Consider the following 72,089-nt stretch of genomic DNA (forward strand, 5'->3'; position numbering starts at 1 on the left):
TGTTAAAAACCCCTAGCAAATATTTATCATTATTTATATTTTCTAAAAAAAACTTTACTGATTTAACATAGGGGACTAAATCCTAGTTTTATTTATTTGAAAGACAGAATTCCAGAAAATAAAGACAATGAGAAAGAGATTGTCTATCTGGTCACTCCCCATCCATCTACAACAGCCAGAGCTGGGACAGGTTGAAGCCAGAAGCCAGGGAAGTCCATGTGGTTCTCCCACATGTGTGGCAGGGGTCCCAGCACTTGGGCCATCTTCTGCTATCCCAGGCACATTCACAGGGTGCTGGATTAGAAGTGGAGCAGTCTGGACTCAAAGAAGCACTCTTATGGGATGCAGGATGATAGACTGCATTTAACCGATGATTCTGCCCCCACTTTGAAAATTTTTGATGTCAGGGCCAGTGTTGTGATGTATGGGTAAGGCCACCACCTGTGATGCTGGCATCCCATAGGGCACTGGCTCATATCACAGCTGCTCTACCTCACATCAAGCTCCCTGCTAATGGCCCGGAAAAGCAGAGGGAAATGGCACAAGTATTTAGGCCCCTGCTACTGATGTAGGAGACCTGAATGGAGCTCCAGGCTCCTGCCTTCAGTCTGGCCCAGTGCTTGATTATTACAGACATCTGGGGTTGAACAAGTAGATGGAAGATGTCTGTCTCTGTCTCTCTCACTCAGCCTTTCAAATACATAAATAAATCTTTCAAAAATTCTAAACTTTGGGATATTGACTTAGAATTATTTCTTATTGGGGCTGGTGCTGTGGCATAGTAGGTTAAGCCTCCACCTGCAGTGTTGCAGCTGTGGCATCTCATAAGGACACTGCTTCAAGTGCTGGTTGCTTCACTCCAATCCAGCTCCCTGCTAATGACCTAGGAAAGCAGTGGAAGGTGGTCCAGAGTCCTTTAGCCCCTGCACCCATGTGGGAGAGTGGGAGGAGGCTCCTGGCTTCTGGCTTGAGATCTGCAAGGTCCAGCCATTGCAGCCCTCTGGGGAGTGAACCAGTGGATGGAAGACCTCTCTCTCTCTCTCTCTCTCTCTACTTCTTCCTCTCCCTCTCTCTGTTATTCTGCTTTGCAAATATTTAAATAAATAAATCTTAAAAAATTATTTCTTATCCTTGGTAACTTACTGTTTGGTGAAAACTTAGCAGGTAATTTTGAACAGTTATATGTTAGCAACTTATGAAAACATTTACCAAAAGGCCCAATGCCTTCTATATATTTTAAGAAGCCAAGAGTACATGTATTTAGAAAAATCTATCTTTTACATTTAGCAATTCAAAAAAAGTCATCCTACTGCAGAGTAGTGTCGCTCCCCCTCTTTGTGGAGGAACGACACAGGACCCTGTGTTGTTCTTTTGTCTGCTTGGCCCTCCCTGGGTTTGCTGCTGGTTCTTCCCGGGTTGGCTACCGACCCTTCCACCTCCGTGGAAGGGCGGTTCCCCCTGGCCACTTTCCCCACTTCCGCGGGGGAGCGGCACACCGCCAGCTGGCTCTCTCAGGGGCTGCTCAGGTGTTCCTTCAGATAGATGTTCCTGGTGCATGTTGTCTCTCTCCTCCTTTATAGTCCTCTTCCACCAATCCCAACTCTGCTACCCACACGCCAAGTACGCTGCTCTCCTGCAATCAGGAGCAGAATCAGCTCCTGCAGGTCATCACTCAAGTTGGCGAGAGTTAGCTGCGTAGAAGTTGTTACTCCCTTCTCAGCGCCATATTGTGGGAGAGCAGATGCACAGAATAAGTCTTAATTCGAGTAACAGTCTAGTCTGAGTTGCTCCCCACAGATCCCCCTTTCTTTTTATTTTTGGCATTGATACGCACCTGTCTTCGGTGCCCCATGGCACACACTCTGCTCTGCTTGCTGGAGTTGCCCACAGGTGCTTACAAGCCCTACCAATCAGGCAAACTGAATCCGGGTCCTCTCTTTGCCATGTTGTGAGGAGGTTTTTAGGCGCTGATGCGTGCCTGTGTTCGGTGCCCTGCAGCGCATGCTCTGCTCTGCTAGAACTGCCTGCAGGTGCTTACAAGCCCTACCAATCAGGCAAACTGAATCCAAGCCCTCTCATTGCCGTCTTGTGGGGAGACTTATTGGTGTTGATAATGTGCCTGTCTTCGGTGACCTGCAGCCGCCCACAGGTGCTTATCGTCTTACTAATCAGGCAGACCGAATCCAAGTTCTCTCATTGCCGTGTTGTGGGGAGGCCTTATTTTTCTCTATGTCTCTACCTCCGGGCATTCCTATCTCTCCTATTTTACTTCTATCTGCCAGCATTCCTATTTCTCTCATTTTACTTCTAAACTTCTGTTTCTCTTATCCCCGTGGCTTCCCGGCGCCCGCCCTGAGGCTGCTTCTTGGCGCCTCACCCACGGTGGCTTCCTGGCTCTGCGCGGCTTCCCAGCTTCGCACACTCCGCAGTCTCCGCGCCCTTTGCGCCCGCACCACGGCCTTCGCACTAGCCCCGTGTTTCCTACTCGCGCCCTGTGCACTCTCCCCTTTTGTGCCCCACGCGCTCTCTCTGCGTGCGGCGGCTTCCCTGAATCACACAGCCTAGCTTACGTTTCCGCTTCTCGGTTTTCAGTCTAAGTTCCCAGGGCTAACCTGACGAAATGCAACCTATAGCTTACGTCTCTGCTCCCGGTTTGGCTTCCTGTCTTTTGCTCCCCGGGCTAATCTGACGGATTCCAACCTGGCTTACATCTCGGCCTCTGGTTTTAGCTTTTTGCCTTTTGCTTCCTGGGCTGACTTGAAGAATTCCAACCTGGCTTACGTCTCCGCCTCAGCCTGCCCCCGCGGCTTCATCCTCCCTAACATTTTTCTCTATCCGGTATGTTTCCTAACTTTTCTTCCAACAATATTCCCCTCTCATTTCTCCTGGCTTCTCCCCACAGTCCATATCCGAGTCTAAGTTTCTTCTAGGTTTCACTTTCGCGTTCAACCATAGATTTCTTCTAACTTTTCTCCCACAGTCCGTATCCGAGTCTATGCCTAGGCTTTCGATAGCTTCTTCCGGCACCTTTTCCGTCCGGCTTTTCCCTAGCCTCTTTGCTAGTCTCTCTCTCCAGTATTTTCCCACTTCTTCCCGCTTCTTCCCTCCTAGGTTTCCTATCCGAGTCATGGCACCATTATGTCGCTCCCCCTCTTTGTGGAGGAACGACACTAAACCCTGCCTAGGCTTCTTTTCCGAGTCACGGCACCATTATGTCGCTCCCCCTCTTCATGGAGGAATGACACAGGACCCTGTGCTCTTCTTTTGTCTACTCGGCCCTCCCTGGGTTTGCTGCTGGTTCTTCCTGGGTTGGCTACAGACCCTTCCACCTCCGTGGAAGGGCGGTTCCCCCTGGCCACTTTCCCCACTTCCGCGGGGGAGCGGCACACTGCCGGCTGGCTCTCTCGGGGGCTGCTCAGATGTTCCTCAGGTGTTCCTTCAGATAGATGTTCCTGGTGCATGTTGTCTCTCTCCTCCTTTATAGTCCTCTTCCACCAATCCCAACTCTGCTACCCACACGCTGAGTACGCTGCTCTCCTCCAATCAGGAGCAGGTCCTGCTGTTTATTGGTTGAACTGGAGGCAGCTGTGTAGAAGCTGTTTCCTCCTCTCCCAGCGCCATATTGTGGGAGAGCAGATGCATAGACTAAGTCTTAATTCCAGTAACAGTCTAGTCCGAGTTGCTCCCCACAGAGTAGCCCTTGGTCTCTCTAGCTGCTACACTGCTTTATCTCTCTGCAGATACTGTAAATCAGAGATGCTCTTATCCCTGGGCAGGAAAACCTGAGGTCTATTACCTCATGTCAAATTGCATAGGGGCCCCGAATCAGTAATCCATACCATGATCACCTTGAGGAGAGGATCTGGGTTGCACATGGCACAAGCATCATGAGCCATCAGGGGTGGGATTCCCTTTGTACCCAGTCATCCTCCTCACCTTGCACAGCTTGTACTGGGCATTCTCTTCAGTGTGTGTTCAGTTTGTATACCACCTCCTGCTCATGTCTGCCACCATGTGGCTTCTGCTGTGATGTAGTGAACAGCAAGATGGCCCCTTGGTGTCAAAGATCAGGCAGAAATGCTCACCTGTCGGCTTGATGCTGATGTTTGCTGCATCTCACACATATCCATGAATCCAGCAAGGCTTGCAGCATCAGCTTGAACCTTGCTGTGGATTCTGACCCAGCACTGCTACATTATCTTCTCTACCTCCTCTCCAGTCAGTGTACACTTGAGTCCATTTCTCAGGAAGGTGAGGAGAGGGAGACATCCCATAGGTTGCAGGGACCTGATGATGCACAAGGTGCCACAGCAAAGACCACCAATTCATTTTTTGGCAATTATACTTACATTGCCTGAGAAACTAAAACATTAGATAAGTATGGCTAATCTCTTAAGTCATGATCTTGCCAAAGAACAACTTTAAATTGGACTTCATAGGAAGCAATGAACATTGCATCACTCTTCTCATCTATTGTTTGTACTTAGGTGAAAATTATGTTTGGATTTTAAATCACACAAATAACCACAACCAACTTTTACACATATAACAGTACACATATATAAGGCATAGCATACATTATGACACAGAAAAATATAGAAATCTCTGCAACTCTTTTTAAATCTTTTAATCAGGCCCTATGGCTCACCATGTGGGTAGCCAATTGTACAGATATGAATGTTGATAAGAGGAAAGAGCTTATTTCTACAAGCTGGCATCTTGGGGAAAGAAATATCTCTCTTTTTTTAAGATTTTATTTATTCATTTGAGAGACAGAGCCACAGAGAGTGGGAGAGCCAGAGAGAAAGGTCCTCCACCAGCAAGACCACCCCCAAAATGGCCACAATGGCCAGGGCTGGTCTGATCCAAAGCCAGGAGCCAGGGCCTCCCCCATATCCCCCACACGGGTACTGGGTCCCAAGCCCCCCTGGGCATCTCCCACCACATTCCCAGGCCACAAAGCAGAGATCCAGAGCCAGAGAGGATCAACAGGGACATGAAATGGTACCCACATGGGATGGTGGTACTACAGGTGGAGGTCCAGCTCTATATGCCACAGTACAGCCCCAGAGAGAGAGAGCTCTTGATATAAAATGTAATATCTCTGTTACAGGTTAAATTTTTAAAAGATTTATTTATTTATTTGAAAGTCAGAATTACACAGAGAGAGAAGGAGAGGTAAGGAGAAAGAGGTCTTCCATCCAAAGGTTCACTCCCCAATTGGCTGCGACAGCCAGAGCTGTGTCAATTTGAGGCCAGGAGCTGGAGATTATTCTGGGTCTCCCACTTGGGTTCAGGAGCCCAAGGACTTGGGCCATCTTCTACTGCTATCCCAGGCCATAACTGCTGAAGGGTTTCTTAAAGAACAAGGGTAGCTTCAGGGAGAGGTAAATAAAACAATGAGTCACCTTAATTGACAATATGTAAATGCTCAAGGTTTTTTCTGATGAGGCCTCTTTTTTTTTTTAAGATTTATTTATTTATTGGAAAGTCAAGAGTTACACAGAGAGAGGAGAGGCAGAGAGAAAGAGAGAGAGAGATCTTCCATCCGATGGTTGACTCCCCAATTGGCCTCAACAGCCAGAGCTGTGCCAACCTGAAGCCAGGAGCCAGGAGCTTCTTCTGGGTCTCCCACATGGGTGCAGGAGCCCAAGGACTTGGGCCATCTTCTACTGCTTCCCCAGGCCATAGCAGAGAGCTGGATTGGAAGTGGAGCAGCCAGGTCTCGAAACAGTGCTCATATGGGATGCTGGTGCTTCAGACCAGAGTGTAAACCTGCTGTGCCACAGCGTGGGCCCCATGATCGAAACTTCTTAACCAGGGGCTCAGCATCAGTTGGGTGAAGGTTTCTTTGTTAGCTGGGGCTGAAGTCCACTATTATACAAATGCTACTATTCACCAGAGTAATTCAGGTAGTTCAGAATATCAGTAATTGTTTTTCCTACATAAAATATGAAAAGGAAAAGGGAAGGAGGATGGCTTTAGTATGGTTACAACTCCTTTTTGAAAGTTCCAATCAACTGAATATAATTACTTCCTGCTGTTAGTAACCTCAGTTAACCCTATTTGTTCCTCAGTGGAAACCTGAAAAATTTACTTGAGCATTGAACTTGGAAAGCAACTCTAGTCCCAGTAATGGTACTGGAAACTAACATACATAAAGATAATTATATCTTCATTACAGATTCAGTAGAGAAACATCTTTTATTGCTTTATTACTCTTGTACTTCACAATTTTATCAGAGACGTCTGTGGAAATTTACAATACATTTTTAAATTTATTTTTATTTATTTATTTGACAGAGTTAGACAGTGAGAGAGACAGAGAGAAAGGTCTTCCTTCCATTGGTTCACCCGCCAAATGGCCGCCATGGCTGGCGATGCACGGATCCGAAGCCAGGAGCCATGCGCTTCTTCCTGGTCTCCCATGTGGGTGCAGGGACCCAAGCACTTGGGCCATCCTCCACTGCCTTCCTGGGCCACAGAAGAGAGCTGGACTGGAAAAGGAGCAACTGGGACTAGAACCTGGCACCCATATGGGATGCTGGCACCACAGGCAGAGGATTAACCAAGGGAGCCATGATGCCGGTCCCTAACAATAGATTTTTTAAGAGCTCAGGGAGTCCGAGGGTCTCTGCTCAACCATTGGGCTGAGGCAGAGCTGAAGATCCTGCTTTTTCTAAATTGACAAGGACTCCTAACCTGTCTCCTTGGACATCAACAGACACAGACACATTTGTTGGAAGGTTCAAGGGATTTAAATGCTTACTTCAGCCCATTTACCAGATCTCTCACAAAACCTCTACTGTTAGAAATCCGCTTAACAGGGGCCAACAATGTGACATATTGGGTAAAGCAGCCACCTGCAATGAGTGCCAGCATCCCATTAGGGCCAGTTCTGGGTGCTCCAATTGTGATCCAGGTCTCTGATGTGGCCCTGGGAGAGCAGTGGAGGATGGCTCAGGCCCTTGGGTCCCTGCACTGGATGGGGGGGAGGGCAGAGAAAGCTCCTGGCTCCTGGATTCAAGTGGGCCCAGCTCTGGCCATTGCAGCCATCTGAGAAGTAAACCAGTAGATGAAGGACCTGATGCAACAAGGAACAAGGACATAAGCCTCAGCCATTCTTCCTCATTGCTCCAAAGAGATAAACATTGGAATGTATTTTTTGCCCATGAAACTCAATTGGAGGGCCTGCACTGCGGCATAGCAGGTAAAGCCGCTGCCTGCAGTGCAGGAATCTCATATGAGTGCCGGTTTGAGTCCTGGCTGCTCCATTTCTAATCCAGCTCTCTGCTATGGCCCAGGAAAGCAGTGGAAGACAGCCCAAGTCCTTGGGCCCTGCACCCATGTGGGAGACCCAGAAGAAGCTCCTGGCTTTGAATGGGTGTACCTCTGGCTATTGTGGCCATCTGGGGAGTGAGCCAGAGGATGGAAGCCTTCTCTCTCTCTCTGCCTCTCCTTCTCTCTCTGTGTAACTCTGACTTTCAAGTAAATAAATAAATCTTAAAAAAAAAAACTCAGTTGGGTCTCACTCTCTATTGTCTCCATACTCCACCCCTTACAGCCACCTGAAAGACCAGTAGCTCTGAACACCTGAAAGACTAGTTCCAGGAATTCCCCTCTGCCTGCTGTTCCCTACCCCACCCCCATCCCCAGCTTCCTGAAATATAAAAAGGCCCGGCTCCTGGGTGTCAGGGCCTTCTGTCAGGGGTTACCATCATGGGCACATGGACAGTTGCAGTTGGTCACCCATCTCTATGGATTTATTTTCTCTGAATAAATTCGGTCTGGCTATAAATTTGTACACTGCCTCCTCTCTATTCTGTGCCTCTTTTCCTAACAGGTCCCCCCATGTCTTTCTGTAACTCTGCTTTTCAAATAAAATAAACATTAAAAAATTCCACTTAACAACCACCTTCTCTTAAATTTAACACATATGAAGGCCATGCAATATTACAATAGAACACCATTTTTTTCTTAGTCATAAGATCGTAACTATAAGCTGCCCAATCAGCCATGATGCAACTCAAGGTGATTTTGGATGGAAATTAAATCAAACCACTCGTATTTCACCAAAGAGGAAGAAATCCTCATACAAACAACCAAATGAGAACTCTTCCAAAAATATCCAAATTTCCTCACAGGGAGGCTGAGGTAAAAATCTTAGAATCTGTCTCCCACAAACCAGTACCACAAAGAATGACTGAGGCCAGATCCAAATGCCATGAACCCAAACAGCAGAGACAGAAATTGCAGGTATGCCCCTGGTTCCACTTACCCAGTCTCAGAGCTGTTGACTCTGGACACAAAGGGAGCCATGGACTCCCCACAAGGTAGCTAATGTCCAGCAGGAAGAGAAAGGAAAGTCCCGGGGAGAAAGTGCTCTCAGAAGCTGCTGGATGTCCCCAGAGTCCCAGCCAAAATGTTAGCTCAAAAGTGGCTCTGGGGTGGAGGTACAAGTGACCATTGCCCTCTTTACTAACGTGAAAGGGTTAAGCCACTTGAAAAATACATTCCAGGGGCCAGTGCTGTGGCTCAGTGGGTTAAAGCCCTGGCCTGAAGTGCTGGCATCCCATATGGGCACCGGTTCTAGTCCCGGCTGCTCCTCTTCCCATCCAGCTCAGTGCAATGGCCTGGGAAAGCAGTAGAAGATGGCCCAAGTCCTTGGGCCCCTAACCTGTGTGGGAGACCCTCAAGAAGCTCCTGGCTCCTGGCTTCAGATGGGTGCAGCTCTGGCTATTATGGCCAATTGAGGAGTGAATCATTGGATGGAAGGCCTCTCTCTCTCTGCCTCTCCTCTCTGTGTAACTCTGACTTTCCAATAAATAAATAAAATCTTTAAACAACAACAACAATACATTGCAGACTTCTGGGCTAGCTCACCAGTGTTGTTTCCAGACACATAATCCGGCTCTTGATGCTCACCGCTTCAATTCACCATAGCTGAGTGCTGGCCAGAGGAAAAGGTGTATTTCCAGAAGGCAGCTGCAGTCTTGGGGAAAGAAAGTCCTCCCAATCCAAAGAAGCCTTTTGCTACCAAACCATGCAGCACAGAGGATGTTTAAAGGGACAGGGGTAATTGGAGCACCAGGCTTGAAATAAAACAATGAGTCTATTCAATCGATAATTATTTCCAGAGCCATGGCTCAATAGGCTAATCCTCTACCTAGTGGTGCCAGCACACCGGGTTCTAGTCCCAGTCTGGGCACCAGATTCTGTCCCGGTTGCTCCTCTTCCAGGCCAGCTCTCTGCTATGGCCTGGGAGTGCAGTGGAGGATGGCCCAAGTGCTTGGGCCCTGCACCCCATGGGAGACCAGGAGAAGCACCTGGCTCCTGCCTTCGGATCAGCTCGATGTGCCGGATGCAGCGCGCTGGCCAGGGTGGCCATTGGAGGGTGAACCAAAGGCAAAGGAAGACCTTTCTCTCTGTCTCTCTCTCTCACTGTCCACTCTGCCTGTCAAAATAAATAAAATAAAAAATTGATAATTATGCAGATTTTCAGGCTTTGTTCTGAGCAAGGTCCCATCAGCCAGTCAGGGGAGTTCAGGGTGTCAGGTGGGAGGTGCTTTCTGCCTCAGTTGGCATGAGGGTTCTCTGTCAGCTGGGTCAAAAGCCTGCCCTTCCAAATCATCTCCTTTTTTCAGTAGGCTTCTGAAACTCTTCTGCAAATATTACTCACAAGATGAGGGGAAGGTAGGATGCCTTCATTAGGACTACCATGCTGTTGGAGGAGGGTGATTGGGGGTTTATAAAGAGGTTGTAATGCAGGGGTGCTGATGTAAAGACTAATGGGGAGTCCTTGTGAGAGTGGACAAGATGCTTGCTCCTCCCCAGAACCTATTAGCAGTTTCTAGCTTTAGCATGAGAATAGCGAGGAAGCAATGATCCCACCCTTTTGAGCTTCTAGTTTTATCATGAGAATAGAAAGAATTTGCCTATCCTACTATTCAGCTGGATGTTTGTTTTAACAAGAGCAAGCTAGACAGGATTTTGTCCCCAACCTCTGACTGATTGTTAGCTGTGATGATTCTGCTCATCCAAATTGCAGTTAAAAAACTCCACTCCATTTTTCAGGTCTCCTTCTCGTGGAGATTCCCTTATTGTAAGGTCGCCACAAAACACACCAAACACTGGAGTAAGGGAAAGGGTTTATTGGCTAAAACGCAGCAGGCCAGAGGGAAGGAGCAAGGAAGGAAAGGAGGGAGAAGGAGAATGTGAGAGACAGAGGCCAGGAGATGGAGAGAAAGAGAAAGAGGAGAGAGCGAGAGAGAGATGAGAGGAGCTGAGATGGAGAGAGGAGAGGAGAGAAGGGAGCAAGACAGAGCAGAGAACCACAAGTTCAGGAACAGCTCCTTTTAAAACTTAGCTGGAGGGCAGGCAGGGAAGCAGGAGCAGTGAATCCCATTAGGATGAGAGTGGAACTTGACACCAGTGGTTAGGCCATGAGGCCACCTGGCTTCTAGTAATGGCCGGGGGAGGAGCTAGGGCCTAGGATGTTTTCAGCCTGTAGATTGCTCCATAGATAACACTGCATCATTTTCCTAACACTTCTGGCTGCTGTGGCAAGAGGTTTCTCATTTAAATAAATCTTGCTTTACTCACTGCAAGACCACAAGGAAATTCTTTGTGCGACACGCACCCCAGGCACTTCCTACATCACCATTTTCCCCCATTACTTTTGTTACCAGCGAAATGCAGGCTTCTGGTCTTGGCACAAGAAAGAATTCAGGGACGCACCCAGGCATGCTCCTGAGGCCGGCCACTGTCTCATCTCGCGTGGACTGCCCCAGTGGTTTCAGGAGTGGGTGTGTCCCAGCAGCAGCCCCCAGGAACGGCCCCGCCCTACAAGCCCTTAGGGCAGGGAATCCTGGATGGCTCAAGTGCGAACTGAGCCAAGCCTGGGAGCCGGGGAGCCAGAGTAGGACGCTGCTGGGGGCTCCAGCTTCCCTCAGAGAAATGTTTGTGTGGCCCAGGGATGCCCGCAGGTGTGCTCCTGAGGCCGGCTGCTGCCTCTGGCTAGCACCTGGGGCCAGTTGGCAGCGGCCGGCTGGGCAGCCTCCTGGAGCCAGGGGTCCGGCAGGCTCCGTGGGCGAATGGCAGATGGAAGCCAAGGGGGGCCCCCGCCCGCTCCTAAGTGTGCCCTGGAGGCCAGGAACACAGGGGCCAGAAGTGGGTCTGGGTTTGCAATGCCCGACCAGAGGGAGGGAGCCAGCCAGCTGAAGAGCAGCCAGGTCCATCCTCCTGGGAAGTGCCAGCGGAGTCTTTGGGGGTGTGCGGTGCCAACCTTGGCTTGGCCGGGGGGGGGGGGGACCCTCCCATCTCTGTGCCTCCAGCCATCCAGGCAGGCTGCAGGGTTGGGTGCGGCCAGTGGGCCTATGGAGCTTGCTGCTCTGCGCGTGGGCGGGGCCTCCACGTGCAAGGTGGCACAGGTTTCCTGGGGCTGTGCCTCCTCCTGGCCCAAGGGAGATGTGGGGAACCTAGGAGGCACTCAGGAACGCAGGAGTGCCCAGATGTCTGTCCTGCAAGGCAACACAAGAGGGCCCACACGTGTGCGCTTAGGCTCTGAAGGCCATCCTGCGACAGCCCATACATACCCCAGCTCCGAGCTCATCTCCCATGGACCGCCCCAGTGGGCGTCAGGAGTGGGTGTGTCCCAGCAGCAGCCCCCGGGAACGGCCCCACCCTACAAGCCCTTAGTGCAGCGTGGGGAGCAACTCGGACTAGACTAAGTTACTGGAATTAAGACTTATTCTATGCATCTGCTCTCCCACAATATGGCACTGGGAGAGGAGGAAACAACTTCTACACAGCTGCCTCCAGTTCAACCAATAAACTGTAGGACCTGCTCCTGATTGGAGGAGAGCAGTGTACTCGGCGTGTGGGTAGCAGAGTTGGGATTGGTGGAAGAGGACTATAAAGGAGGAGAGAGACAACATGCATCAGGAACACCTGAGGAACATCTGAGCAGCCCCCAAGAGAGCCAGCCAGCGGTGTGCCGCTCCCCCGCGGAAGTGGGGAAAGTGGCAGGGGGAACCGCCCTTCCACGGAGGTGGAAGGACGGCAGCCAACCCAGGAAGAACCAGCAGCAAACCCGGGAAGGGCCGAGCAGACAAAAGAACAGCGCAGGGTTTAGTGTCGTTCCTCCACGAAGATGGGGAGCGACAGTGCAGGGAATCCTGGACGGCGCACATGCGAGCCGGCGAGCCTGCGAGCCAGGGAGCTGGGGACGCTGCCAGGGGCTCCAGCTTCCCTCAGAGAATGTCTGTGCGGCCCGGGGATGCCAGCAGGTGCGCTCCTGAGGCCGGCCACTGCCTCTAGCTAGCACCTGGGGCCAGTTGGCAGCGCCGCCTGGGCAGGCTCCGCCTGTGATTTATTTATTTATTTATTTATTTTTTGAAAGTTTTATACAGAGAGGAGAGGCAGAGAGAGAGAGGGAGAGAAGTCTTCCATCTGATGGTTCATTCCCCGGTTGACTACAACAGCCGGAGCTGCACATATAGGAAGCCAGGAGTCAGGAGCTTCTTCTGGGTCTCCCACATGGGTGCAGGGGCCCAAGGAGTGGCCATATTCTTCTGCTTTTACAGGCTGACAGTTCATTTTAAAAATGACCTTAATTCCCCACATCCAAAGCATTTTTTTTTAAATCAGAATGTTTAAGGGCAGCAGCCAGTACATTAGTATTGTAAGTTTCATTCCTACTGAAATTTCTGCCATAGTAGATTCAGCTTTGGAGACACCAATTCTGATTTGCATTTCATAAGCCATTTGTTTTAGTAATATTTTTTCACTTCTTGATTATCTACCTGATGTTCCATAGCTTTTTCTAGCCTATCCACAAAGGACGTACAGCCCTCAGTTGGCCATGGATGGACTGCAGAAAAGGAAACGGAAGGGTCTTTAATATCAGGAATCTTTTTTCAAGCTTTTAATGCAATGCTAGAAATTTACACATGGGTTTCCTTTCAGGGATAAACAACTTGTTGACCAAGATATGAATATGCTTTCTCTCCTAACAACTACTCCAAAATGATGAGGACATTGTTATTTAAGTTATCTATGGCTTGTACAAAAGCCACTTCTTTATATTCTCAAACCCAAACAGTGTATTGGGATGGGGTAACCAAAATTTTAACTAGAGTTTTCCAATCCCATGGCACCATCTCAAAGATCTCATATCCTCCTCCAACTCCCTGCAATATGCCCACTGTATAAGAACTTTGCATCCTATACTCTGTCAAGCTCTTTTTTTTTTAACTCTGTAAACATAGGGAAGATGCTCAAGCCAGGGAGACACATTTTGAGATATAACAACAGGACAGTTAACATTGGTAATTCTCCTTGCTCCTTGGCTTCCTGAAACATACCTTGTACCACTGACACAACTGAAGGGGACTCAGACACCACTGTTACATCAGTAGGCATGGAAAGCACAGAGGTCTCATCTTCAGGCAGTAGGGACAAGCCCATTGACTGACTCTCTTGGCCAGTGAGAGCTGCCAAGAGGTTTGTAACCTTACTACTGGCATCCCAGCAGAGATACCACACATGGAAAACTGGAATAGAGTGTAACTTTTGATTGATTTTCTGTCAGTTACTTTTAAAGTGCTTCCATCAGGGTACCAAGGGCAGCAACTATTGATTTTTTTTTTTTTTTTTGCAGCAAGTGTCCGATTACCTTTTCTGATAAAGACTGCCCCACATTCTTAAGAAGATAAAGCAGTTCATCCTTATGTTTCTGTTGCACTGGGGACAGGGAGTTCCCCATCTTAGTGACTCACCCAAATCTCAAAGAGATGAATGATGCATCTGTAACCATTGCTATGCAAGGTGAGCCATCCCTTGCATTTCATGCTAAGTGTTCCTGTTTGGGCACAAGATGTTGGGGTGTGCAAATGAGAGACAGGACACGGAAACTTTTCCTCCCAAAAGTGCCGCCAGGCCAACCCAGCATCTTTTCCTTATCGATAAGGATTACAATAGCATATGTGCATGTTCAAATAACTCTAAGGTTTCTCTGAAACATGTTTTGCAAGACATATTAGGTAAGCCTATCTGGGAAAGCAGCTGCATGTCCTTGTGAAGCCAACATTCCAACAAAGGCTCAGTGCTCTTGTTAGAAGGCCATAAATTATCCTTAGTCAGATCCTGTGGTCACGTTCTGTGTTCTAGGAAGAAAATACTTCACTAAAAGGGCTTTGTCAGAAACCTTATTCTTCACATCCCTCGCTCTGTCACTCTGTTTTAAAGGCAAGGGATAAGGCTGGCTCTGTGGTGTAGTCAGTTATGCCTCTGCCTGTAGGGCCAGCATCCCTTATGAGCACTGATTCTAGTCCTGGCTGTCCCTCTTCCAATCCAGCTCTTAGCTATGGCCTGGGAAAGCAGTAGAAGATGGCCCAAGTGTTTGGGCCCCTGCACCCACCTGAAAGACCCATAAGAAACCCTGGATCCTGGCTTTGGATTGGTTCAGCTCCAGCTGTTGCAGCCATCTGGGGAGTGAACCTATGGATGAAAGGCCTTTCTCTCTGTCTCTCCCTCTCTATGTAATTCTACCTCTCAAATAATTTTTTAATTATTTAAGTCTTTAAAGGCAAAAGAAGTCAGATGAGTTTAAACTAACAAATAATATGAAACAACATATTTTGTATAAAAGAAAAAAATTTAACTCAAATATATAAAAAGCTGATGAAGTACAAGAAAAAGATATGCAAAAATGTAAGAAAGATGGCTACGTTGGTTTGACATCCCACAATACAGAGAATAAATTTTAAAACAAAAGATGCTTCTAGAGACATATATGGCCACTTCTTGTAATAAAATGTCAAATAATGTGGGTATAATGACATTTAACCTTAGATATATATTTAAGAAAAATATACAGCATTATATGTAAAAAGGATGAAGATAAAGAAAAGGATGATTGGATTGTTCAACAACAGTACATCTTGCCTCAGATTCATGTCTTGACACTCCTGGTTTTTCACAACCAAATCATCCACTGGACAACTGGAATGAAAAAAAAAAAAACACATCAATTGAACATATATGTTTGTTTGTAATGCTCATGCAAAAGCAATGAAGTTTCTTCCTGTCATAGTGGCCTATGATTTTAACATATCAGTTAAATGTATTTATTTATGACTAAAAATTTTTTTCTCTTGATAAATTAACATAATAGCTGACACCAATATATTTCCCCATTTTCAATCATGTAGTCCTACAATCTTTAGTGTTTTCTCTAAATGGGGTGGTGTACTATGGTACACCAGTGTTTGGGATGCCTGAATCAAACCCATAGCAGTGCCAGTTTAACTCTTGGCTACTTTGCTTCCAACACAGCTTCTTGCTAATGTATCCTGGAAATCAGCAGAGGAAAACTCAAGTGCTTGGGGTCCTCACACACTTAAGAATAACACACTTGAGAGACCTTGATGGAGTTTCAGGTTTTTGGCTTCAGCCTGGCCAGCCCTAACAGTTGCAAGCAGTTGGAGAATGAACCAGTAGATGGACAATCTTCTCACTTCCACTGTCACTTTTTCTTTCAAGTAGAAGAAAATAACCAAATAGGCATTTTTAAAAGTGGGGAAACATTTAGTAAAAAAAAAAAAATTACTCACTGACTAAATGGAGTAATAAGCTGAGTGGTTTTGATTAGCCATTTATATTCTCTCTTCTTTTTCTGTGTTTGAAGAACTCTCAGCATGGATGATGGAAAAATTTTATTGTATTATTTACCTGCAGATGCAGGAGAGGAACATGTCTGTTAAGCAGGACCACAGCTTGGGAACAGATTCTCATGCTTAGTCTTCCAGGAGGAATGGTTATCAGCATGTGTGGAGTTTTTAAATAAAAAACTCTCTTCTTCCCCACACTCTACAAAGACTACTTTCCCCATATTTCTAGAAACCCTGACATTTTCAGGATTTCAGAATGACAATAGGTACAGAAAATTCCCAATAAATCAATACAGCTGGGTATAGTGTGCTTAACACCTACACTCTGAGTAGGGCTAAAACAGATAACTTGCTTGCTAGGGACATGAGTCTATCAGTAAAAAGAAGCCACATCTTGACATGATCTACATTTCTGGAATCATTCAGAGATCCTGAATATCAGTACAAAGTGATGAATAAATGAGCCCTGAAGATTGTCTCCTGGGTATGGGATGAAGTTGAGATATACATGTCGGAAAGAGGAGTTCTAATATGCAGTGACCATTTCCCACTCATCTCAATAGTGTTTCATGTGGGAGAATAACCTATCCTCCCCTAGTCTGGAGAAACCAAGGCAGGGCCAGGTGATTCTGGCCAAGCAAATGTAATTACAGATTAATTGTGTCACTGTTTCATTCAGTGCCTATTTTGTTCTCCTGTCACAAACTCTACCCATGTTCTAGTAAAGGACATTCTACCACCCTGAGAAAAACAGATTTGATACACGTTTTGAATGCAGAGGCTGTAAGTCGGTGGTTTCCTAACCATAAGTTAATTTACTACCACCTAATATTCTAAGACAGCCAGAAAAAAACATTACTTAGAACAGTTCACCCTCACAGATAGATGTCACTGCAAGTCTATGGGGTGGCCCTATGGACCTTTCAATAAATGGTGTGGAAAACAGATACAGAACAAAATTAAAGATGAATTTCACACCAAGTGTGTAACAGCTTGAAAATGTGTGTGGGGTTTGACTTATAATGTTGAGTAGGACAAGTCCATTCTTTATTTTAAGATTTGTTTCCTTCTTCTCTGAGAGGATACCAAATGGTGGGATGATGCTGATGCAGGAGGGTCTGGAGGCCCTGAGGACCCTGGAATGGAAGGCCATTGCAGTTTCTGCTGAGGTTTTGGCAGTGGCATCCAGGGCTGTGGTAAAGCCAGGGCCAGGTCCACAGCCAAGGTTATGGAACTCATAGAGCCTGTCACCAGGCTTGGCCACCTGTTTAAGAACATGAAGATCAAATCCTTGTGGGAGATATATCTCTTCTCCTTGCCCATCAAGGAGTCTGAGATCTTTGATGTTTCCCTGGGGACATCCCTCAGTGAGATTTTGAAGATCATGTCCGTGCAGAAGCTGGCATAGATTGGCAGTGAAGCAGGTTCAAGGCATTTGTTGCCATTGAAGAACACAATGGTCATGTCAGCCTGAGTGTGAAGTGCTCCAAGGAAATAGCCACCACCATCTGAGGGGCCATCATCCTTGCTAAGCTGTCCATTTTGCCCATGTGGAGGTGCTATTGGGGAAACAAGATAGGCAAACCTCACACTGTGCCTTGCAAGGTGACCAGATGATGTGTCTCTGTGCTATTGTGCCTCAATTCTTGCTCCTAGAAGCACTGGAATTGTCTTCACTGTGTCCCCAAGAAGTTGCTGATGATAGCTGGCATTGGTGGCTGCCACACTTCAGCCAGTGGGTGCACTGCTATCCTGGGCCACAAAGGGCACCTTCTATGCTATCCCCAAGACCTACAGCAATCTGATCCCCAACCTCTGGAAAAAGAATGTATTCACCAAGTCTCCCTATCAGGAAAGCATGGACCATCTTATGAAGACTCACACCAGAGTATTTGTGCAGAGGACCCAGGCTCCAGATATGGCTACAAAATAGGATTTTACACAAGAAAACAAAGTGAATTAAGTCTGTTAAAAAAGATTTATTTATTTATTTATTTATTATTTATTTATTTGAAAGGCAGAGAGAGAGGGAGAGAGAGAAGGAGAGACATAGAGGAAGTAAGATATTTTCCATCTACTGCTTCACTCCTCAAACGGCCACAATGGCTGGGGCTGGACCAGGCAAGACAGGAGCTTCTTCTGGGTCTCCCACATGAGTGTAGGGTCCCAAGGACTTTGGGCCATCCTCCACTGCTTTCCCAGGCACATTAGTGGGGAGCTAGATTAGAAGTGGAGCAGTCAGGACTTGAATGGGATGTTGGCACTATAGGCTGTGACTTAATTAACTATGCCACAGCACCAGCAGTTGAAAAGTCCATTCTAACTGAAACTCAATATTCAGAAGCTATCTAAGCCCAAGCTGAGAAATCTGAATATATAAATATCCATACTCCTTATGACAAAATTAAAGAAATGCAAAACAATGTTAAAAGAAAAAAGTTACACCACAGAAAAGTTACCTTCCTAATAGCAAAAAATGACCAATCATATGAAAAAAATAATTGGCAAACATTTTGAAATATAAAAAATATTGAAAAAATAATTGGCAGGGCCGGAACTGTAGCATAGTAGGTAAAGCCACCACTTTCAGTGCCAGCTTCCCATATAGGTGCCTCCTTCTGATCCAGCTTCTGCTATGCCCTGGGAAAGCAATAGAAGATGGCCCAAGTTCTTGGGGCCCTGCACCTGCATGGGAGACCCATGGCTCCTGGCTTCAGATCGGTGCAGCTCTTGCCATTGCGGCCAATTGAGGAGTGAACCATCAGATGGAAGACCTCTCTCTCTCTCTTGCTCTCTCTCTCTTTCTCTGCCTCTTCTTCTCTGTGTAACTCAGACTTTATAAATAAATCTTAAGAAAAGAAAATATAGTTGGCAAAATAATTGGAAAATGTGCATAGTCCAGAAAGACATTATTTAAAGTATAAAAAAGGTGAATACAGAGGGACAAATAAATGAGAAACACAAATTAAAATTTCAAGGGAACATATTGTTCCATGTAATATATTTGAGAAATTCAAAAATTTTTTTGACAGAGTTAGAGAGAGAGAGAGAGAGAGAAAGGTCTGCCTTCTGTTGGTTCACCCCCCAGATAGCCACCACAGCTGGCACACTGCACCAATCTGAAGCCAAGAGCCAGGTGCCTCCTCCTGGTCTCCCATGCAGGTGCAGGTCCCAAGGACTTGGGCCATCCTCCACTGCCTTCCTGGGCCACAGCAGAGAGCTGGACTGGAAGAGGAGCAACCAGGACAGAACTGGAACCCCAACCAGGACTAGAACCCAGAGTGCCGGTGCTGCAGGCAGAGGATTAGCCTAGTGAGCCACGGCGCCAACCCAAAATGTTTTTAAATTGAACTAAATCTGACTAGTTCTATTTCCATTTTACATAAATTATTCCTATTCAAGAAGGACCTGACATGCAGAGGAAAAAATCAAACTGGCAACTATTTAAATCAATAGTACAGTGTAGAGAAAATTTTATAACAGAAACAACTCAAAAGTATCATGTTCATGACAAAGTATTCAACAAGATGAACCCATGAAAGAAAAAAAAATTATAAAATTCACAGTTTGTAGCACAACCATTTGGGAATTGGAGTGCATCACAATAAAAGGCAGATGCTGAACTGAGGGAACTGACAGAAGAGAAACTCATTCATTTTGTGCATTTTACCAGAGGACACTTTCCTATTTACACATAGATCAAGGGAGTCAAAGTTGCAGCTTTAATTAGGGTGTTTTGGTAGAAATTTCAGGCTACAAAGACAACCAAAGAATGGGAGAAAAGGAAAATAGGCCCTGGAATAAAGAAAATCAAAGAATTTAAGTCCCTAAATTTGGATATAAAACACTACAGTACACTATATGGGACACTTCAGATAAAAAAAAAAAAAAAGCAATAAAAAAGCAGTCACTAGAAGCTGAAAGAAATAGAGTTACCTAGTGACCATTATAAGGAATACACTTTAGAATTTAAATCCAGCCAACTAACTGCCTTGTAAAATAGAAATAATTTTTCTGAAGAATATGAGTATCCACAATGTCTGCAACACATGGTTTACAATATTGATGATAAAATTCAGAATCACTATTCATGTAAAGAAAGAAAAAATTTAGTCCTACTCAAGGGAAAGAAAATCAGTTGAAGAAAAGGCCAACATAAGTCAGATTTTATAAGTAGCAGACAAGATGACTAAACATTTTCCAAATCTCTTCCAGTACTTAAAGGATGACATAAAAGTAATATCAAGACTTTTTTTTTTTTTTTTTTTTTTTTTTTTACAGGCAGAGTGGACAGTGAGAGAGAGACAGAGAGAAAGGTCTTCCTTTTTGCTGCTGGTTCACCCTCCAATGGCACCGCAGCTGATGCGCTGCGGCCAGTGCCTGATCCGATGGCAGGAGCCAGGTACTTATCCTGGTCTCCCATGGGGGTGCAGGGCCCAAGCACTTGGGCCATCCTCCACTGCACTCCCGGGCCATAGCAGAGAGCTGGCCTGGAAGAGGGGCAACCGGGACAGAATCCGGTGCCCCGACCGGGACTAGAACCCGGTGTGCAGGCACCACAAGGCGGAGGATTAGCTTAGTGAGCCACGGTGCCGGCCTTTATCAAGACTTTTATAGATCACACCACCAGTGGCAGCACTGACTGCTGAGGAAATGGTAGCCTAGGATAGTTGGCTGTTAAGTGACATGGATTCTGCCTGCCGCACCTGACTCTTGAGAAAGAGACACAGCCCCTGCTGCAATGGGACTAGGAAAGTGGGCAGTGAATTTAAATCCATCTGGCAGTGGGGAGATGTTCCTGCCCTGGATAGCAGCAAGACAGTAGCCACAGTTGATATTGGAAGATTCCCATAGGAATAACACTTCCAAGACAGGACCTCAAGCTGGTTCAGCAGATCAGGAAGTTCACATTTTTCTCCACAGGTGTCAACACTGTCAGAAAGTGAGGAGTCTCAGGACTTATTTGGCAGCTGAGGCTCTGCACAGAAAGCCCATTAGAGTTATGCTGGGAAGCTGGAAAACCTTGAAGAAATGGATAAATTTCTGGATACATATAACCTACCAAGATTAAATCAAGAAAATATAGACAATCTAAACAAACCCATAATAAGCAATGAGATTGACACAGTAGCCAAAGTCTTCCATCAAGGAGAAGTCTAAGGCCTGATAGCTTTACTGCTGAATTCATTCAAATAATTTTTAAACTATTCCAAAATCCTGAAGAGGATGGAACTCAGCCACTCTTTTTATGAGGCTAGCATCAATCTGATACCAAAACCAATGATACAACACAAAAAGAAATCTACAGACCTAAATCCTGAATGAACATAGATGCAAAGATTCTCAACAAAATATAAGCAAGCCAAAGATTTTAACAATTTGCCCTCTTCTATATATAAAGTCATACTAAAAATAATCTATAATGAAGAAGGAGATGGAAAAGAGAATGGGAGGTGGGAAGGGAGTGGAGTGGGGGGCACGGGGGAAAGAACCACTGTATTCCTAAAGTTGTATCTATGTAAAAATGCATACATTAAATAAAAAAATCATTCAATATGATCTCATTAAAGTCAAGGACTCTTATATTGAGAAGAGCTGGCTGGTTGGGTTGTTAGGTAAAAGGAACATACTTTAATAGCCACAGGAAAAAATATAAGCAAGTCAAATATAAACAATATCAAAAAGATCATATATGATGATCAAGTGGAATTTATCCTAGAAATGCAAGGGTGGTTCAACATTTGCAAATCAATAAGTATCATAAATCACATCAATATAATGAGGAATAAAAATGACATGGTCATCTCAATAGATGCAGAGAGAGCATTTGATAAGATTCAATACACTTTCATGATAAAAACCCTCCATAAATCAGATAGAGAAGAAACATACTCAAAATTATAAAGGTTTTATATGCCAAACCAACAGCCAATATCATGCTGAATGGGAAAACACTGAAAGTGTTTTCTCTCAGATCTGAAACACGACAAAGGTGTCCAGTTTCACCACTCTTATTCAAAATAATACTGGAAGTTTTAGCAAGAGCAATTAGGGAGTAGGAAGAAAGAAAGAGTATCAAAATTGGAAAAAGGTAAGTCAAATTATTCTTGTAGATGACATGATATTGCACATGGAAAACATACACTCCACCAAAAAGCTGTTAGAATAGATAAACCAATTCAGTGAAATTGCAGGTTACAAAATAAATATACAAAATGCTGTAGATTTTTCATATGCTATGATGAATTCACTGAAAGAGAAATCAAGAAAAAGAATCCCATTCACAATGGCCACCAAGAAATTAAATATTTATGAATAAATTTAACCAAGGAAGTAAAAGATCACTACAATGAAAGTTATCAAACATTGATGAAAGAAATCAACAAGGACCCCCATGAAATGGAAAGATATCCCTTGCTCATGGATTGGAAGAATGATTATCATTCAACTGTCCATAGGGGCTGGCACTGTGGCATAGTGGGTAAAACTACCACCTGCAGGGATGGCACACTATTTGGGCAGCAGTTTGAGTCCCAACTGCTCTACTTCTGATACAGCTCTCAGCTATGGCCTGGGAAAGCAGTAGAAGGTGGTCCAAGGGCTTTGACCCCTGAACCCACATGGGATACCTGGAAGAAGCTCCAGTCTCCTAGCTTTGGATCAGTCCAGCTCCAACCATTGTAGTCATTTAGGGATTAAGCCAGTGGATGGTAGACCTATCTCTCTCTCTCTCCCTTTCTCCCTCTCTCTCTCTCCCCCTGCCTCTGTAACTCTGCCTTTCAAATAAATAAATCTTAAAAAAAATAAAATAAAATGTCTATACTACCTAAAATAACCTACAGATTCAATGCAATCCCTATCAAAATATCAACAACATTCTCTTATAGAATTAGGAAAAAACAATCCTAAAATTCACATGGAATCACAAAAGACCTAGAATAGCCAAAGTGATCCTAAGTAAGAAAAATCAAGCTGGAAGCATCACAATACCTGATTTCAATGCATAGTACAATTACTAGTATAGCAATGAAAATAGCATGTTACTGGCATAAAATGTGACATATATATTGGCCAGTGCCATGGCTCAATAGGCTAATCCTCTGCCTGCGGTACCAGCACCCCGGGTTCTAGTCCTGGTTGGGGCACCGGATTCTGTCCCAGTTGCTCCTCTTCCAGTCCAGCTCTCTGCTTGGCCTAGGAGTGCAGAGGAGGACAGCCCAAGTTCTTGGGCCCTGCACCTGTGTGGGAGACCAGGGGAAGCACCTGGCTCCTGGCTTTGGATCAGTGTGGTACGCTGGCCACAGCAGCCATTGGGGGGTGAACCAACAGAAAAAGGAAGACCTTTCTCTCTGTCTCTCTCTCTCATTGTCCACTCTGCCTCTCAAAATAAATAAATAAATAAATAAAATAGACAACCCAGAAATTAATCCACATACATATAGAAAACTTATTTTGATAATAGTCTCAGATCATACAGTAGAATAAGTATAGTCTCTTCACAAATTGTTCTGGCAAACTGGATTTATGTATGTAGAAGAATGAAATTAAATTCACACCTCACACCATATATAAAAATCAACTCAAAATGTCCTAAGACCCAAATTTAAGACCTGAGACTATAACTGGAAGAAACTATAGTGGAAATATACCAACATTGGTGTACAGAAAGATTTCTTGGACAAGACCTCCAAAACAGGCAACAAAAGCAAAACTAAAGAAATGGAACTATATCAAACTCAGAACTTTCTGCGTGGCAAAGAAAATGACCAATAGAGTGAAGACACATCCAACAGAAGGAGAAGAAGACATTTAAAGCTACTTATTTGACAAAGCATAAAAATCCAGACTATATCAGCACTCAAAAACTCAACAATAAAAAAAAAAAATTCAGAGGCCGGCATTTTGGCATATTGGGTAAAACCTCTGCCTGTAATGTCAGCATCAAATATGGGTGCTAGTTCATATGCCAGCTGCTTCACTTATGATCCAACTCCCTGCTTCCGACATGAGAAAAGCAGCAGAGGATAGCCTAGGTGCTTGGGCCCCTAATACCCATGTGCGAGACTTGGAAGAAGCTCCTGGATTTGGCCTGGTTGAGCCCCATCCACTGTAGCCATGTGGGGAGTGAATTAGCAGATGGAAGATCTCTCTCTGTCTCTGTCTCTCTTCTGTCTCTCACTCTATGACTCTTTCAAAAAAATAAATCATTTTTTTTTAAATCCAAGGAAGTAAAGAGCAAAGGACCTCAACATACAGTTCTCAAAAGAAAAAGAATGGCCAAGAAATATATGAAAAAATGCACAAGTCACTACCCATCAGGGAAATGCAAATTGAAACCATAATGAGATACCACTTACCCCCTGTCAGAATGGCTGTTATCCAAAAGACAAAATGTAATAGGTTCTGGCAAAGATAAGGAGAAAGGGGAAATCTTATACACTGTTCATGGGAATACAAGTTAGTGCAGCCACTAAACAGTATGGAAATTTCTGAAAAAAACTAGACACATATACTTGCCATATGACCCAAGAATCCCACTTCTGTGTATATACCCAAATGAAATGAACATATTCTATCAAAGATATACCGGCACCACCATTTTTATAGCAGCACTGTTCACAATACTCAAAATATGAAATCAAACAAGTATCCATCAACAGATGAATGGGTAAAGAAAATGTGATATATATATATATATGTATGTAAGCAGTAGAATATTAATCAGATATAAAAAATAATGAAATCATAGTATTTGCATCAAAATGGATGCAACTGGAAGGCATCATGTTTGGTGAAATAAGCCAGACACAGAAAGACAAATCCTACATATTCTCTCTTATATGTAGGAACTAAAATTAAGGAAGAAAAAAACAATAAACAAAAATAAACAAAAAAGAAATATATATGTATCAATATTACTGTAAATACACTTTTGCCATATTTGTTTTACATATTTGTCAAAACAATGAGTTAGAATGACATATTACTACAGTTTTAGAGATATGTGATCATTTTCTAATTTACTGTATATGAGCAAAATGTATGTATTTTCTTTTGATTTTGCCTATATTCCTGCTGAATATCGCCTTTTAATTTTTACTTATTTAATTCCTTACTTAGTGGAGAATTAAGCCTTCAGCTAGAATATAAATTTAAAAATACATTATCTCAAAAATTAAAAAGAAGGAAAGAGGAATAAGAGAAATATCATGTCTTGGAATTGTATCTATTGACTACATTAAATTTATTCCCTTGATATTAATATCACATTAATGATAAAATTGATGAGAACTGTGTTATAGCAATTATCATACATTTGCTTTAACCCTGACAATATAATGTATTAGAAATTCCTTTAAATAACTAACACAGAAGCTGGCACTGTGGTATAGTGGGTAAAGCCATAGCCTGCAGTGCCAGTATCCCACCAGGATGCTGGTTTGAGTCCTGCTGCTCCACTTCTGATCCAGCTCTCTGCTGTGGCCTGGGAAAGCAGTAGAAGATGGTCCAAATCCTTGGGCCCCTGTATCCACATGGGAAACCCAGAAGAAGCTCTTGGCTCCTAGCTTTGGATCAGCGCAGCTCCAGCCATTGCGACCAATTAGGGAGTGAATCAGCGGATGGAAGACCTCTCTCTCTCTCTCTCTCTGCTTCGCCTTCTCTCTGTGTAACTCTGACCTTCAAATAAATAAATAAATCTTTCCACTGGGATCTCACTCACGCAGATCTTTCATTTAGGTCTTCTTCTTTTTTTTTCCCCAGAGTGTCTTGGCTTTCCATGCCTAAAATACTCTCATGGGCTCTTCAGCCAGATCCGCATGCCTTAAGGGCTGATTCTGAGGCCAGAGTGCTATTTAGGACATCTGCTATTCTATGAGTCTGCTGTGTATCCCACTTCCCATGTTGGATCATTCTCTCCCTTTTTGATTCTATCAGTTAGTATTAGCAGACACTAGTCTTGTTTGTGTGATCCTTTTGACTCTTAGACCTATCAGTGTGATCAATTGTGAACTGAAGTTGATCACTTGGACTAGTGAGATGGCATTGGTACATGCCACCTTGATGGGATTGTATTGGAATCTTCTTCCTCTCTGGGCTTCCTTCCTTCCACAGGGGTCTGCGTGGCTCGCTTCCTCCCTCCTTTCTTTAGGTTCCAATCAAGCACATGTTCCCTGAGTGCCCTATTTAAACAGGTATTCCAAGTACTCCCTCCCTCACCTCCATCCCATCTCTTCTTTGCTTTATTTTCCAACTTCTCTCTATTTGAGATGCTGTGTATTTTACTCATTATTATAAACAACAATAAATGTAGGGTCCATAAAAAATGAATCTTTTAAAAAATAACTAAAACAAATAGCAATTAATTACAAACATAGTACATATTAATCCAACAATATCAATAACCACTTCAAATGTGCTTCAGCTAAATACATCAATTAAAAGAATTTCACACAGGAAAATTTAAACCAAAATCTGTGCTGTGTATCAGAAAACCATTTTAAATATACAGACAAAGGCTGGTGCTACACTACAATAGGCTACACCATTGCCTGTGATACCAGCATGCCATATGTATGCTGGTTCAAGTCCCAGTTGTTCCACTTCCAATCCAACTGCCTGTCAATGTGCCAGGGGAAATGCTGTATTATCACTAGAGTGGTTGGGCCCCTGCACCTATGCTAGAAGCCCAGATGGTGTTTCAGGCTCCTAGCTTCAGCATTGTTCGGTCTCAGCCATTGTGGCCATTTAGGAAGTAAACCAGCAGGTGAAATCTCTCTCTCTCTGTCTCTCCCTCTCTTTATGTCACTCTGCCTTTTAAATAAATGAATATATTTTAAATAAACAAATATAAAGACATATGAGGGGTTTGAGGACATATCGGTCAAAGGAAAACACATTTCATTTGCATTGGAAAAAATTCAGAAGAGGTCTGGCATACATCATGGTGACAGTAGTTAATGACAATGCATTTGACTATAGAAAGTAAATAAGAGATTACATTTTAAATAGCTCCAATGTAAAGAATAGGTGTATGATAGAATGCATGTGGCAATTACCTTGGTTTATCCATTTTACATTATGCAAATATTTTCAACCATCATTTCTATGTACTAAATGCAATCAATTTTTGTGAATTTAAGATAAACATTAAAATTAGTATTTTAATTTTTAAAATATTTTATTTATTTGAAAAACAGACTTATCTAGATAGAAGGAGAGACAGAGAGATCTTCCATCTATTGGTTCACTCCCCAAGTGGCTGCAATGGCTGGGGCTGGACCAGGCTAAAGCCATGAGTCACCCATGTTGGTGGCAGGGGCCCAAGCACTTGGGTTATCCTATGCTGGTTTCCCAGGCATATTATTAGGGATGTGGATTATAAGTGAAGCAGCCAAGTCTCAAATCAGTACCCATATGGCCTAAGCCTTTGCACCACAATGCTTGCCCTCAAATAAGCATTTTATTTTAAGATTTTTCAAATATTTTTCTATTTCTGAGCACTGCATAAAGTATCATATTATAGGGATCAAAGAGTATAACCAAAAGGTTAAAAACAAATTTTTGAGTACCACTTCCATTCCTTACTTGAAGTGCAATAAAATCAATAGAACTATACTATTTCCACATTGAATACAAGCTAATAAAGTAATTCCTGCAAATAATGTTGTTAACTTTACCTCAAATACTTGAATTATGATTTGAGATTTTCTAGTATACAACAGAACTAGACTGGGAGGTTACCACCTAAGCAAGAAAAATATATATCATTAGCAAATACATGAATTGAGACCATAGTTGTAAATTTAGAAACTTGAGACAAACTATATTTATTTGAGGAGTTAAGTAAAAAAAACTACAATCTGAGAGGCACCATCCCTAAACAGGAACTTTATCACATATGCAGAGGCTGTTAGGAAAAGAGTTGCATATTGGTGCCTCCTCACATGGGGCACCAAAATGTTAGGAAACAAGGCACAGAATAGAGAGGAGGCAGTGTACAAATTTAAAGCCAGACTGATTTCATTCAGAGAAAATAAATCCATAGAGGTGAGTGACCAACTGCCTGAATGCACATTGATGGAGCTTGTGGCAGAAGGCCCTGACCCCCAGGGGCCAGACCTTTTTATATTTTAGGAGGACTGGGGTTGGGGGTGGGGTAGGTGGGAACAGCCGGCAGAGGGGATTTCCTGCAAATGGTCTTTCAGGTGTTCAGAGCAACTGGTCTTTCAGGTGGCTGTAAGGGGTCAGGTATGAAGGCAATGTGTGAGACCCAATTGAGCTTCAAGGGCAAGGAATACATTCCAAAGTTTTAGCTTTTGTGCAATGAGGGAAAATGGCTGAGGCTCATGTCCTTATTCCATCTGAGGCCATATACTCTTGATAAAAAAAAAAAAAAAACTTGGAGGGTCTGGCACTGTGGCATAGCAGGTTAAACCATTGCCTGCAGTGCCAGCATCCCATATGGGCACTGGTTTGAGTCCTGGGTGTTCCACTTCCAATCCAGCTCTCTGCCATCGCTTGGGCCCCTGCACCCATATGGGAGACCTGAAAGAAGCTCCTGTTTCCTAGTTTCAGATCCACCCCCTCCAGCCATTGCAGCCATTTGGGGAGTGAGCCAGCAGATGGAAGATTTCTCTCTCTCTCTCTCTCTCTTTCTATCACTATCACTATTTCTGCCTCTGCCTCTGCCTCTGCCTCTGCCTCTGCCTCTGCCCCTATCTCTCTGCTGCCTTTCAAATAAATAATCTTAAAAAAAACTTGGAAGGATCTATACCATAAATTTAGCAGAATGTTTTTTATGTACAGGAGCGTAACATTTTAGGTTTAGATTACCAATGAAGATAACCTTTAAATAAATTCTCAAAGGTTTTCTATTAATATTTAACATTCTAGTACCATTTGTTGAACGCTGTAATTAACACACAATTATTCTTAGGTGTTTCAATTTTAACTGAAAAGTGATCCCTGTTAGGAATTTGGAAAACATCATGTTGAGTGAAATAAGCCAATCCCCAAGGGACAAATACCACTTGTTCTCCTTGATAGGTGACAACTAACTGAGCACCAAAAAGGAAACCTGTTAAAGTGAAATGAACACTATGAGAAATGGTGACTTGATCAGCCCTCACCCTGACTGTTGATGAGCAACTTAATATGCTATCCCTCTTAGTATTTTTTTTGTTTGTTCTACTTAATACTTTTGGTTGAATACTATAATCAATGCACAATTATTCGTAAGTGCTGAAACTTAACTGAAAAGTGATCACTGTTAAATATAAGAGTGGGAATAAGAGAGGGAAGAGATGTGCAATTCAGGACATGCTCAAGCTGACTTACCTCAAATGGTAGAGTTAGAAACATAAGAGGGGATTCCAATTCAATGCCATCTCACTAGTCCCACTGATCAACTTCTGTTCACAATTGATCATAATGATAGGACTAAGAACCAAAGGGATCATATAAACAAGAATAGTGTCTGCAAATACCAGCTGATAGAATTAAAAAGGGAGAGAATGATCCAACATGGGAAGTGAGATACACAGCAGACCCATAGAATGGCAGATGTCCTAAACAGCACTCTGGCCTCAGAATCAGCCCTTAAGGCATGCGGATCTGGCTGAAATGCCCATGAGAGTATTTCAGGCATGGAAAGCCAAGACACTCTGGGGAAAAAAAAGAAAAAAAAACCTAAATGAAAGATCTCCACGAGTGAGATCCCAGTGGAAAGAACGGGTCATCAAAGAAGGAGGTACCTTTCTCTGAAGGGAGGAGAGAACTTCCACTTTGACCATGGCCTTGTCTAAATATGATCAGCGTCAGTGAACTCAGGGGGCTTCCATAGCCTTGGCAGCTCATGACAAGAGCCTAGGGTGATTACTGAGGCCATAAACAAGAGTGTCAATTTGTTAAGTGAACAACAGGAGTCACTGTGCACTTTCTCCTCATGTAGGATCTTTGTCCTTAGTGTGCTGTACATTGAGATTTAATGCTATAACTAGTACTCAAACAGTACTTTTCACTTTATGTTTCTGTGTGGGAGCAAACTGTTGAAATATTTACTTAATGTGTGCTAAACTGATCTTCTGTATATAAAGAGAATCGAAAATGAATCTTGATGTGAATGGAAGGGGAGAGGGAGTGGATAAGGGGAGGGTTGCAGGTTGGAGGGACGTTATGGGGGGGAAGCCATTGTAATCCATATTCTGTACTTTGGAAATTTATATTCATTAAATAAAAGTTAAAAAAAAATGTGAATATGGTTTACTGCCCTTGTCTATACTCTTGAAGAACAGTGGTTTTCTTACTTGATACCTATTGAATTCTTTATTTAGTGGAGTTTTAAAAGTATGTCATTGTAAAAATTAAAAGAAAAATTAAGAAAAGAAGGAAGAGGGAAGAAGGGAGCAAGAGCGAGAGAGAGGGTTGGTGGGAAGTATTACTATGTTCCTAAATCAGTACATATGAAATGCATGGAATTTGTTGACCTTATGTAAATAAAAAGTTAAAAAAGAATTCTATTTAGAACTTCAATTGCTTTATAGTTTGTGGTTAGATGTGATTCTTTATTAAATGGCTTAGAAATAGAATTACTTTTTTTTAATTTGGAAGGCATAGAGACAAAGAGATAGGAATGTAATTGATGTGAATGGAAGGGGAGAGGGAGTGGGAAAGGGGAGGGTTGCGGGTGGGAGGGACGTTATGGGGGGAAGCCATTGTAATCCATAAGCTGTACTTTGGAAATTTATATTCATTAAATAAAAGTTAAAAAAAATAGCCCTTGGGGCCAAGAAAATGACTTACTCAAAACATCTATTTACTTTCTGAGAGTAGTCAAAGCAGAAAAGGCAGTAATGCATTTTTTAAAAATAGATGTAATCTTCTACCCGTAAGCTCCATTACATCACAAGAATAAGGTGAGTTTAACATTTTACTTAAGGTCACTTAGCATTATCAGTTTTCAAAGAAACAAATACCTTAGAAATAAATCATTCTGCTTTAATAAATTATAATAATGTTAATGAAATTTGAAACTTCTTTAAGGGTAGAAGCCAAAATCCAAACTGGACAATCTTAAAAATGCTGAAATGTAAAATGTTGACTTCCACTTAGATAAAATGAATTCTTGTTCTAATCTCTGTGGCTTTATTTACCTCCTTACCTTTATTCTTTGGCTTGGTGATGACAGTGGCCCCTTAGCATTTCTAATTTCATTCTGAAGGCTATGGTGGCTGTGGAACTTCTCCATAGAGCTTGAGTAGTGGCAAAATGGGAGTACATGTTCATCGATGAGGTAAGCACTGGGTGCCAAGCAGTGTTGGTCGGAGTCTCAAGGTGGAGTTTTTCCATGATCTTCTGGTGCCCACACTCAGCAGCAGCAAGATCTCAAATAAGTATTATAAAAGTAACATAAATATAAAGACACAAATTAAATATAAAATATGCAGAAAGATAGACCATTAGAACAATAGTCCAAAGTAACCCAAAATAGCTATATTCACTTCAGACTAAACTTAGAGGTCTCCCACATGGGTGCACCCTCTGCTGCTTTCCAAGTCACATTATCAGGGAGCTGGATCAGAAATGGGGCGGCTGGGAATTGAACTGAGACCCATAAGGGATGTGAGTGCTGCAGGTAATAGCTTAAATTACTGCAACATAGTGCCTGCCCCAGAATCTTTTTGGATGTCACTTCTAACACCAAAGTTGTCATGCTTCCTGAACACCAACCCAGTTCTCCAACACCTACTAATTATCAGACAGTTCAATTCTGATCCCATCTAGAGCTAGAAGAGAACTTGAAGATGCCAGACCCAAGCATGTTTGCTGTTTATGGTCAACTCTCTCCATTCTGAAGTTGTATAGTGAGCTCACAGTTATTGCCAGAAAGGGGTGTGTTATGAAGGATCAGAGCTATACCTATTACTCAGGAAATTATAAAGGCCTTAAAATCTCTGTGCTAGACAATAAGTAGAAAGCCAAATAATTTGTTTCTTATAACTACATTCTCAAATAAACTCTCAAATTCATAAACCCTTTCTCAGCCAGCAAAAGCTAACCTTCCCAGGCATCCTCAATGGGCAAAAACTCTATCTGAAAAAAACTACTCTGTGATACTATTTCCTTTTTTTTCTTCTTTTTTTCTTTTTGACAGGCAGAGTGGACAGTGAGAGAGAGAGAGACAGAGAGAAAGGTCTTCCTTTACCGTTGGTCCACCCTCCAATGGCTGCTGCAGCTGGTGCGCTGCACTGATCTGAAGTTGGGAGCCAGGTGCCCCTCCTGGTCTCCCATGCGGGTGCAGGGCCCAAGCACTTGGGCCATCTTCCACTGCACTCCTGGGCCACAGCAGTGAGCTGGCCTGGAAGAGGGGCAACTGGGACAGAATCTGGTGCCCTGACCAGGACCAGAACCTGGTGTGCCGGTGCCACAAGGCGGAGGATTAGCCTATTGACCCATGGTGCCAGCCTCTGTGATACTATTTAATAAACAAATGTATGGGTTTTAGGATTTCCTAAAGGTGTGGAAAGACAGAATCAATTAAAAGGTCTATTCAGTGAGGTAATAAATAAAAACGTCCTTAATTTGGAGAAAAGGGGACAATCAAGTACAGGAAGCACATAGAACTCCTAATGGACATGACCAGAAAAGATCTTCAGCATGACACATGGTGGTCAAACTTTCAACAGGAAAATATAAAAAAAGGATTTTAAAATGTACCTGAGAGAAATGCCATATTGCCTTCAGAGGATCTCCAATTAGATGGACAGTTGATTTCGAATCAGAAACCTTATAGGCTAGGAAAGAATGGAGAGTTGTAGTCTAAGTCTTATAAGAAAAAAACTGTCAACTCAGAATACTATACCATGCAAAGCTCTCATTTATGAGTGAAGGTGAAATAAAGACCTTTCATAACAAACAGAAATTGAAAGAATTTGTCACCACTCATCCAGATTTATAAATGATGCTTTAAAAGGATGTGCCCAACAGAGAAACAGAAAGGTAGTCATCATTATGAAAGCATGTGAAGGCAGAAAATCTAGTAAAAGTACAAAGGAACGCCAAACCAAACAATAGGAATAGTTATGGGAAAATTTTTGGCAGGGCAAACTCCTTACTTATCAATAATAATCATATAGAAATGCCCTACATTCTCCAATTAAAAGGTACAAACTGGCTGAATGGATTAAAAAAATAAAATTCCTCTATTTGCTGCCTGTAAGAAACACACATGACTAACAACGATACAAACAGACTCAAAGTGAAAGGATGGAAAAAGGTATTCCATGCTAATGGAAAGCAAAAATTATCAGGAGTAGCACAAAAACTGTAAAAAGGCAAAGAATAGCATTATGTTATTATTAAAGATCAATTCAATAGGAAGATGTGATTACAATAAATGTACATGTCCCAATACTAGTGCATCTGGGTTTCTAAAAGCAATGTTAATGGATCTAAAGGGAGACACAGACTCTAATACAATAATGAGACACTTCAACACACCACTTTCATCAATGGACAAATCAACTAGGCAAAAAAAAGAAACAACAGAACAAATTTACACCATGGACCAAATGGACCTGTTATCTACAGAACATGCCATCCCCAAACTGAAGAATACACATTCTTTTCATCAGTGAATGGAACTTTCTCTAGGATATATCATATGCTAGGCCATAAAGCAGGTCTCCATAAATCAAAAAATACCTGAAATAATATCATGCATCTTTTCTGACTACAATGGAATGAAGCTGGAAATTAACTAACTAAAGAAATGTGAGAAAACATGCAAACACATGGAGGCTGAACAACATGTTCCTAAATGAACAGTAGGTCATGGAAAAATCAGAAAAGAATTCAAAAAATTCTGGAAAACAAATGAAGATGACAATATAACATATCAAAAATTATGGGATACTGAAAAAGTAGTGTTGAGGGAAGTTTATGGCAATCAGTGCTTACATCAACAAGTTAGAAAGGCAAAAATTAAATGATCTAACAATACATCTCAAGGATCTAGAGAAACAAGAACAAACCAAACCCAAAATCAGTAGGAGGACCAGAAGAAGAAAAAAATGGAGGATTAGGGAGTGGCATGCTTCAAAGGCTAGGGAGAAACAGTGAAGAGAATAGTGTAGAAGGTACACTCTTGGTGGAGAATTGGAGAGAAAAACACCCAGGAAGCCCCATGGGAGGAGGGGAAATGGCCTGAACCTGCATAGTGAGTGCTGACATGCAGCCAGAGAGGGCGGAGAGCCAAAGCTATGGAAAGCCAGAGCTGGCAGCATTCTTGAGATGGAGGGAGGATAGACTGTACCAACCCATGAGGTTAGAGCAGAGAGAGAATATGGTGTGTGTCCAGACTGGAGTCCAGGGTCCTGGTAGTTGCTGGCAGTTGTCAGTGGTCCTAGTGGAAGTGTAGAGGGTTGTCCAATTCCAACGAATCACTCCAAAACAGAAACTGTGATCCAGCTGAGAGAGGGCAGGTGCCATTTTAAAACAGGGTAAAACTACAGAAGCCTGCAGGTGTACACATAACAGCTCACTGAGACAGGACACTTGAAGTTAGTGCTGGCAGCAGTGGCAGGCAGGCATTCAGCCAGTGACTCTAGGGTGTGTGTGATCCAGAACTTCAAACAGTGGGTGTGGCCCACAGCCCCCACTGACTCAGAGCTTGGCTGGGAGGCAGCTGGACAGCAATGAAGGACAGAGGGGTGCCTGTGCCAGCAGTGTCCTCTGGACTCAACAACTGTGGGAGACTTGAGTGCTGAGACCATGGGGACTCGGTGGCTACAAGTAAAGGCGTAGAGCATAGCTGGGTATTGATTTCCCCCTTGCTCCTGGAACTTAGGTGTTACCCTGGAAACTTGCCCCACCCTAAAACATTGGCCAGAGCCCCTTGGCCACACTCACCATATACTTCCTGTTAGTCACTGGAAGGGCAGACATTCCAAAAAGCCACAGAAGCATACCTCAAAGACAAAAACCAACAAAAGGAAAAATTAAAAATCAACTCCACAAATGCTGAAAAATAAGAACCAAAATGCAAGAAACTAGAATAAGGAAGTCACCATGACCCTCCCAGAGGAACACGACATTTCAACATTAGAATGCTAAAGTAGAGATCAAGGAAATGTCAGAAATGGAATTTAGAAAATTAATCATAGGATGAGTCACTCAAAAAAAATCAGAAGCAAATCCACAAAAGAAAATGATACATGACATGAATGAAAATTTTTTCCTAAGAAATTGAGAACTTAAAGAGAAATCAAAATGAAATTTTAGAAATGAAAATTTCAATGGATCAAATAAAAAAGTGGTGGAAAGCCTTAACAGCAGACTTGATGAGGCAGAAGAAAGAATATCTGAACTAGAAGACAAACTTTCAGAAATCTTACAATCAGGAAATAAATAAATAAATAAATAAAACAAAAAGAAATTAGAAAACATAAAAACAGTGTTGGAGATTTATGAGATACTCTCAAATGACCCAACATGTGCATCTTAGGAGTTCCTGAATGAGTGGAAAGAGAGAAGGGAATAGAAAACCTATTTAGTGAAATAATTACAGAAAACTTCCCCAATTTGGAGAAAGAAAGGGATGTTCAAATAGAGGAAGCACATAGAACTCCTAACAGACAGGACCAGAAAAGATCTTCACTACCACACATTGTAGTCAAACTTTCTACAGTGAAACATAAAGAAAAGATTCTAAAATGTGCACAAAAGAAACAGATTACTCTCAGCGGCTCGCCAATTAGACTCACAGCTGACTTCTCATCAGAAACCCTACAGGTTAAAAGGGAATGGTGAGATAGAGTCCAAATCTTAAAAGAAAAAACTGTCAACCCAGAATATTATACCCTGAAAAGTTCGCATTTATGAATGAAGGTGAAATGAAGATCTTCCATAACAAACAGAAACTGCAAGAATTTGGCAACACTTGTCCAGCCTACCAAAGATGCTTAAGGATATGCTACACACAGAAACACAGAAAGATAGCCAGCATTATGAAAGAATGAGAAGGCAGAAAACCCACCAGGAAAAGTACAAAAGAAATCCAAAGTCAACAACAGGAATATTTTTGGAAAATGGCAGAACCAAGTTATCATTTACCAATAGTCACTTTGAATGTAAATAGCCTCAATTCTTCAGTTAAAATATACAAACTGGCTGAATGACTGTAAAACAAGAGCCATCTATTTTCTATTTAAGAAAAACATCTCATCAACAAAGATACAAGCAGATTGAAACTGAAATGATGGAAAAAGATAATCGATGGTAATAGAAACCAAAAAACAGCTTGTGTTGCCATCCTAAAATCAGAGACAATAGACTTTAACATAAAAACTGTTAAAAGAGATTAAGAAAGGCACTATGTAATAATTAAGGGATCAAACCAAGAAGAAGATGTGACCACAATAAATGTATATACACCCATTACAGGGCACCTGGCTACTTAAAAAATGTTAATAAACCTAAAGGTAGACAGACTTCAATACAATAGTAATGGGAGATTTCAATACCCCACTTTCAGCAATGGACATATAATCCAGACAGAAAATTAGCAGGGAACAATAAAGTTAATTGACACTATAGAATACATATTCTTCTCATCAGTGCATGGAACTTTCTTTAGGATAGATAATATGCTAGGCCACAAAGCAAGTCTCAGCAAATTAAAAAAAAAAATTATTCCATGCATCTTCTCTGACCACAATGGAATAAAACTAGAAATCAACAACTCAAGAATCTCTAGAACATATATAAACACATGGAGACTGAACCACAAGCTCTTGAATGAACAGTGGGTCATTGAAGAAATCAAAAAAATTCTGCAAACAAATGAAGGTGATAATACATCATATCAAAACCTATGGGATACAGCAAAAGCAGTGTTAAGAGGGAAGTTCATAGCAATCGGAGCCACTAGGAACTGCAAAGGTACCAAATAAATGAGCTATCCATGCATCTCAAGGACCTAGAATATCAACAACAAACCAAACCCAAAACAAGTAGGAGGAAAGAAATAATTAAAATTAGAAAAGAAACAAAATTGAAACAAAAAATACAAAAAAGTGAAATAAAAAGATGGTTTTTTAAAAAGATAAAAAAAAGATACACCATTGGCACAACTAACCAAAGAAGAAGAAGAAGAAGAAGAAGAAGAAGAAGAAGAAGAAGAAGAAGAGGAAGAAAGAGACCCAAATCAATAAAATCAGAGATGGAAAAGGAAATATAACAGCAGATATCATAGAAATAAAAAGAATCATCAGAAACTATTAAAAGATCAGTATGCCAACAAACCAGGTAACTTAGAAGAAATGGATAGATTCCTAGAAACATACAATTTACCAAAGTTGAGTCATGAAAATATAGAAAACCTAAATAGACCAATAACCAAGATGGAAATTGAATAAGTAATAAAGACGCTCCCAACAAAGAAAAGCCTAGGACCAGACAGCTTCACGGCTGAATTCTAGCAGATATTTTAAAAAGAACTAATTCCAACAAATAGGAGTGAATCATCCCAAACTCCTTCTATGAAGCATACATCATCTTAATGCCTAAACCTGGAAAAGATGCAACAGAAAGAGAACTATAGATCAATATCCCTAATGAACATAGACACAAAAATCCTCAACAAAATAGCTGATTGAATCCAACAAAACATCAGAAAAATCATTCATCATGACCAAGTGGGATTTATCCCAGTATTCAGTGATGATTCAACATTCACAAATCAATTAATGTGATACACCACATTAGAAAACTGAAGAAGAAAAATCATATGATTATCTCAATAGATACAGAAAGAGCATTTGATAAAATACAATATTCTTTCATGATGAAAACCCTAAGCAAAATGGTTGTAGAAGGGACATTCCTCAACACAATCAAGGCAATATATGACAAACCCATGGCCAGTATCCTATTGAAAAGGTAAAAGCTGGCAGAATTCCTGCTAAGATCTGGAACCAGACAAGAATGCCCACTCTCACCATTGTTATTTAATCTAGTCCTAAAGGTTTAGCTCTAGCTAAAACCTTAGGCAAGCCAAAGAAATCACAGAGATACAGATCAGAAAAGAGGAAGTAAAACTATTCTTATTTGCAGATTACATGATCCTATATATAGGAGATGCAAAAGACTCCACTGAGAGACTACTGGAACTCATAAAAGAGTTTGGTAAAGTGGCAGGATATAAAATCAACAGAAAAATCTATAGCCTTTTTTTTTTAATTTTTTTTAACTTTTGTTTAATGAATATAAATTTCCAAAGTACGACTTATGGATTACAATGGCTTCCCCTCCATAATGCCCCTCCCACCCGCAACCCTCCCCTTTCCCACTCCCTCTCCCCTTCCATTCACATCAAGATTCATTTTCGATTCTCTTAATATACAGAAGATCAGTTTAGTATACATTAAGTAAAGAGAAAAATCTATAGCCTTTATATACACAGACAATGTCATGACTGAGAAAGAACTTTTAAGATCAGTACCATTCACTATTTGTTGAACTCTTTACTTAGTGCAGGTTAATCTTATGAGTATAAAGTAAAATGAAAATAGATCTTTATAAAAATTAAGACTGGGAAAGGAGAGAGAGGAGGAGGGAGGGTGGGATGAAAAGTACCAATATGTTCCTAAGTCAATATATATGAAATACATGAAATTTGTATACCTTAAATAATTTTTTTAAATCAGCAGTGAAGCCATTTGGTTCTGGGCTTTTCCTTGTTAAAAGGTCTTTATTACTGATTCAATCTCCATCTTGGTTATTGGCCTATTTAGGTTTTCTATGTCTTTGGGAGTCAATTTTGGTAGATTGTATGTGTCCATAAAACATTCCATTTCTTCTAGGATTTTCCAATTTATTGATGTATAGCTATTTGTAGTAGCTCTTCATGATTTTTTAAAGATTTATTTATTTATTTGAAAGGCAGAGTTGCAGAGTCAGAGAGAGAGAGAGAGAGAGAGAGAAGGTCCTGGCTACTCCACTTCCAATCCAGCTCCCTAGTGATGAACCTGAGTAAACAGCAGAGGATGTCAAGTCCTTAGGCCCCTGTCCCACCATGAGACCTCAATGAACTCCAGGCTCATGACTTCAGATTAGCCCAGCTATGGCAGTTGCTGGCCATTTGGGGAGTGAACCAGTGGATGGAAGATATATGACTGAATGAGCAGATACTAACATGTCTCCCAGGAATGAGAATGTTCTTGTGAGAGGAGAATCTTAATGTCCCTATGGGTTAGCTCTTCAGATCAAGGATATACTACAGCTAATTCTCAGGCTTAGGGCATAAGCTACTACCTTGCTTTCTTCCAGAAAGAATGAGCTAGGGTTAAACTGCACAGTCCTAGGGACTGAGCCACTGGGAGCATCTTAGATCACCACTCACACAGTTTTGAAACTTAGGACAAGGAAAAGAGTGAAGGGAGCATTGATGAGACACCACCTTGTAAACTTTCCAAGGGAACAAGCCAATGACATTCATGAGATATCTGCATTTATGGTACCTAAAAGGACATGTGCAAATATTTTTTAAAATTATTTTACTCATTTGAAATGCAGAGAAATAGACAGAAAAAAAGAAAGATGTTTTTTCCCTCCTTCATCGATTCACTTCTCAAATGCATGCAACAACGATGACCAGGCTGAAGGGATGGACCAGGCTGAAGCCAGAAGCCAGAAACTGAATTTGGGTCTCCCATATGGGTGATAGAGAACCAAGTACTTAGGCCATCATGCACTGCTTACAAGAGTGTGTAATAGCAGCAAAGTGGATTGGAAGGAAGGCTGATACTCTGATATGGGATATGGACATCTGAAGTGACATCTTAACACCTGCTGTAGAGTCAAAATCAAAATGGAGTGAGTGTGGCTAAGATATGATTGCAGATCTCTTGCTTCTGTACATATTAGCTTTGCTTGCTAATGGCTAAGGGTGTATCTTGTAAAACTATGTGGGCCAAAATTCCAAGGAAATAAGTTGAGAGAAATGTGTCCTGCACTGTTATCTTGCAACCATATTTTAGAGTTGTTATTGTTCCTGGGTTTGTTATTGCTAACTGTTATCTTACAACCATATTCTGGGTTTCTTTTTTTTTTTTATTGTTCACTGCATATCAGGGGTTTGAAATTGTGAGCCTTAGTGGAAGAATACTGTAAAAAACTGTGTAACTCGCTGTTGGGACTGCACTCTGGTAAGGAGTGATGGTCCCAATCAGATGCCTTGCCTCTCCTTTTCAATTAAATTCACGTGTGACTGTCACTTGTTTTTGTAATATTCTATTTTAGCTGAAGAATGGATGCAACACTGCTCTAAACATCCACCAAAGCAGAGTTTTTACATGAGAATGATAAATAGGTTTTCTCCACTTTCTTCTTATGTGAAATCTTCACAAATAGAAAACAAACCATTTTTTATTCCTGTGGAAAAATGCTGCTTGTTCTTTGGAAAAATGCTGAAATACTGAAGCTGAATGAAAGGTATCATGGCAGAAAATATTTAATAGTGTTGGGAACTTCAGAGGGGAAGGTGCCATTTGACAATGTGGGGCTGAATGCAGATATTTAAGATTTATTTCCACAGATACTGGTTTGTCCCCTTTGAAACCTATGGGGAAATTTAATCCAAATTATCATAGTAAGAGATGAGATCATGTGGAACCTTAGAGGAGGTGATTAGGATCAATTCTTTCATGTGATTAATGGGTTGCAGGTTTACCTCCAGGGGTCTGTTTCAGCAGTCACTTTACATTAGCCTCTCCTATACTCAGCTTTATTGGTCCACATGGTTCTTGTGCTAGGCCTTTGCCAATAAGAAGGCCAGCACCAGATGTTACCCCTAAAACCTGGGACCAAATCCTTGAGCCAAATAAAACCATTTCTTTGTAACTTACTCAGTCTGATACTGTGTTATTAACAAGAGAATACAGATTAAGATCCCGAGGAAGAGCCATGCTGAGAGGTCAGGGTCATGGACTAGAAATCTTGTTTCCCAACTCAGGGGGACCAGATCACCCCTGGTATGAGAGGAAGGTTTAAGGATCCTACAGATAACAGCAGATTCCCCCCAGTGAATAGCATATCTGCAGACATACTCCCTCTGAGGACCTCTCATCCTACCACACTATTTAGGGAGACGTGCGCCTATCCAGAGGGCCTCCAGCACTGACCAGAAGTTTCTGTGTGCAGGAACAGGACAGAATGCTGAGGGGCCCAGCTACCTGCTCAATTCGAGCAAACTGGCCCAACACACTCACCATTTCCTTGCTTCCGTGATATCCAGGCGCCCTCTTGAGGGATCCTGTGATGACCGAAATTTGCAGAGCGACGGAGCCAGCTAAGGCTTCTCTCGGGAGCAGATCCGGGGAGTTGAGTACAGCGGTGCCAAAAAAATAATATCGCACGTGGTTCCCCAATGATGCCCCTGGGCGCCTTGATTGAACAATTTGCCCAACCGGCAAGAATGCACGACGTCAGAAAAGGTGTAGCCAATCAGAATCCCGTTAAGGTTCCTTGAGGCTGTTCCTGGAGAGGGGAGAAGCTTGGACTTAAGCTGCCTGCTTCTCTCAGATGGCAACTCTTCTGGCGGTAGGAGGCACTTTCCCCTCTCGATGGTCCCACCTCCTTGGATCCCCCCTCTCCCTCCCTCCCTCCCTCCCTCCCTCCAGTGATCACAATCCTACTGAGATCTCATGATCCTGCGCTTGCAGTAACCTGCTTCACATGAGCTACAATTTACAAAATGTTGGCTGGACTGTGGGCCTTTCTTTTTCTTTGTATTCACAGTTTATTTTATTAGGTTGTTTGACAATTTTTTATATTGATTTTAAGACTAAAAATATTATGTAGGTTAGTTTTTTGTTTCATTTCTCTTATAAGCATTTGATTTCTAGTCTGTGTTTTGTCCTTTAAAATGTTTTCTATTTGTTTCTTGCTGGTACATAGTAACCCAGTTGATTTTTATGTATTTATTTTATACCTAGTAAGCTTATTCTCTTATCAGTTTTATTTATCTAGGGATTATGTTGTATTTTCTCTGTATACAATAGTATCATCCAATATATTAACAATTTTGTTGCTTAAAAGTTTATCAAAAATTTATACCTAATATTTCCTTTTTTGTTGTTTTATTTACCTGATTATACTTCCAAGATGAAGTTGGAGAGAAACAATGAGAAAAGATAGACTTGTCTAGATCTGTTCCCAGGAAAAAAGCTTGCAATGTTCTGTAGTAATTATGCTGTCATAGGTTCATTTTATACAATGTTAGTTGGAATGTGGAAGTTGCTATTTTAATATTCTATTAGTTGTTGTGTGTTTATGGCCCAATGATGAATTTTATTACATGTTTTTTAACATTTACTCTAAATGATCACATTATTCTCTTGTATTTTTCACCCATGTGAATGTTTACTCTATTTGTTCCAGACTGTTAACCCCCTTTGAACATTTTAGTATATTCTGTTCATTATTAATTTATTATCTTTTCATATTTTTGCAGAACAACACCCCAAACTTGTTGGAAGTGTTGTTTTAGAACCCCAAACATGGCCTACTTATCCAACATGCAGAAAGCCAATTGCTGACATCAATGTAGAAGGAAAAAGGTGTTTATTTCAAAGACAGAGCAAGAATCCATGCAGCTATTGCTTAATTCCTAGACTCCCCAAGGAGTAAGGGTTGAAGGTTTTTATAAATGAAAGCTAGGGCTGACAGGTGGAGGTTTATCTTGTGTGCAAGGCCCTGGTGTTTCAATGGTACTCATGACCTTACTTTGATTGGTGGCGTGGTGCACTTTAGGGGATTTTTTTTTTACAATGGCCCAGTGGGCTTCAGTTAGTCTGGGGGACTACATATAAGTGGTGGTTATCTTTTGCCCAGACCTGGAATTTCCATGCTGAATCTGGAATCCCCCTAAACAAACCCATCCAGGGAATATTGACCAGCAGGATTTGATCTATTGCAGAAGCAAGTGCCTCCTTGTACTGTGGGAGAATGGCATTTAATTTTAGTCATATCCTTTGCCTTTTACATTAAAAGCATTCTAGGTGCAGGCACATAGGTGACGAATGAGGTAATAAAGTTTATTTAAAAGGTAAGAAAGCAAGCACAAACATGAGTGGGCATAATTGAAGAGTAGAGTTGATCAGAGAATGCGTAGGGGAAAGGAAGTATAGAGATGGCACCTCAGCACCTCCATTAGTCTTGATCTCCAATGGAAGACAGCATAAGCACCTCCCAGCACCTCCTTTTATGAGATAATGTGGTCACTTGTGAGGTTTATGGCAGCTCCATAAAATTCCAAGTGGAGCTCAATATACATATTTACATGACTTTCCCTTAGGTCCCAGATGAAAAGAAGGTTTCCTGGGAAAGGAGGTGTTCTGACAAATATTGTAGAATTACATGGGGGCAGGGCTTTATGGCTTTTGACCTGCAGCTCACTTAGCTACCTTATCCCATGTCACATGAGCCTGATGATTTGTCAGTACAGCTGTATCACTTCTTCAATTCAGTGAATTTCTTTTGGTAAAGGACAAGCAAGGACCTTGGTCTAGGGAAAGAAATGAGATAATGCGTCCTGCCTTTACATTATAGGGGTTCAGTCACAATATGTAATTTAGTATAATAATACTTTATTATCTCATATATTTGTTATCTCTTATATATTTGTATCTCTTATATAGAGATGGTCCTTAAGTTCATTTTTATTTCATGTCCTTGTCTGACTTTGTCATCAATGTAATGCTGATTCATACCAAAACTATTTCCTGTTCAGTTCCACTTTGGATAAATCTGCAAAATTTTGGAATTTTTTTCTTCCTTAAAAGTTATCTCACTGTCCACTCTGCCTGTCAAAAAAAAAAAAAAAAAAAAAGTTTGGGCTGTTCCATAAATCTGGGACTGAAATTTTGTTTGTAGAAATGGTTTGTTGGCTCTTTTCATTTGTAAAATATTGATTCACCCTGTTTAGTTCATGAGACATTTTCCTATTTATGTTACATTCACATTTTAATATTCTGAGTTCAAAAATTTGGTGGACTTTTGTGGTGCAATGAGAAGGCCATGCCAAGATGGCTGCTGGCAATGGAAACTGCCTGGCAACAGGCTGTGATTGGATGGCTTCAGAAACTGCCTGGCAACAGGCTGTTATTGGTTAGGGCATAGACAGCCCCTTGACCAGATTGGCTGCCTTGGCTATTTAAGCTGCTGTACCAACTGAAATAAATAAGTCTGTGCGCTGCTTGCCTCAGGCTGACTCCTGGGATCTGTGTGGTGGCTCCATGCCTCCTGCTCTCACAACACTCCTCCTCTCAGAATGCATCAACCTCAAAATCTGGTTCCCAACGTGACTGAGAGAGAAAAAATAGCCTATCAAACTCGATGAGGTCCCCCCCTTGATTTCGGCAAGTAGGCCCCTCGGTGTTTTGTGGGCTGTTTGGTTCTGTAAGGGTGAGCACAGAACCCCCTCCTATGCCCCTTTCCTTCTCTTTGTCCTCCGTCTAAGTGCCCCAGGTAGGCACACATCACCCAGTAGCATAACGCTGCTTCTCAGCTCCTCCTTTTACTTTCAGGTTGCCCGTTAAATTCACATAAGGGGCTGATCATCCCAGAATTCAGAACCAAGTCATCTTCCCACACTTGACAGAGGTGACACTCTGGAGACACCGTGTGGGCATACGGCCTTGACCTAACAAATCAAGGAAGTCCCCCACTAAGCACAGGACATATGTACAATCTGATACACCAGTGTCTATCCGTCTAAGATAGGGAACCCCTGCAGAATGCCATCAGCAGCTGAGGTACTAGGAATTTTTTTTTTTTTGACAGGCAGAGTGGACAGTGAGAGAGACAGACAGGGAGAAAGGTCTTCCTTTTGCCGTTAGTTCACCCTCCAATGGCTGCCATGGCCGGCACGCTGCGGCCGGCACACCGTGCTGATCTGAAGCCAGGAGCCAGGTGCTTCTCCTGGTCTCCCATGGGGTGCAGGGCCCAAGCACTTAGGCCATCCTCCACTGCACTCCCAGGCCACAGCAGAGAGCTGGCCTGGAAGAGGGGCAACCGGGACAGAATCCGGAGCCCTGACCGGGACTAGAACTCGGTGTGCCTGCGCCACAAGGCGGAGGATTAGCCTATTGAGCCACGGCGCCGGCCTTAGGAATTTGTTTTGTTATGGCAGCAGTGCTGTGCATGTCTTTCCTTTGGCTAGAGTTGGTGTGGCACACTGCTCTTAAGTGTTCAAACATGGGAAAGATACCCCCTCTCAGAAGCACACACATATTACCAAACACAATGAATCTGTGAGTAAAAAGAGCCTGTCACTCCAGGCCTCTGCCTCATAGGCAACAGTTGATGACTTAGGGAGAGAGAGCTCCCACAGTGAAAATGACATGACAGCAGACAACGCAACAATGCCTAGTCAGCCACCCCCAAATACTCATGGAATGAACTTAGACAACCTCGAGGCAATAACCCATGCAAGGTCATCCCATCCACACCCAGTGAGGACCCCCACACTTGTGGCAGTCCTCAGGCACCTCAGGCTCTCAGGGCAGCCCCACCCATATGTTTGCCGTTAATGCAGGAGAGGACACAGAATTCGGGACTGGATGACCTTATTATGCTAAAAAATAAATGATCTTGGCCAGCACTGTGGCTCACTTGGCTAATCCTCCACCTGCAGTGCTGGCACTCTGGGTTCTAGTCCCGGTTGTGGTGCCAGTTCTCTCCCAGTTGCTCCTCTTCCAGTCCAGCTCTCTGATGTTGCCCGGAAAGGCAGTGGATGATGGCCCAAGTGCTTGGGCCCTGCACCCACATGGGAGACCAGGGGGAAGTACCTGGCTCCTGGCTTCGGATCGGTGCAGCACACTGGCCGTAGTGGCCATTTGGGGGGGTGAACCAACAGAAGGAAGACCTTTCTCTCTGTCTCTCTCTCACTGTCTAAATCTGTCTGTCAATAAATAAATAAATAAAATTTTTTTTAAAATGACCTTACTATGCTAAAAAAGGCTTCTCAAGAGTCAGGCCCTAAATGTCCTAACAGCACTCTGGCCTCATAATCAGCCCTTAAGGCATGCGGATCTGGCTGAAAAGCCCATGAGAGTATTTCAGGCATGGAAAGCCAAGACACTCTGGGGAAAAAAAAACCTAAATGAAAGATCTCCGTGAGTGAGATCCCAGTGGAAAGAATGGGTCATCAAAGAAGGAGGTACCTTTCTCTGAAGGGAGGAGAGAACTTCCACTTTGACCATGGCCTTGTCTAAAAATGATCAGAGTCAGTGAACTCAGGGGACTTCCATAGCCTTGGCAGCTCATGACAAGAGCCTAGGGTGATTACTGAGGCCATAAACAAGAGTGTCAATTTGTTAAGTCAACAACAGGAGTCACTGTGCACTTACTCCTCATGTAGAATCTTTGTCCTTAGTGTGCTGTACATTGTGATTTAATGCTATAACTAGTACTCAAACAGTATTTTTCACTTTATGTTTCTGTGTGGGAGCAAACTGTTGAAATATTTACTTAATGTATGCTAAACTGATCTGTATATAAAGAGAATCGAAAATGAATCTTGATGTGAATGGAAGGGGAGAGGGAGTGGGAAAGGGGAGGGTTGTGTTTTGGAGGGACGTTATGGGGGGGAAGCCATTGTAATCCATAAGCTGTACTTTGGAAATCTATATTCATTAAATAAAAGTGAAAAAAAAAAAAGAGTCAGGCCCTGACTCTCCCTACTTTGAACAGGTGCTCACACAATGGGCAGTGAATCTTCAAACTCATTTTGACTGGGTTACACTGCTCAAAGCATATCTGTCAAGACCACTGTTCTTACAGTCGAAAGCCTCCTATGAGGAAGAGGATGAAACCGTGGTGAGGAATAGTGCTGCCTGTGGAATTGCAGTAACCTTTGATATGCTTAGAGGCCATGGCACCTACATATATTCTCATGAACAGACCCTCATTGAAGTAGTTGCCTATTTTGATCAGGTCAGAGATTTGGCACTTAGAGCCTTAAAAAATATAAATCCTCCTAAATAGAGTCAGCTCTTTAGAAACTTAGTTCAAGGCCCAGGTGAATGGTTCCCCGATTTCCTTTCCAGAGTCTTGGAAGCAGTAGAGAAAAGATTACTGCTTGGCCCCAATCAAGAAAATCTGGTCAAACAATTAGCTTGGGAAGGCGCTACTAGAGGCAATAGCTGTAATTGCCCCAGTCTGTAAGGAAGACCTTTCTAAATGGATAGTAGCTACAAAGGAGGTAAACCCTGCTGATACACCCATACAAGCCATACAAGCCCTAACTGCAGCCATTAACAAACTGAACACAAGGAAGTCTAATGACCCTCCAGTTTATTGGGGATGTCGGGAAACAGGACACCTACGGCAAAACTGCCCAAACACTGACAGATGGGGCAAACCCAAAACACTGTGTCCCAGATGTAAAAAAGGCTTTCATTGGGCAAAAGATTCCAAGACCAAGCCTTTAAACACTCCCAGCGGGGTGGCCCTCAGCCCAGCAAGTAAGATATTGACCATTAACTGGTCAATATCTTCAATCTGAGGCCAAAATGGACCCTATACTTAGATGACATTGCCTTTGTGGGTTTAATTGATATGGGGGCAGATGCCACTATCTTAAAAGCTAGGGACGTAAGAAAAATGCAACATTGGAAGACAGCACCCGGGCCTGACCTCCAAGGTGTTGGAGGATTAAAATTGGCTGATCATGTCATCATGCCTATAATGTGGCGAGATGACAGCAGAGATACAGGAACCATCTTTCCACTAATTGCTGATGTTTCCATGACCTTATGGGGGAGAGATGTACTCTCACAAATGCAAACTGTCCTTACTACAGATCACAAATCTCCATGAGCCAAGAGCTTTAATGGAGAGCCTACAAGTAAGATTCACCCCCAATTCTATGAGCCACTGTTCACCTCATACAAAAGCCACACCCAATCCTCACTGAATGAGGAAAAACAGGAAACATCTGGGTAGAACAGTGGCCAATATCACAACCCAAACTTGGCATCCTTACAGAATTGGTACAAGAACAATTGGAAAAGGGACGACACATAGAGCCCTCCACTAGCCCTCACAACATTCCCATTTCTGTGATACCAAAGAAACAGGGAAAATATAGGCTACTACAGGATTTGAGGGCCATCAACAAAATCATAAAAAAGAAGAGAACATTCCAGGCTGGTATTCCCCATCCAGGGGCCATTCCTAATGGATAGCACATAGTTACCATTGATATCAAAGATGGCTTCTTTTCCATTCCCATCGTGGAGGAGGATAAGGCCTACTTTGCCTTTACAGTATGGGAGCCCAATTTCAAGCTCCCCGCAAAAAGATTTCTCCCACAAGGCATGAAAAATTGCCCTGCCACTTACCAAAGATACATTTCTCATGCAACCAGCACACTTAAAGATCAGTACTTGGTCATACATTATGTGGATAATATCTTACTTGCTTACGAGAATGCAGCAACTCTGAAGGCCTGTCTAATTGAGACAGTAAGAAATTCACAATTACAGGGCAGTGCAGTGGTGCACTAGGTTAATCCTCCACCTGTGGCACCAGCATCCCATATGGGCACCGGGTTCTAGTCCCAGTTGCTCCTCTTCCAGTCCAGCTCTCTGCTGTGGCCCGGGAAGGCAGTGGAGGATGGCCCAAGTGCTTGGGCCCCTGCACCCACATGGGAGACTGGGAAGAAGCTCCTGGCTCCTGGTTTTGGATCAGCATAGCTCCAGCTGTTGCAGCCATCTGGGGGGTGAACCAATGGAAGGTAGACCTTTCTCTGTCTTTCTCCTGATCTGTAAATCTACCTGTCAAATAAATAAATAATCTTAAAAAAAAGAAATTTACAATTCCTGGGTTTGTCTATTGCCACAGAAAAGGTACAACATTTTCCTCCCTTTCAATTCTTGGATTATCAAATCTCCTCCCATATATCTCCAATGGGCCCAAACCTAAAAGTCAAGCATAAATACTCACTTAATGAACTTCAGCAACTATGCAGTCAAATCAATTGGCTGAAGCCCTTCCTTCCCCTAACACCTGCAGAGCTTAGACTGCTATTCGATTTACTAAGGGGAATAGCCCTTCTTCAAAAATTATATTGACACAGCAGCCAAATCCACTATAGGAAAGATCAACACCCAGTTGTCAAATTTTAAAACATTTATATATGACTCTCAGGTGCCTCTGTTTGCCATAACCATATGTACCCTCAAGACCCCCTTAAGGAGTTATTTGGCAACAACACAGACCACTTTTTTGGGTGCACATAACCTGGAGCAAATGTCATAAAATAGTTAACAAAGAAGATGTCATCCTTATGATGGGACTTAAATTAAGAGAGTATGCCAATAAGATATTTAACACAGAACCAGACATAGTGGTCCTATCCCTATCACAATTAGAACTGTCCACATTGATGCAGAATAGCATGCTCTTTCATACTTTAATGATAAATTTCCCAGGACAGGTTGACAATCACCTGCCAGTGGACAGGCTACTCCAGCCATTACAAACCTTAGAAATAGACTATCCAAAACATGCTTTCCCTGCTAATCAACCTATACCCATGGCACCGTGTGTGTTTATGGATGCCAACATGTCACTGTTTGGAATAGTGATCAAATCCTCAACAGAAAAAGATAAGATCCATGTAGAACCCCATGGGGGATCAGTACAGTTGGGAGAAATAAGGACAGTAGTCAAGGTTCTACTCCTTAGCCAGGATGGGACAGTAAATATATTTTTGGACAGCAAATACTCAGTACAGGTAGCAAAGACAATCCCTTTTGCAGTCTTTAACCTGACCAATAAGCCAAGTGACAGATGTTCACAACACTTAAAGAGCTAACTGAGAACAGAAAACACCCATGGTATATCTCACACAGAAGATCACATACTGGGTTACCTGGCTTTATTTTCCAAGGCAACAAAAAGGTTGATTGTCTTATCTCCTGCAACACGGCTTCCACTGGACACCTAGAACAAGCCCATATTCTACACCAAAAATTTCATATGTCAGCAAACAACATAAAATTGCTTTTCCCAGAGCTAACAATGATCCAATGCAAACACCTAGTGCACTCTTGCAAGAATTGTGCACCCCTCGTCCTGTTAGGCCCACTGCAACAAGCAGGAGTGAACTCATGAGGCCTTGCTCCTAATAAGCTCTGGCAAGTGGACACCTCTCACATGAACTCCTTTGGTAAACTTAAGTTTGTCCATGTGGTGGTAGATACTTATTCAAAGGCTGTATTTGCAACAGCCCAATCTGGAGAAAAGGCTAGTAATGTGATAAAGGCAGTCAAGTCAGCCATGCTGGTCCTTGGTGTCCCCTGGATCATAAAGACTGATAACAGACCAGCATATACATCACAGGAATTTAATTCCTTCCTGAAATCCTGGAACATACAGTCTGCCACAGGTATCCCATTCAACCCACAGGGACAGGCAATCATTGAAACAACTCATAGGACAATTAAAGATCTCTTTCAAAAACAGAAAAACAATCATATGCCCCCAGACCCACAGCTTGCTTTGACTGAGGTCCCTTTCACTATCAATTTTCTTACTTTTGATTCCCAAGGAATAAGCCCAGCTTATAAACACTGGGGATCCTTTCCATCCCAGACCCCAGCCCCTATGGTTAGGTGGAAAGACCCTCCTGATAGGAGAATGGAAGAGACCACACCCTCTGCTAACCAAGGGTGGAGGATATGCTTGTGTCTTTCCAGAGAATGCAGGATAGCCCATTTGGGTAGCAGCCAGAAACATCAAGCCTGCAACTGACAGTCAACCAGAACCAGCTGAACAAGACTGAGAGTCCACCTTGTTAGCAGACACACCTGCCCTATCATCCTAGCCTGAGAAACTGCCCATGGCCACATCCGCTACTGCTTTATACCCCACTTAGCTCTGGTCAGCCACTCATACAGCCCACAGCCTGTGTGTGGTCATGCCATTCCTGGTTACCATTGTTCCTCATTCCTACCTCCATCTGAGCAAGCACTCCTGTGGTCTCCCATTTTGAGCACTGGTTAGTCAACAAGGGCAAGATCCCCTGGGGGACAACCTAAGACAGGCACAGCCACATATGGATTCCACATGGAAATGGGGTCAACAATGGTATGGCCAAGAATCATGCTTCCTGTTGCTCAAAAATAAGCAAAAAGGGGGAAATGTGGTGGAATGGGAAGGCCATGCCAAGATGGCTGCTGGCAATGGAAACTGCCTGGAAACAGGCTGTGATTGGATGGCTTCAGAAACTGCCTGGCAACAGACTGTTATTGGTTTGGGCATAGACAGCCCCTTGACCAGATTGGCTGCCTTGGCTATTTAAGCTGCTGTACCAACTGAAATAAATGAGTCTGTGGGTTGCTTGCCTTAGGCCTGCTTTCACCCAACTCCCGGGGTCTGTGTGGTGACTTGCGCCTCTTGCCCCACCACGCTCCTCCTCTCAGAACGAATCTACCTCAACAGATTTTGATCTCTTTTAAAAATTATACTCCTAATTCAGAAACTCATCTTAATATTTTTAAATATTTATTTATTTATTTGAAGGCAGAGTTACAAAGTCAGAGCCAGAGAGAGAGAGAGGGAGAGAGAGAGAGAGAGAGGCCTTCCATCTGCTGGTTCACTCCCAAGATGGCCACAACAGCCAGAGCTACACCAATTGAAATCCAGGAGCCAGGGGCTTCTTTTGGGTCTCCCACACAGTTGCAGGGACCCTAGGACTTGGGCCATCTTCTATTGCTTTCCCAGGCCATAGCAGGGAGCTAGTTCAGAAGTGGAGTAGCTGGGAGTAGAACCAGCCCCCATATGGGATGCTAATACTGCAGGTGGGGGCTTCACGCACTACGTCACAGCACTGGCCCCTTTAATATATTTTACACACACACACACACACACACACACACACACACACATATATATATATATATATTTGAAAGGCAGAGTTAGAGAGGGAAAGAGAGAGATCTTTTTTCCACTGGTTCACCTCCCAAATGGCTACAATGGTCAGGGTGGGACCAGACTGAAGACAGGGGCCTGGAATTCCATCCAGGTCTCCCACATCAGTGACAGGGGCCCAAATATTTTTTCCATCTTCTGCTGCTTTCACAGGTGCTGGGACTTGAGCAGTGCCCATGTGGGATGCAGGCATCACAGGTGGAGGATTAACCTGCTTTTCCACAAAGCCAACCTCTCCTCTTAATATCTTGTTAAGATCTGTGACATCTATAAGGCTAATTCTATTTGATTTGTGAAATTTGTTATTTGTGTTGCTTTCCTGTTTTTCTCTTAAACACTTTTATCAGATACGAATTTTGTCAATATTGTCACATCCTGGTTGGGGAGCTGCTTCCCCTAGTCTATGGACTTGTTGTTCAGCATAGAAATAAAGAGAAGAGGGCAGCATTGTGACATATTGGGTTAAGCTACCACCTCCAATGCCAGCACCCTATATGGGTGCCAGTTCATGTCCTGGAAGCTCCACTTCTGATTCGGCTTTCTTCTTGCTAGTGTGCCTGGGAAAGCAGGATAAGATAGCTCAAGTACTTGGCACCCTGCATACGCATGGGAGACCAAGAAGAAGCTTCTGGCTCCTGGCTTGTGCTTCACCCAGCCCTTGCTGTTGTGGCCAGTTGGGGAGTGAACCAGCACATAGAAGAACTCTCTGTCTCTCTCACTCTCTCCCCATACCCAACACTAACTTTAAAGTAAATAAATAGCTCTTTTAAAAAAGAAATAAGCAGAAAAGTCCAAGAGAGAGTACAAGAGTGAGAGCAAGCTTATTTGCAATAAATGACAGAAGCTCGCACATGTTGGGGAAGGGACTTGGAGTTGGCAATCCATTGCCTCCAGGGGGTTGGTCTGTTTTATGCTATTTCTTCTTCCCCTCTCTTATGTATTATGTACTAGTCCCCCACCTAGTGCATGTAGTAGAGGTCATGTTTGGGTTGGCTTCCCTGTCTCTGTCCAGGAGTACAGAAGGGATAAGTAATTGGATCCCCCTTCCTCTGTGCAGGAAGTGTTGGTAATTGACTAATACTTTCCATATCCTTGTCTTAGGTGTCATATCACCCCTCTTCCTCTCTTTGGTCTATTCTAAATTGTGCTTTGTTACATTTTGTTTTTCCCTGGAGAGGTAGAATTTTTCTGGAATTTTCCCAAAGCCTACTCTTGCCCTACAATATGATTTAAAACTTTTTTTCTTGCTTATTAGTTTCTGCTGTACATTTTTACTACAGGTATTTCATGGATGTTTACTATTCTTTTTTTCTTCGCATTTATTCTATGCTATTTTAGGATGCTCATTTTAGTTCTTAAGAAGAAACCAAAATGAAGAGCTTTCAGTCTTCTGTTCTAACATATTCACTTGAGGCTAAAAATTTCCTCTAAGCACTGCCTTAAATAACACCTGATGTATTCCTTCTTATGTTCCAGGTCCTGTACCTGCAGACCCTGTCTGCCTCCCAGTTTCTCTATCCCCTTGTGCCTGTAGCTATGACAACAGATTTATATATCCAACATTGTGCCTGAAATCCCAATATTTGCTATCCAGTATCACCATCTCCTATAATTCTGACCCATGCTCATCCTTGCATTTTTCTTACTTTAAAATCTTGTCTGTCTATAGCCCAGGCCAGTTTTCAAAAGTTTCTCAAAAGGACTCAAACCAGCACCCATATGAGATGTCAACACTGCAGGCGGTGACTTTACCTCCATGCCACCGTGCTGGCCCTGACCAAAAACTTTTAAAAGCATGGTAGTCATCAGAGCCAGGAAATTCCCTTAGGTATTGTGTTATTTTTTATTGAATGTTTTAGAAGTAATAGCTCCCTTCGAGCATTTTAGCAAACTGAGAGAACTTGCTGAGATGAAGCTGTTTCCAGGCTTTCCTGTAAAATTAGCTATACCTGGGCCCGGTGCTGTGGTGTAGCAGGTAAAGCTGCCATCTGTGGTGCCAACATCTCATATGGATGCTAGTTCAAGTCCCAGCTCCTCCACTTCCAATCAGCTCTGTGCTATGGCCTGGGAAAGCAGTGGAAGATGGCCCAAGTCCTTGGGCCCCACATGGGAGACCCAGAAGAAGCTCCTGGCTTCTGGCTTTAGATCAGCCCAGTTATGACCATTGCAGCCATTTGGGGAGTGAATCAACAGATGGAAGACCTTTTTCTCTTTCTCTGACTTTCTATAACTCTACCTTCCAAATAAACAAATAAATCTTTATATAAAAAAAAAAGTCCTTGGGGCCGACACTGTGGCACATCCAGTAAAGCTACCACCTGCAGTGCTGGCATACCATATGGGGACCAGTTTGAGTCCTGGCTGCTCCACTTCTGATCCAGCTCTCTGTTATAGCCTGGGAAGCAGTAGGAAATGGGCCAAGTCTTTGGGCCCTGCACCTGAGTGGGAGACCCAGAAGAATCTCCCAAAACCTGGATTTGGATCAGCCCAACTTCAGTCACTGTAGCCATCTGGGGAGTGAACCAGCAGATGAAAGACCTCTCTTTCTCTCTCTCTCTGCCTCTGCCTCTCTGTAACTCTGCCTTTCAAATAAATAAATAAATAAATAAATATTTTTTTAAAAAGTCCTTGCTATGTTCATGGTAAGGTATTGTTAGCATGCTTAGAGTCCTCTTCCAAATCTCAGCAATTTATACAAAATCCAAATGTTTAAAATTGCTTCCTAGTAAGTGCATACCAGTTTGATTATTGTATTTGTTTTTAGTGGAATAAGGATGTACTGATGTCAGTTTTAAAAAACAACCTACATATTTTGGAAAATCCTACATAATGTATTTACTATTTTCAGAATAAAGTATTATTTTATATGCTAATAGACTATATTTGCTGCAAGTTAAAGTCTAGAAGCATGTGCTGGTGCTGTGTTGTACTAGGTTAGGCCTTTACCTGGGGCATTATCATCCCATATGGGTACTGGTTCATGTACCAGCTGCTCTTTTTCCAATCCAGTTCTCTGCTAATGGCCTGGGAAAGCTGTGGAAAATGGTGCAAGTGCTTGGGTCCTGCACCTTCATGGGAGACCCAGAAGAAAATCCTGGATCCTGGCTTTGGAATGGCCCAGCTCCAGCTATTGCAGTTATTTGGGGGAGTGAATATACAAATGTAAAACCTTTGTCTCTCCCTCTCTCTGCCTGCAACTCTACATATGTTATAATACATAACAGCCATAAAGAGGCATGTTGCATTAAAGAGCTTAGTTAAATGTTTTTTTTAAAAGGCTTAGAATGAATTTTACCTATTTCACACCCAATAAGTCCTTTATTCAGGAGGAAGGGTGGAGGGAAGGAGAAATTGTGGGAATAACTTGATCCCATTCCCTGATAAGCTCCTGTATGAAAATAGACTGTGTACTCAGCTCTTTCCTGAGATGTCCACTTGATCTATCAGGAGTATTTCAGCCCCCCTAGTTCTTTGCTGAGATGCACATCTGAGCAGTCAAGTGTGTTCTCTCCATTAAACTGTGCAACTTTGCTTATACCTGTCTGAATGGCTGGGTACTCTCTCAGATTCTGTCTAGAGAGGGGTTCATCCATTCTGACAAATTCTCTACCCATTAATTCTTGCTTCCTTCCTTACCACTACTCTCTTACATCTGTTCAAAGTCCACATTATGTTTATGGGTAATGCTTTCAGTATTGTATGTAAAACTAATTTTTGTACAGAATTCTTATACATTTTATTCTTACACATCTGTGCTTTCTACTTTTTTAAAATACAAGTTTATTCAGCACGTTTGTGCTTGTTTTTCAAAAAATTTATTTATTTGAAAGGCAGAGTTATACACAAAGAAAGGGGAAGAGAGAGAGAGAGAGAGAGAGAGAGAGAGAGAGACCTCTCATCTGCTGATCCACTATCCAAATGGCTGCAACAGCTGGTGCTGGGCTGATCCAAAGCCAGGAGCCAAGAATCTCTTCTAGATCTCCCATGTGAGTGGCAGAGGCTCAGGGACTTGGGCCAATTTCTGCTGATTCCCCAGGTGTATTAGCAGGAAGCTGGATTGGAAATGGAGTAGCCAGGACTCAAATCAGTGTTCGTATGGGATGCCAGCACTGTAGGCACCTATTTTGACCTGCTAAACCACAGATCTGACCCCTTATTCACTAGAGTGACTTCACGTGTTATTTGCACAGTATGCATCTTTTGATTTTTCCCTTATTATCATCCATTTGCATTTTCACTATTTTTATAGACTACATTACCTGTACTAGGCTGCCTCTGTCCCTTTGACAAAGATTAGTAAAATAATAAGTATCTGGGATCATTTATACATTGCCACTTACCTACATGTCTATTCTTTGTCCAACATTATGAACTTTCTTTAGATTTATTTATTTGAAAGGTAGAGTTTCAGAGAGAGAAAGAGAGAGATCTTCATCCACTGGTTCACTCCCCAAATGGTTGCAATGGCCATAGCTGGGCTTATCCAAAGACAGGATCCAGGAGCTTCTTCTCTCTCCCACATGGGTGCAGGGGCACAAGGAGTTGGGCCACCTTCCACTGGTTTCCTAGGCACATCAGCAGGGTGCTGGTTTGGAAGTAGAGCAGCAGGGATCTGAGCAGATGGCCATATGGGATGCCAGCTACAGGTGGAGGCTTTATCCACTAAGCCACAGTGCCAGCCCCATATTCTTGATGACTGTATGTTTAGATTAAAACATAAAATTAGGAATTGTAGATTCCTCAAATTTGCTTTTATTTTTTATTATCCAGACTTCTCAAGGTTGAAAAATAGCTTTTAATTGTCTACAGAATAGCTTACTGAGATTATTGTTGAGTTGTACTGAATCTATTGCTCAAACTTTGAAGAATTTACATCTTAATAATATATCATTTGATCAATAAAAAGACATATATATACAACTTGAGTTAAATTTTCTTGTCTTTCAATAGATTTTCAAAAAAATTTCCACATACATCTATATAAATTTGATGAATTGATGCTTCAATAATTCTATTATTTTTATTCTCAATTATTATTTTTATTCTCACTTCTTTCTCTTATTATGTCTTGTTATTTTTGGTTTATTGTAAATTTTTGTGTTATTTGAAATTCAAATTGTCCATGTCTAGAATATATAGTATTATTTTACTTTCTATATTGCCAGTTAAGTTGGTTTCCTGTAATTTCCATCAAGTCTCATCATATATGAAATAATGGAATGTATTTCTGTCTGAATTTCCAAAATAATGTCAGTGGATTGTCAGAAAAATGAATTTTAATGATTGAGTGAGAGAACATGAAGTGCCCATGACTGTCACTTCACCAAATCCTCTTGCTTTCCTATTCTATGTGTCACAGCTGCTAGAGGGGATACTAACCTGCCTTTTCTGCCTGCTGTGGCTTGCATGCATGCACTTGGTATGAAACAGTCATGGTATCCCTTCTTTTTGTTGAATTCTCCCTGAAGTGGATTAAGGGTTTCATCTCATTGGACACAATTCAGGCAGACATATCTAGAATGGTTGGTCTGAAATTTGGTTGGTGTATACTGATTTGTGAAAGCCACATGGGAGTTCAGTTTAAATGCAGGTGCGGTCTCCTTTCAGATATTCAAAAACAAAAATATAAATTGTGTTCAAATGTCACAACTATAGAGAAAACATGTCCAGAAATAAAGAATTTAAACCACTTATTGAGTAGCATGATCATGCAGAACAGGCAGTTTTTCTTTTAAAAGATTTATTAATTTATTTGAAAGTCAGCATTGCAGAGAGAGAAGGAGAGGCAGAGAGAAAGAGAGAGAGGTCGTTTGTTCATTTGGCTCACTCCCCAAATTAGTTGCAATGGCCAGAGCTGTGTGATCTAAAGCCAGGAGCCAGGAGCTTCCTCCAGGTCTTCCCATGTGAGTGCAGGGGCCCAAGGGCTGGGGCCATCTTCTATGCTTTCCCAAGCCATAACAAAGAGCTGGATCAAAAGTGGAGCAGCTGGGACTCAAACCGGTGCCCATATGGAATGCTGGCACTGCAGACAGTGGCTTTACCTGCTACACTACTGTGCCAGCCCCAGAACAAGCATGTATAAGACAGCAAGTTAGAATATTGGATTTTGAATATGAATTCACATTAGGATATGCTTTATATTGTAGGAGTTTATGGATAGAGGTTATGGGGAAACACAAGACTTGTAGGTAAGTTTTACATAGATACTTAGGCATGAAGATAAATTTTTCATTACCTACACTATCATATTATTGAAAAATAAAAATAGAGATAAAGGATAGGAAAAGAAAGCAGAGGAGAGGAGGCAAGATGGTGGAATAGGAAGGGAGCACATTGATAGTCTGGGGAGAGACAGTTTAATAAAAGTGGAGATACTGCAGGTTCAAGGAAGAGTAGGGGAAGAAACAGCAAAAGAAACTCTTCTGGAACACATGATTCACAGTGGACCTGCGTGGAGAGCGTGGGAACCCACAGTTCGGGACACCAGAGGCAGACTCAACACACCAGCGCTGGAACGCGAGGTGAGCCAAACCTCAATAGCCAGAGACACTGGCAGGCAAGCGGAAAGAGGAGACTAGAGGGAACAACCCCGGGGGGGAAAAGTTCACCAGGCTAACTAATAGAGAGAGATAGAGAAAAAAAAAAAGTGACTGGTACGGACATGGGTTTCTCTCTCTCCGCTCACCTCTCAAAGGCGAGCAAGACAAAGAGCAGGCACCATCTTGGACATACGTCATAAGCAGAGCGACCTCAGGTCTGCACCGGCCCTGAGCCTAGCAGAAAAACCTGACTCTGGGCGGGGCGAATTAACAGGAGATTAGGACCTAGTAAATTTGTGGTGCTACTGAACTGAGACTGTGAAAAAGAGACGGTGGGGGAGAGAACTCATGGAATTCATGTGAGTACTCTCCAGAGACGCTACAATTCCGTAACTTTGGCAACCCAATGGGAGACTGAAGGAGAATTTGAGCCCACTCTGAGGGCAGAACAGATTCCCTGTGTGGTCCTTGGGAAAGAGCTTCCGATCTCTGGCTCCTGTGGGTATATCATTTGCCTGCTAACTACCTCCAACTTCGTTCAGCTGTGCAGAATTACTTCCCTTTTGAATCAAAAAAAGAAAGAAAGAGAGAGAGATCTACCATGCCTAACCTGGGAGTGTCACCTTTGGCACACCAAACAGGGCTCTCAGGCCACACCCATCTCAAGCCTCTAAGGCTCCATCAAAAACAGACAGTCCACTTAATCTAGAGTCATAGTATAACAAGAAAAAGCACCACAGTGAAGAAACCAAATATCTCCAATATGCCAAATAACAAACGCAAAAACCGAGGTAATAAAAACAAGGAAGTCACCATGAAGCCCTCAAATGAAAAAGACACCCCAATTCAAGATTATGAAGATGATGAGATAGAAGAAATGCAAGAAGCAGATCTCAAAAGGTTGATAAGAACATTAAGAAGTTCTCAAAAACAAATTCTTGAACTACAGAAATCCTTAATGGACAAGATAGAAAATCTGTCTTGTGAAAATGAAATATTAAGGAGGAATCAAAATGAAACGAAACAACTAGTACAACAGGAAACTGTGATAGTGACGAGAAATCATAATGAAGTGACGAATTCAATAGATCAAATGAAAAGCACAATAGAGAGCCTTACAAACAGAATGGGTGAAGCAGAAGAGAGAATATCAGAAGACAGAGAACAGGAAAGGATACAGTCAGACCAAAGAAAAGAAGAGGAAATTAGAAATCTAAAACATATTGTCAGGAATCTTCAGGATACTATTAAAAAACCCAACATTCGGGTTCTAGGGGTTCCTGAAGGCATGGAGAGGAAGAAAGGATTAGAAGGCCTTTTTAGTGAGATATTAGCAGAAAATTTCCCAGGTTTGGAGAAGGACAGAGAAATCCTAGTACAGGAAGCTCACAGAACCCCTAATAAACTCAACCAAAAGAGGTCCTCACCACGACACATTGTAATTAAACTCTCCACAGTGAAACATAAAGAAAAGATCCTAAAATGTGCAAGAGAGAAACGTCAAATTACTCTCAGAGGATCTCCAATCAGACTCATAGCTGACTTCTCATCAGAAACCCTACAAGCTTGGAGGGAATGGCGAGATATAGCCCAGGTACTAAGAGAGAAAAACTGCCAGCCCAGAATATTATATCCTGCTAAGCTATCATTTGTGAATGAAGGTGAAATAAAGACTTTTCATAGCAAACAGAAATTGAAAGAATTTGTCACCACTCGTCCAGCCCTGCAAAAGATGCTTAAAGATGTGTTACACACAGAAACACAGAAACACAGTCATCAATATGAAAGAAGGTAAAGGAAAGAAACCTCACAGCAAAAGATCACAGGGAATTCAAAGAATATATTAGAAATTATCTTTGGCAAATGGCAGGGCAAAGTTACCACTTATCATTAGTCACATTGAACGTTAATGACCTGAACTGTCCAGTTAAAAGACACCGATTGGCTGATTGGGTTAAGGAACAAAACCCATCTATTGGCTGCTTACAAGAAACACATCTTTCCAACAAAGATCCATACAGACTGAAAGTGAAAGGCTGGAAAAAGATATACCATGCCAACAGAAATGAAAAAAGAGCGGGCGTAGCCATCTTAATATCGGACAACATGAACTTTACCACAAAAACTGTTAAGAGAGACAAAGAGGGACACTATATAATGATTAAGGGATCCATTCAACAGGAAGATATAACAATTATCAATGTATATGCACCTAACTACAGGGCACCAGTTTATCTAAAAGATTTGTTAAGGGACTTAAAGGGAGACTTAGACCCCAATACAATAGTACTGGGGGACTTCAATACTCCACTCTCAGAAATAGACAGATCAACAGGACAGAAGATCAACAAGGATACAGTAGATTTAAACGACACTATAGCCCAAATGGATCTAACAGATATATACAGAACTTTCAATCCTACAGCTAAAGATTTTACATTCTTCTCAGCAGTACATGGAACCTTCTCTAGGATTGACCACATACTAGGCCATAAAGCAAGTCTCAGCAAATTCAAAAGAATTAGAATCATACCATGCAGCTTCTCAGACCATAAAGGAATAAAGTTGGAAATTAGCAACTCAGGAATCCCTAGAGCATACGCAAACACATGGAGATTGAACAACATGCTCCTGAATGAACAATGGGTCATAGAAGAAATTAAAAGAGAAATCAAAAATTTTCTGGAAGTAAATGAGGATAACAGCACAACATACCAAAACTTATGGGACACAGCAAAAGCAGTGTTAAGAGGAAAGTTTATATCAATAGGTGCCTACATCAAGAAATTGGAAAGGCACCAAATAGATGAGCTTTCAGTTCACCTCAAGGATCTAGAAAACCTACAGCAAACCAGACCCAAATTTAGTAGGAGAAGAGAAATAATTAAAATCAGAGAAGAAATCAACAGGATTGAATCAAAAAAAAAAAAAACATTACAAAAAATCAGCCAAAGGAGGAGCTAGATTTTAGAAAAAATAAACAAAATTAACACCCCATTGGCCCAACTAACTAAAAAAAGAGAAAAGACCCAAATCAATAAAATCAGAGATGAAAAAGGAAACATAACAACAGACACCACAGAAATAAAAAGAATCATCAGAAATTACTACAAGGACTTGTATGCCAGCAAACAGGGAAACCTATCAGAAATGGATAGATTCCTGGACACATGCAATCTGCCTAAATTGAACCAGGAAGACATCAAAAACCTAAACAGACCCATAACTGAGACAGAAATTGAAACAGTAATAAAGGCCCTCCCAACAAAGAAAAGCTCCGGACCAGATGGATTCACTGCTGAATTCTACCAGACATTTAAAGAAGAACTAACTCCAATTCTTCTCAAACTATTCAGAACAATCAAAAAAGAGGGAGTCCTCCCAAATTCTTTCTATGAAGCCAGCATCACCTTAATTCCTAAGCCAGAAAAAGATGCAGCATTGAAAGATAATTACAGACCAATATCCCTGATGAACATAGATGCAAAAATCCTCAATAAAATTCTCGCCAATAGAATGCAACAACACATCAGAAAGATCATCCACCCAGACCAAATGGAATTTATCCCTGGTATGCAGGGATGGTTTAATGTGTGCAAAACAATCAATGTGATACACCACATTAACAGATTGCAGAAGAAAAACCATATGATTATCTCAATAGACGCCGAGAAAGCATTTGATAAAATACAACACCCGTTCATGATGAAAACTCTAAGCAAACTGGGTTTGGAAGGAACATTCCTCAATACAATCAAAGCAATCTATGAAAAACCCACAGCCAACATCCTATTGAATAGGGAAAAGTTGGAATCATTTCCACTGAGATCTGGCACCAGACAGGGATGCCCACTCTCACCACTGCTATTAAATATAGTTCTGGAAGTTCTAGCCAGAGCCATCAGACAAGAAAAAGAAATTAAAGGGATACAAATTGGGAAGGAAAAACTCAAACTATCCCTCTTTGCAGATGATATGATTCTTTATTAGGGGACCCAAAGAACTCTACTAAGAGACTATTGGAACTCATAGAAGATTTTGGCAAAGTAGCAGGGTATAAAATCAATGCACAAAAATCAACAGCCTTTGTATACACAGACAATGCCATGGGTGAGGAAGAACTTCTAAGATCAATCCCATTCACAATAGCTACAAAAACAATCAAATACCTTGGAATAAACTTAACCAAGGACGTTAAAGATCTCTACGATGAAAATTACAAAACCTTAAAGAAAGAAATAGAAGAGGATACCAAGAAATGGAAAAATCTTCCATGCTCATGGATTGGAAGAATCAATACCATCAAAATGTCCATTCTCCCAAAAGCAATTTATAGATTCAATGCAATCCCAATCAAGATACCAAAGACCTTCTTCTCAGATCTGGAAAAAATGGTGCTGAAATTTATATGTAGACACAGGAGAACTCGAATAGCTAAAGCACTCTTGTACAACAAAAACAAAGCTGGAGGCATCACAATACCAGATTTCAAGACATACTACAGGGCAGTTGTAATCAAAACAGCATGGTACTGGTACAGAAACAGATGGATAGACCAATGGAACAGAATTGAAACACCAGAAATCAATTCAAACATCTACAGCCAACTCATATTTGATCAAGGATCCAAAACCAATCCCTGGAGTAAAGACAGTCTATTCAATAAATGGTGCTGGGAAAATTGGATTTCCACGTGCAGAATCATGAAGCAAGACCTTTCACGTTACACAAAAATCCACTCAACATGCATTAAAGACTTAAATCTACGACCTGACACCATCAAATTATTAGAGAGCATTGGAAAAACCCTGCAAGATATAGGTACCGGCAATGACTTCTTGGAAAACACCCCAGAAGCACAGGCAGTCAAAGCCAAAATTAACATTTGGGATTGCATCAAATTGAGAAGTTTCTGTACTGCAAAAGAAACAGTCAGGAGAGTGAAGAGACAACCGACAGAATGGGAAAATATATTTGCAAACTATGCAACAGATCAAGGGTTAATAACCAGAATCTACAAAAAATCAAGAAACTCCACAAGATCAATACAGACAACCCACTTAAGAGATGGGCCAAGGACCTCTATAGACATTTTTCAAAAGAGGAAATCCAAATGGCCAACAGACACATGAAAAAATGTTCAAGATCACTAGCAATCAGGGAAATGCAAATCAAAACCACAATGAGGTTCCACCTCACCCCAGTTAGAATGGCTCACATTCAGAAATCTACAAACAATAGATGCTGGAAAGGATGTGGGGAAAAAGGGACACTAACCCACTGTTGGTGGGAATGCAAACTGGTTAAACCACTATGGAATTCAGTCTGGAGATTCCTCAGAAACCTGAAGATAACCCTACCATTCAACCCAGCCATCCCACTCCTTGGAATTTACCCAAAGGAAATTAAACTGGGAAACAAACAAGCTGTCTGCACCGTAATGTTTATTGCAGCTCAATTCACAATAGCTAAGACCTGGAACCAACCCAAATGCCCATCAACGGTAGACTGGATAAAGAAATTATGGGACATGTACTCTATTGAATACTATACAGCAGTCAAAAACAACAAAACCAAGTCATTTGCAACAAGATGGAGGAATTTGGAAAACATCATGCTGAGTGAATTAACCAGTCCCAAAGGGACAAATATCATATGTTCTCCCTGATCGGCAACAACTAACTGAGCACCAAAGGGGAAACTTGTTGAAGTTAAATGGACACTGTGAGAAACAGTGACTTGATCAGCGCTTGTCCTGACTGTTGATGTACAATGTAATACTTTATCCATTTTAGTATTTTTTTTTTGTTCTAGTACCATTGGTTGAACTCTCTAATTAACACACAATTATTCTTAGGTGTTTCAATTTTAACTGAAAAGTGATCCCTGTTAGGAATTTGGAAAACATTATGTTGAGTGAAATAAGCCAATCCCAAAGGAACAAATACCACTTGTTCTCCTTGATAGGTGACAACTAACTGAGCACCAAAAAGGAAACCTGTTAAAGTGAAATGAACACTATGAGAAATGGTGACTTGATCAGCCCTCACCCTGACTGTTGATGAGCAACTTAATATGTTATCCCTCTTAGTATTTTTGTTTGTTTGTTCTACTTAATACTTTTGGTTGAATATTGTAATCAATATACAATTCTTCTTAAGTGCTGAAACTTAACTGAAAAGTGATCGCTGTTAAATATAAGAGTGGGAATAAGAGAGGGAAGAGATGTGCAATTCGGGACATGCTGAAGCTGACTTACCTCAAACGGTGGAGTTAGAAACATACCAGGGGATTCTAATTCAATCCCATCGAGGTGGCATGTACCAATGCCATCTCACGAGTCCCACTGATCAATTTCTGTTCACAATTCATTGTAATGATAGGACTAAGAACCACAGGCATCGCATAAACAAGAATAGTGTCTGCAAACACTAGCTGATAGAATAAAAAAGAGAGAGAATGATCCAACATGGGAAGTGAGATACACAGCAGACCCATAGAATGGCAAATGTCCTAACAGCACTCTGGCCTGAGAATCAGCCCTTAAGGCATGCAGATCCGGCTGAAATGCCCATGAGAGTATTTCAGGCATGGAAAGCCAAGACACTCTGGGGAAAAAAAAACCTAAATGAAAGATCTCCGCAAGTGAGATCCCAGTGGAAAGAACGGGTCATCAAAGAAGGAGGTACCTTTCTCTGAAGGGAGGAGAGAACTTCCACTTTGACCATGGCCTTGTCTAAAAATGATCAGAGTCAGTGAACTCAGGGGGCTTCCATAGCCTTGGCAGCTCATGACAAGAGCCTAGGGTGATTACTGATGCCATAAACAAGAGTGTCAATTTGTTAAGTCAACAACAGGAGTCACTGTGCACTTACTCCTCATGTAGGATCTCTGTCCTTAATGTGCTGTACATTGTGATTTAATGCTATAACTAGTACTCAAACAGTACTTTTCACTTTATGTTTCTGTGTGGGAGCAAACTGTTGAAATCTTTACTTAATGTATGCTAAACTGATCTTCTGTATATAAAGAGAATCGAAAATGAATCTTGATGTGAATGGAAGGGGAGAGGGAGTGGGAAAGGGGAGGGTTGCAGGTTGGAGGGACGTTATGGGGGGGAAGCCATTGTAATCCATATTCTGTACTTTGGAAATTTATATTCATTAAATAAAAATTAAAAAATAAATAAATAAATAAATAAATAAATAAATAAAAAGAGGGAAAAAAAGAAAGCAGAGGAGTCATATGTGATTTTTTTTCAGGGCCCATATAAATAGTGACACTTTGGTAAGGGATTTTTCATGAGATCGTTTTAAGGAAAGAAATTTTTCTGAAAAGGAAACTCAAATGTAGCACACACTTATTTTCTATGGTATTTCTGCTTAAGCAAAGTGCTTATGCATGTATTACTTTCTTGTAAATTCAAAATTATCAGACAGTTCATCGGCAAAAACAACAGGAGAAATCAAAAAATTGATTTAGAGTTCATTTTTCTTTTACAATATAGACTGATTGACAAAATATTTTTAAAATAAATGTAACCCTTGATATTGTAGAAATATTGCCATATTGCAAATGTGTGAAATATAGGAAATAGTTATAAATAGTAAAAACACAAAAAGACACACACACACACACACATAAACTGTACCCATACTAGGGTCCATTCTTATCTTTAGGGGGAAAGGACTCAAAGACAAATGTCTCCCCAGTTCTTTAACTCAGAACTACTCTCAGTGGTTCACACATTTTACTGATGAGTAAACTTGCTTCAAGTTTTCCATGAATAGAAATTGAGAAATTTGTCAATTGTACTCTATGGAGCATGTAAGTGACCATACCATAAACTCTCAAATGCAATGGTGTGTTGGAGTTCTTTCATGGATATTGTTCCTGACCTTGTGGGCAGTGAGAGCCACAGGAGAGTCAAAGGTACTTCAACTGACAGATCTGTTACTTGGAGGCTCCACAAGGAATCAATGACATCTTTGTGCAACTTGAGGGCTTGGCTGCTCCTCTTCTGATTCAGCTCTCTGCTATGGCCTGGGATAGCAGTAGAAGATGGCCCAAGTCCTTGGGCCCCTGCACCATGTGGGAGACCTGGAAGAAGCTCCTGGCTCCTGGCTCCTGGCTTCGGATTGGTACAGCTCCAGCTGTTGTGGCCAATTGGGGAGTGAACCATCAGATGGAAGATCTGTCTCTCTCTCTCTCTCTCTCTCTCTCTCTCTGCCTCTCCTCTCTCTGTAATTGAGACTTTCAAATAAATAAATAAATCTTTTTAAAAAACTGTCAAATAACCCAGCTTACAGGTCTTAAGAGTACCTGAAGATGTAGAAAGAGAGAATGGAATAGAAGGCCTATTTTTGTGAAATAATCACAGAACACTCTCCCAATTTGGAGAAAGAAAGGGATGCCAAGTACAGGAAGCACATAGAACGCATAAGAAACATGACCTGAAAGGATCTTCACCATGACACATTGTAGTCAAACTTTCCACAGTAAGGCATAAAGAAACATTCTAAAATATGCATGAGAGAAATGCCAGATTGTTTTCAGAGGATCTCCAACTACACTCACAGCTGACTTCTCATCAGAAACCCTACAGGCTGGGAGAGAATGGCAAGATATATTCCAAGTCTTAAGAGAAATAAACTGTCAAGCCAGAATATCATGCCCTGCAATGCTCTTATCTAATAATGAAGGTGAAATCAAGACCTTTAATAACAAACAGAAATTAAAGTAATTTGTCATTTCTCATAGATCCTTACAAAAGATGCTAAAAGATTTGCTACACACAGAAATATAAAAAGAAAGCCATCATCATGAATAAATGTGATGGCAGAAAATTCCCCAATAAAAGTATGAAAGAAATCCACAGTAAATGATAGGAATATTCATGGAAAATGGCAGGGACAACAAGTTATTTATAAATAGTTACTTTGGATGTAAAAGCCTCAACTCTCCAGTTAAATGATACAGGCTGGCTGAACGGATTTCTTTCTTTCTTTCTTTCTTTCTTTCTTTCTTTCTTTCTTTCTTTCTTTCGTTCTTTCGTTCTTTCTTTCTTTCTAAGACCAATCTATTTTCTGCCTACAAGAAAGACATCTCACCAACAAAGATACATGAAGACTGAAAGGATGGAAAAAGATATCCCATGCTAATGAAAAGCAAAAAAGGCAGATGTAACCATCTAATATCAGAGAAAATAACCATTAACACAAAAATGGTTAAAAGAGACAAGGAAGGGCACTATGTAATGATTAAGGGATCAATTCAACAGAAAGATGTGACTATAATAAATGTATATGCACCCAATGACAGGGAACCTGTCAGGTTATTTAAAAGAACTGCTAATGGATCTAAATGGAGACATAGACTCCAATACAATAATAAGAGGTGAATTCAACACCCACTTTCATCAGACAGAAAATCAACAAAGAAACAACAAAGCTAATTGACACTATGGACCAAGTGGACCTATCTGATATCTACAGACCTTTCCACCCCACAGTTGCAGAATACACATTCTTCTCATCAGTGTGGTGAACTTTCTCCAGGATAGACCATACACTAGGCTATAAAGCAAGTCTCAGCAAATTCAAAAAAATCAAAATCATAATCATACCCTGCATCTTCTCTGATCACAATGGAATGAACTAGATCATATACAGACACATGGAGATTGAATAACATGCTCCTGAATGAATACTGGGACATAGAAGAAATCAAAAGAGAAATCAAAAAACTCCAGGAGACAAATGAAGACAAAATACACCATATAAAAACTTAGGGGACACAGCAAAAGCAGAGTTAAGAGGGAAGTTCATAGCAATTGGTGCCTACATCAAGAAACTGGGAAGTCACCAAATAAATGAGCTGTGAATGCATCTCAAGGACCTAGAAAAACAACAAATTAAAGCCCAATTTAGTAGGAAGAAATAAATAACTAAAGAAGAAATAAACAAAATTGAAACAAAGAAAACACAAAAGATTAAGGAAATGAAGAACTGTTTTTTGAAAAAATAAATAAAATTGACCTACCATTGGCCCATATAACCAAAGAAAAGAGGGAGAGGACTCAGATCAATAAAATCAGCCATGAAAAAGAAAATGTAGATATGGTCACCGTATAAGTAAAAAGAGTGATCAGGAGTTATTACAATGAGCTATATACAAACAAATGAGGAAACCAAAAAGAATAGGCCCAAGTCTAGGAGAAGACAGTTTAAAAATGAAGTGGAAAGAGTGCAGTCTCGGGGAAGAGTTAGGGAGAGAACAGCAGAGGAAACTACACAAATTGGAGGAACATAATGGAACTACTTAGAGGGCAAGGACATGCAAAACTTAGGAGTCCAGCAGCAGAGAGCCTCTGCACCAGTGTTGGAGAGTGAAGTAAGACCAGACTTCAGCAGGACAAGCCACTGGCAAAAAAGCTGTAGGAAAAGCCTAGAAGGAATTCAGCTTGGAGCCCTGTGGGGGATAGTGTACCTGTCATACCAGAGAAAACAAGACAAAGGGGGGGGGGACATGTTTTCTCTCTCCCTGATCACGCTGCAAAGGTATCATGTAACAAGCTGACACCAAGAAAGTGCCATTTTGGACATATGTAACACCTGTGCCAGCTTGTGTCCACTCCCAGAAACCAGCCAAGCAGACTCCTGAGTGTGGTGGGGAGAACAGACAGGGAGCTGGGTGCTCATGACTGTGGGAGGCTTGTGTGTGTGGACTGTGAAAACACTGAGGCTTCGTGGGAGGACTCAGGGTGTGGCTGAGGCAAGAGCAGTCACTGTGGGAGGCTCCACGTGATCAGGGCTCCCTGGTTACCTGGCAAAGGACATTGCTGGGGAATCTGAGCTTACACTGAAGACTGTCCAGATCCTTTGGGTGGTTCTTGTGGCAGAATGGACAAATAATATACTCATTGGGGCTAGCACCCAGGCACTGGCCTCTTTCGAGGTGAGGAGCTCAGCTAAGCCTATGCAAACAGACAAGAAGAAACCTCCCCTCTGATTAAAAATGAAAAGGAGATTTATGACACCAAACCTGGATGTGTCACCTCAGATACACCCTTCACCCTGGAGTACAGAACAGAGCTCCCTGGCCATACCCACCAGACACCTCTAGATATTCCCTGAAAGCAGACACTAGTCACTCAGACACAGCTCAAAGACAAAAGCCACCACACCAAAAACAAACAAAAAAAAACAAAAACAAAAAAAAGAAAAGAAAAGAAAAGAAAAGAAAACAACAAGTATCTCCACAAATGCCAAAAATAAATGCACCAATTCAAGAAACAAGAATAAGGAAGGCAACATGACACCCCCAAAAGAATATAACACCTCAAACCTAGATTGTAAAGATGATGAGATTGAAGAAATGCCAGAAATGCAATTCAAACAATTAATCGTAGGATTACTTAGGAGTAATGAAAAGCAAATTCATGAACTAATGAAATCCATACATGATATGAAAGAACATTTCTGCCACAAAATTGGGATTCTAAAGAGAAATCAAAATGAAATATTAAAAGTGAAGATTTCAATAGAACAGATAATACTTACAATGGAAATCATTAACAGAATTGGGGAAACAGAAGAAAGAATATCCGACTTAGAAAACAAAGAACAGGAAATTATGTAGTCAGACCAAACACAAGAAGAAGAAATTAGAAAACTAAAAAATACGATTGGAAATCTACAGGATACAATCAAATAACCCAACATATGGATTCTAAGTGTTCCTGTAGGTGTGGAAAAAGAGAAAGAATTAGAAGGCCTTTTTGGGGCCAGCGCTGTGGCACTGTGGGTTAAATCCCCAGCCTGCTGTGCCAGCATCCCATATGGGCACCGGCTTGAGTCCCAGCTGCTCCTCTTCCGATCCAGCTCTCTTCAATGGCCTGGGAAATCACTAGAAGATGGCCCAAGTGCTTGGGCCCCTGCATCCATGTGGGAGACCTGGAAGAAGATCCTGGCTCCTGTTTCCTGGCTCCCGGTTTTGGATCAGCTCAGCTCTGCCCATTGCAGTCATCTGGGGAGTGAACCAGTGGAATGGAAGACTTCTTTTTCTCTGGCTCTACCTCTCTCGCTGTAACTCTGTCTTTCAAATAAATAAAATAAATCTTTTAAAAAAAAGCAAGTCCCAAAGGGACAAATGCCATATGTTCTCTCTGATTTGTGAGAATAGAGCACCTAACAGGAAATCTGTAGAAGTGAAATTGACACTTTGAGAAGTGATGACTTGAACAGCTCTTGTCTTGACTGTTGAGAAATGAGTTTTTTCCTTAATAAAGAATGGGACTGGGAAGGAAAAGGGAGGAGAAGGTGGGGTGGGAGTGTGAGTGGTAGGTGTGGGGAGCAACCCGGACTAGACTAAGTTACTGGAATTAAGACTTATTCTATGCATCTGCTCTCCCACAATGTGGCGCTGGGAGAGGAGCGTACAGCTTCTACCCAGCTGCCCCTTACCAACTTGATAAGCTGCAAGAGCTGCTCCTGATTGGAGTTGAGCAGCATACTCGGCGTGCGGGCAGCCGAGTTGGGATTGGCCGAGGAGGACTATAAAGGAGGAGAGAGACGGCATGCACCAGGAACATCTAAGGGGAACATCTGAGGGAACACCTGTGCAGCCCCCGAGAGAGCCGGCCGGCGGTGTGCCGCTCCCCCGCGGAAGTGGGGAATGTGGCAGGGGGAACCGCCCTTCCACGGAGGTGGAAGGGTCGGTAGCCAACCCGGGAAGAACCAGCAGCAAACCCGGGGAGGGCCGAGCAGACGAAAGAACAGCGCAGGGTCCTGTGTCATTCCTCCACGAAGACGGGGAGCGACAGGTAGGGGGCTATGGTGGGAAGAATCACCATATTCCTAAAGTTGTACTTATGAAATTTGTATTCATGAAATAAAAGGTTCCTTTGGGAAAAACAAAAACAAAAACAAAAAAAAACAAAGATTCCTGGACACAATCTACCAAAATTGAGTCATGAAGACATAGAACACATAAACACACCAATAACCAGGATGGAGATTGAATCAGTAGTAAAGACCCTTCCAACAAAGAAAAGCCAGACATTTAAAGAAGAACTAATTCCATCTCTTCTCAATCTATTCAAAACAATTGAAAGGGAGAGTATTCTTCCAAACACTTTCCATGAAGCTGGCATTACCTTAATTCCTAATTCAGAAAAAAAGAATAATAGACCAATTTCCCTGATGAGCATAGATGCTAAAATCCTTAGCAAAATGCCAGCCAATCGAATACATCAGAAAGATCATTGACCCAGACCAAGTGGGATTTATCCCCGGTATGCAGGGATGGTTCAACATCTGAAAATCAATAAATATGATACATCATACTAACAAACTGAAGAACAAAACCATATGATTATCTTAATAGATGCAGATAAAGCATTTAATAAAATTCAACATCCTTTTATAATGAAAATGTTAAGCATTTTGGGTACAGAAGACATATTCCTCAACATAGGCAAAATTATGACAAACACACAGCCAGCAACCTATTGAATGGGGAAAAATGGAGGTATTTCAGTTAAGATCCAGAACCAGACAAGCATGCCTACTCTCACTGTTGCTATTTAATATTGTCCTGGAAGTTCTAGCCAGTGCCATTAAGCAAGAAAAAGAAAGAAAAATGATAAAAATTGGGAAGGAAGAAGTCAAATTATCACCATTTGATGATGGCATGATTCTATATATAGGGAACCCAGAAGACTCCATGAAGAGACTATTAGAACTCATAAAAAGGGTTTAGTAAAATAGCAGGATCTAAAATCAATAGCTTTTATATACACAGACAATGCCATAGCTGAGAAAGAACTTCTAAGATTAATTCCATTCACAAAGTTACAAAAAAAATTGAAATAATTTGG

General features: G+C 41.9%; 1 long non-coding RNA gene and 1 pseudogene across 3 annotated transcripts; one reads left to right on the forward strand and one right to left on the reverse strand.

The window, feature by feature from the left end:
* Window positions 1-14,637: 14,637 nt before the first annotated feature.
* On the reverse strand, window positions 14,638-41,323 carry LOC149123247 (uncharacterized). 3 transcript variants are annotated; one of them, XR_016218596.1, is made up of 6 exons: window positions 40,940-41,323; window positions 34,581-34,639; window positions 32,388-32,464; window positions 30,832-31,054; window positions 24,029-24,074; window positions 14,638-15,003 (listed from the first exon to the last, which is right to left on the reverse strand). It is a non-coding gene; the product is annotated as an uncharacterized LOC149123247 (long non-coding RNA). The 3 variants fall into 3 exon arrangements; XR_016218597.1 differs by lacking the exon at window positions 24,029-24,074; XR_007912613.3 differs by lacking the exons at window positions 34,581-34,639; window positions 40,940-41,323 and adding an exon at window positions 33,989-34,148.
* Window positions 16,900-17,604, forward strand: LOC138844777 (small ribosomal subunit protein uS5 pseudogene; annotated as a pseudogene).
* Window positions 41,324-72,089: the final 30,766 nt, after the last annotated feature.

Source organism: Oryctolagus cuniculus, chromosome 12 (assembly GCF_051225735.1).
Source record: "Oryctolagus cuniculus isolate XC-2025 breed Fujian yellow rabbit chromosome 12, ASM5122573v1, whole genome shotgun sequence".
NCBI classification, from domain to species: Eukaryota; Metazoa; Chordata; class Mammalia; order Lagomorpha; family Leporidae; genus Oryctolagus; species Oryctolagus cuniculus.